This window comes from Rhyacophila brunnea, unplaced genomic scaffold (genome assembly GCF_057557595.1).
Source record: "Rhyacophila brunnea isolate RB1 unplaced genomic scaffold, BYU_Rbru_1.0 scaffold_17, whole genome shotgun sequence".
In the NCBI taxonomy this organism is placed as follows: domain Eukaryota; kingdom Metazoa; phylum Arthropoda; class Insecta; order Trichoptera; family Rhyacophilidae; genus Rhyacophila; species Rhyacophila brunnea.
In genome coordinates, this window is record NW_028232827.1 from 6471369 (window position 1) to 6543457 (window position 72089).

General features: G+C 34.0%; 2 protein-coding genes across 6 annotated transcripts; both read left to right on the forward strand.

Annotated features, from left to right (window-relative positions):
- Nucleotides 1–26807: 26807 nt before the first annotated feature.
- On the forward strand, nucleotides 26808–49802 carry LOC147073616 (uncharacterized). Of its 5 annotated transcripts, none has more exons than XM_085944618.1 (10): nucleotides 26808–27188; nucleotides 28597–28774; nucleotides 29833–30008; nucleotides 31478–31596; nucleotides 34451–34691; nucleotides 40501–40631; nucleotides 41298–41453; nucleotides 44039–44181; nucleotides 45102–45233; nucleotides 47640–49802. In XM_085944618.1, the coding sequence occupies exons 1-10, from the start codon at nucleotides 27156–27158 to the stop codon at nucleotides 47795–47797; spliced, it is 1467 nt and encodes a 488-aa protein (XP_085800744.1). In that variant the 5' UTR covers nucleotides 26808–27155; the 3' UTR covers nucleotides 47798–49802. The 5 variants fall into 5 exon arrangements, with proteins under 5 accessions (XP_085800744.1, XP_085800746.1, XP_085800745.1 ...); XM_085944620.1 differs by having other exon boundaries at nucleotides 34451–34592; XM_085944619.1 differs by having other exon boundaries at nucleotides 34472–34691.
- Nucleotides 49803–62440: 12638 nt separating this feature from the next.
- Nucleotides 62441–71239, forward strand: LOC147073617 (actin, muscle-type A2). Its single transcript, XM_085944916.1, has 3 exons — nucleotides 62441–62490; nucleotides 68408–69362; nucleotides 70338–71239. The coding sequence occupies exons 2-3, from the start codon at nucleotides 68438–68440 to the stop codon at nucleotides 70541–70543; spliced, it is 1131 nt and encodes a 376-aa protein (XP_085801042.1). The 5' UTR covers nucleotides 62441–62490; nucleotides 68408–68437; the 3' UTR covers nucleotides 70544–71239.
- The last annotated feature ends 850 nt before the right edge of the window (nucleotides 71240–72089 follow it).

Genomic DNA, 72089 nt, shown 5'->3' on the forward strand with positions numbered 1-72089 from the left:
AACTGCGCATTATGAGATGAAGCCTATAATAAGAATTCACTATAATTAGTCATATTATGTAACTGGGCTAGGAAAACTTTTTATTAGCACATTGAAACGATTTTATAAAATAACGAACGTGACCTCCACGCATAGTAGATATATTATTAAGGTGCATTTAAACCAAAATTCATCGGATGTTTATCACACTTGAATGGTTAAAGACATAGCTTCAGTGTCTTTAGAATTATCTTCAAATGTGTTAATCTTGGCCATTTTTTGAATAATAAAATGCCTAATTCTTGTCAAATTTGGGATCACAGAGATTATCAATATAATTTATCTATATAAATGTCAACATAAATTTTACTAATGGTTTTATAATGCGTTTAAAAATTATTAAATGTAAAAAATCTTAACACCACTGCACATGGATGTACTGAAATATGACTATATTCTAAAACATTAGATCGAGAGGCTTAAAAGAATACTATTTTAAGTAATAAAAATACTTTATGCGGTCACCAAATGTTTAAAATAAATATAAAGGATAGGAAAGGAAAATTATATAAATAGATTATCTACAACGTTTAAGGCATGTCCAGGATCATGCTTTGAAAATACTGTAGAAGCTCCATTTTGACCTACGCGGAGCACGTGGGCCGTTAACATAATGTTTTTTTTTATTATTGCGGATTGATAATTACCATGCCTAAGGCTTTATATAAAATAAAAAAAAACTCTTTTTTAATTGAAACTTAAACATATTATGCACGATTAAATCATTATTTACGTGTGCATATTTAAATTCTCACCAACTATTAAATCATAATATAATAATTTAAATATAAATAATAATTTAAATATAAATAATAATATTAAATATATTTTTTAAAAGTACCTAACGTCTTTTTATTTTTGAATTGTGTGACATCCAATTGTCCCGGCGCCAAATCCTTCTAGACCATGGGTGGCCACCCTTTTCAGCAGCCGGGCCAATGAGACTTCCTACCGGGCCGCACAACCATTTTTTTTATTATTCAAAACATAGAAAAAATATATATTATATATTAATAAAATAAAACAAAAATGATAATCCAACATATTTATTAGATTAGACTTTTTTTAAATAATAAAAAATAAACGAAATAATATTAAAATAATAAATTTTAGTGAGAAGTTTGATTTTTTGTGGCAGAACTAAGTGCATCAATATCGATATCGAGTGAGGTTGTTCCTACACGCAAACAGTTTTTCAAATGCACATCAGTGATTCGTGTGCTCACTCGGGATTTGATATGCTTCATCCGACTAAAAAGCTGTTCACACGTGTAGGTGTTTCCAAATAGCGAAGTCATCATTAGAGCAAGTTTGTAAAATGAAGGATATATTGTCTCCTTGTCCAAATATGTTTTGTAAAACTCTTCCAAACCAACCTGATGGAATTTTTCCTTCAACTAATCATCGCAACATATTTCACAATGTTCCATTTGTAAATTTCCCGGTAATAAATTCACGTCTACGGAAAATGGCGTTGCAAATGCAGCAAAAAGCACACGGTGCTTTTTAAAATCTTGAGCCAATATCGAATCTCGATTTGCAAAATTAGCACATCTAGCGGTAGCATTTGATATTATTTTTATTTTTTCACTGCTCCACGGGCCGCGGGTTGGCCACCCATGTTCTAGACCTTACATACTTACTAGATACCCGCAAAAAATCCCGTAATTGGTAGGTATGGTGGAAAATTCAAGTTTGTTTTTAATATTACATAAACAATTTAATATTATACAAGTAGGTATTTGTTAAAAAATAATTTGTAAATAAGATAATAACCTTTAGGGCTTGCGCAGACAGAGAGCGGTCAGGCGGTCTGCGTTCCGCGTTCGGAGTTCTGCGTTCTTTGTACTGAATGGACTTCATACTGTATGGGTACACAGCCGGCGGTCAGACTGCGCCGGTCAATTGGAACGCTAGCGTTCTAGAGTTCTATTCCCGGAATTACAAAGAACGCCGTACCTCCCGTCCAGTCCCGTCATAGGAATTTGAGCAGTCACACAACATAGAGCGAAACCACACGGGGGAGTGAGTACGCGACAGCGGTGCTTTCTCACTTCCACTCGCAGTCGGAATATAGCGGTCTCGCATTATGCAGCGCCTGTGTCACTTACTACAACGTTTGTAAACAAATGGAACGCTTATTGTTGACCGCCACCTGTCTGCTGTCCCTGAACGCCAGCGGTCAACGGTCGGTTGAACGCAGAACTCCGACCGCTCTCTGTCTGCGCAAGCCCTTAGCTTGCTGACTTCACCAGCATATTTGTAAGGTGGCAATTCTTAGACCTATGCTAGCCATCATATTATTAAGTAAACAGAAAATATCTACATTTAAAAATTCTTTGAATACTTTTAAATGTCGTAAAAATATACATATTGTATATAATATTTTTATGAATTTGTTTGTATGTAGTACCTATACCTATATCAGTTGAAGAAATAATAAAATTCAGAAGATAGTGAAACTGCACGAATTTAAATACAAAATAATATTATAATGAGAGATCGCAATTTGAATCTGCTTATGGGCGGCACTTTGCTAATCTACACTCAGGGCTCGAAATGGACCGGAGCGCAACGGAACGCCGTTCCCGTTCGTGAAATCTGTAAAATTATCGCTCCGTTTCGTGGAAAAAATATTTTGACAGTCTCAGTGTCAGTCAGCCATATAATAGAAAATCTAACACACTTGTTTTTATAGAATATAAAGAGTTTGATAACTTTCTAAATATCTTCAGAAAATTGTCGAGCGCTCTGGTTCGTAAACTTTTCCATTTATTACGCTGTCTATATTGCTTAGAGAGAAAGAGCTTATTGCTTGAGATCTTTATATGTCAACCAAATAGGGGTTTCTCAAGATTTTACAAAATTCTTCTAGTGTTCCATAATCAAAAAAATAATTAAAAAAAGTAAAATGTAATTATTACCCCACCCGTTTGGGCTTGTCGACAGCGGCTGCAAGCTGGTGCGTATTCCTGAAAAAATATTTAAAAAATATTAGGTGTAGGTATGTAATAATACTTTTCGCACAAGTAAAAAGTTACGCTTATTCATCACTTCATCTACGAGTATATTTGGCTTGTCTTTCATAAAAGAACCGATCAGACCCGACCCCCCCCGCCAGTAATTAAATGAGCACACATTGCATTTGTAGTTTTGTTTTAAATAGTAGCAGGTGTTTTGTCTGCCTTAAGGGCCCACATGCTCAGCGTAGGTCAAAATGGAGCTTTTATGGTATTTTCAGAGCATAATCCTTGACATTGCTTAAACGTTGTAGATAATCTATTTATATAATTTTGAAGCCTCTGTTATCCTTTATATTTATTTTAAACATTTGATGACTATATAAGTATTTTTATTACATAAAATAGTATTCTTTTAAACCTCTCGATCTAATATTTTAGAATATAGTCATATTTTAGTACACCCATGTGCAGTGGTTTTAAGATATTTTGGATTTATTAATTTTTAACGCATTTACAAAACCATTAGTAAAATTAATGTCAACATTTTACATAACAAAAAAATACGACCTAATTCTTAGGTCAATAATTATTATAAAGCAAAAATTATTCGTAGGATGTTTATCACATTTGAATAGTCAAAGACATAGCTTATAATCAGTATCTTTAGAATTATCTTCAAATGTGTTAATCGTGCCCATTTTTGAATAATAAAATGCCTAATTCTTGTCAAATTTGGGATCAAAAAGAATATAAAACATATTTTTTTATCGTAAATATGTCACTTTATAATGTTAACATTAATTTTACTAATGGTTATGTAAATGCATTTAAAAATTATGAATATAAATTTTTTTAACACCACTGCACAATATGGACGTACTGAAATATGACCATATTCTAAAACATTAGAGCGAGAGGTTGAAAAGAATACTATTTTATGTAGGTATTAAAAATACTTTATGCAGTCATCAAATGTTTAAAATAAATATAATGTATAATAAGGCTTCAAAATTATATAAATAGATTAACTACAACATTTAAGGAATGTGCAGGGTTATGCTCTGAAAATACCATAAAAGCTCCATTTTGAGCTACGCTGAGCATGTGGGCAGTTAAGGAATTTCCATAAAATGTTTTCAAATTTCATTCTTTGGATAAGAGGAAGCGAGGGTACGAAATTGTTATCTATGCTATGGTTATTTTAGCGATGTATCTATTTATAGTCTACGGTTTAGCTCTAAAGTGAATCTGGTCTAGCTACACATCAACTTAGAATACTACAATTCAGTCAAGTAAAATATGTAATTTCATCTTTGATTTGAGGTCTGATATAATATTTAACTATGTCCCTCATGGTTTTTGAACATAAATATTAACAGCACTTTCTTTCTGGATCCGTGGTGAGGATGCTCAGGCAGTGGCGGCTCGACAACTATCTAGGTGGCGGGGTTTAGCCATTAATTAATTAATATACATACCTACCAACTTTCTCATATTATACATGATATAATACAATGTGATTGTATTAATGAGGAAACGAGTAATTTTTCAGAATAAATAATATGATTATCTGAGTCATTAACTCAATTAATAATAATTATTATTATAAACCTACCATTATCAGTTTTGAACAACAAATACAGCGAGCGTTTTTATTCACCTAGGGGCTATTTGATTCACTCCCCAGATGCGTTTACTTACGATAATGCATTCACATCATATGTAGAGCGAGATTTGTACCGCAGCAACGGAATGGGACTAAGTGACCCCTGTGGGTCTATTCTATGCTTATCGACCGCTAAAGTGATAAAGTGAAAAATATTATCAAACTTAGGGTAGGTTTGTATCAAAATATTAGCACTTATTGTAACAATTACACGAAGCCGGTTTTTATTGTTGCAATAAGTGCTATATTTTAACAGCACCTATCTTGCTGCTGTTAAAATATCGCACTTATTGCAACAATAAAAACCGGCTTCGTGTAATTGTTACAATAAGTGCTAATATTTTGATACAAACCTACCCTAAGTTTGATACTATTTATCAATTTAGTGTTCGATAAGTATAGAATAGACCCACTAGTCAGCGAAAATTAGACGCTACAGCTTTCTTAATTTGTACTTACATAAGTGTCACTGTGAAATAGGGCGTATTAAATTTCATTAAGTAATTATTTTTTTACCACGTAATCATCATTATGTTATTACATAATTGACAATCATTGCTTTATTTATTTGTATAATAATAATAAATATCTCTATAAAATTGCGACGGGTTTGGATAGATACAACAAATTAAATAATTAATTTAATCATGTAATCAAGTAGATATAATTATGACAATGATAAAAATATCAGACGTATATTTTTGACATGCCAGTGATGTGGGGATGGTCCCTACGAACCCTTAAGGTAGAGTCGCCCCTGTGCCCAGGGAATCCTTTATTTTTGAGATTAGTGTAAAGGGGGGTTTTGAAAAAAACATATGAAAATAATTAAATGATTTTTTGGGATTAAAAATCATTTTCATATTTAAAAAATTCGAAGGTTTACCTTTATTGATAACATTCGTTGACAATTCATTTAGATGTCAGAATGTGAGTTTATATTTTGGAATAATATAGACATGCGTTTGTTTTGTTCATGTTTTTTAGTTGAATTCATAATAAACGCCTTTGTAAATAATATATGAATACAATTCCAACGTGTTTTAGTTATTTGACAAAAAAGTGATATTTCAGACGAGCTCTAATTTCACGTAGGTGCCTATGTTGGGACGGATTGAGCGCTCGAGTTGACAATGGATGGAGCGAAGGATATGACATATAAAAAAACTACCTCATCTATAGTCTATGACCTCATTCTAAGGTCGATAATAATTAATACAAATAAATTATAATAATTATTAGTAAGATATTTTATCACATTTGATTGATTAAGGATATAGCTAATAATCAGTATCTTTAGAGTTATCTTAAAACGTGTTTGTTCATTGTCCCCAATTTTTTGAATAACAAAATTCCTAATAATACTAATTGTCGTCAGATCTGTCAGATTTGGTTTCACAGATATTATAAATATAATTTTATACCGAAAATATTTTACTATTCTACCAATTATTATTTTACTATACCATACCATTGCCAATAATGGTTTTATGAATCACCTAAATACAAAGAATTATTAAGGTTTCAAAATGATATAAATAGATTTTCTACAACGTTTATGGAATGTCCAGGCTTATACTCTGAAAATATGATAAAATAATCTCTATTTTGTCCTACGTGACACATGTTTATATTGAATGTGGTATCAACAAGACGACGCAACATAATTAATATAATGTTTTCCCAATTCTCACCAATAGCTGTTTTGATAGTTATAAATTTAAAGTTCACTACATAATATTTGATTACATAATACAAAATATAATTTTACACAAATAATTATAAATATGCTATTATTATTTATTTACAATATTGAAGTAAATATTGTTATTTTGGTCGTATAATATTCATGTCTAAATAAAACAAGACAAGAACAAAGGGACAGATAAGAAAATAGGTAGGTAACTAAATTAGAATTACAATCATATCGTATAATATTATTTTTATATAGTTTCAAAATTAAGGCCCGTTTCAGACGGGACACTGGTATATATAATAAGGAGACCTTTGTATTCGAATAAAGGGTCCATTGAATTATGTTTATTAATGACTCAGAGCTAATGAGTCAACACGTGTCCTGTACACTTTTCCGTCGGCCGCTACATTCTCAAGTCGCCGATACACTTGTTTTTATTAACGCAGCTAGTTTTATGTTCTAATTTATAACGCGAAATTATGCGTTGACTCATTAGCACTGGCGCGTTCATAAACATAATACAAAGGCTCGTTTATTCGAATACAAAGGCCTTCTAAATTATATCGAGCGCGACACCGGTGTCCCGTCTAAAACGGGCCTAAATTACTTAAAACCAATAAAGACATCTCATAAAATTCGTATTGAATCTAATTGAAACAATACTGTTTGCAAACTAACCCCACATTATGTAACATACGTGCAATTATACTCCACGGTGAAATATTCAATGAAAAACTTGTCATTTCATTAAATGCTATACGAACACGACGTCGTGTTTCAAAGACAACGGCTCACGAAGAAAGGTCCTACGGCCAACTGCATACGTACAACTTAGATGTAACCCAATATTATAATAATACAAATAATAAGAACTCACGTCCATCCTCTTTGCACCCTAAAATCAGTAAAATTGACTGCTTCGACACGTCCGATCTGGAATCGATATCGACAAAAGGAGTTAAAAGACGTAAAACACGTAGGTATTATTAATTTCTTAAGAACCTATGGCACGCGAGCTATCTGTAGGAAGTTTGGGAAATCTAGATTGATGGATTCAGCGCTCAAAATAGAAAATTTTACGAACCGGAGCGCTTGATAATTTTACGAAAATATTAACGTTGTTATTTAATTTTATATCTTCTTCCACGGCGCTACATCCCGGGGTGGGATTTCGCCTCCTCCACAACCGCTCTCCACTCACTCCGGTCTCTCGCCACACTTCTCCAGTTACCGGGTCTTCCTATATGAAGCCAGTCCACTTCTACGGCGTCAGCCCATCTCCTTCTTGGACGGCCTCTGGGTGTCTTCCGTTGGGGTAGCCACTACTACATGATCCTTGGCGCTCTAGCTTCAGGCATTCCCTCCACATGTCCCGCCCATCGTAGTCTTTTCGACCTACAGTATCTTATGATTGTTTGCTGTTCAATCAGCTCTTCTAACTCGTGGTTCATTTTTATTCTGTAGTTCCCATTTCCCAACATGGGTCCAAAGATTTTTCGGAGTATTTTGCGCTCGAATACAGCTAATTTGTTTTCCTCGTTTTGAGTTAAGCACCAAGTATCACAGCCATAAGTGACCACTGGCCTTATAAGTGTTTTATAAATTAGAAGTTTACTTCTTCGGCATAGAATTTTCGACCCCACCAGTCGCTTGCAGGCATGCCAGCATTTATTCCCGGAGAAGATTTTTATCTCCTCTGCTGTCTTATTTTGGGTATTTAGGCTGGATCCGAAATACGTGAACTTTCCACCCCTTCATATGCATGCTGTCCTATGTCTATATTATGCAGCGGTACTTGATCGCATGTGCTGACCATATACTTAGTTTTTGACCGGTTTATTTGCAACCCAGCGTTTTCTACTTTTATTTTCATAGTGCCACCATGGTCGATCATCCTCTGTTTGGATCTGCTTGTAATTACTATGTCGTCAGCATAAGCGCACATCTGCGTTGTACTGTTATCTACCCATCCTCTTATGTCGGTTTCACGAGCTATGGATTCCACCATAAGGTTAAATACCATAGTGGATAGCGCATCCCCTTGTCTCACACCTGATTCGATTTTGAAGCTTTCAGTTTGCTCATTTTGCACAGTGACAACTGCTTGAGTATCCGTCAGTGTGGTCTTTATTAGCCTTACTAGTTTTAAGGGAATTCCCAGTATTTTTAGGCTTTGCAGCATCTTATCCCTATTCACGCTGTCGAAAGCTTCTTTAAAATCAATAAACAGGTGGTGGAGTGTAAGGTTGTTTATATGTATATTTATTATATAAAAATGAATGTTTGTTTGTTTGTCTGTCTGTCCCGTATGCGTTCCTATACCATTCATGCGATTGCGATGAAAATTTGGTGACTTGTTGTGCGCACACCCATACCGCAAAAGCATATGATTTCCAGTACCTACCGGTGGCAAAGGGTGGAGGTAGGCTGTTAAGATCTGACATGAATAGTGCACACTAAACTTTCTCAATCATACGTATTCGTTTTCATTGAAATAAGACTACGATGTGCAGAGAGTGTTGGTTAGTTTTTAAAAATCAATTAAACCCAGCCTAAACTGAACCATAATAATGTTAGTATGCTATGGGCGATTCGATAAAAATAATGCATACATTTTAAGTCGTATTTAATTGTTTTCGTTGAATTAAGAATGCATAATATTACAGATGGTGTTGTTCATTTTTTTTTCATATTCACTAACCCCTGAATAAACCAAACTAAAGATCGACAGTCGACAGTTTTATATACTCGTACCTTGGATCTCTTGTAACTCGACATAATGATATTACAGAAGAAATCAACAAGAGAATCATGTCTGCGAATAAATGCTACTTTGGCCTGTTAAGACATTTTAAGGCCCGCATACTATCTCGCCGAACTAAAAGCACTCTTTACAAGACACTTGTAAAGCCAGTGCTCACCTACGCATCGGAAACCTGGACATTTACTCAGCGAAATGAATGATCCCTGAACATCTTTGACAGAAAAATTCTCCGCCGTATATATGGACCGATCAGGGGTAGCACCAATTGGAGGAGAAGATATAATGCTAAGCTCTACGGGCTGTACGAAGATTGCAGCGCAGTTCAATCAACTAAGATTGGGAGACTGCGATGGCTAGGTCATGTGCACCGTACGAATGACAATGAACCGGCAAAGAGAGTGAAGTCCAGCAATCCAATAAGACGTAGAAGAAGAGGGAGGCCAAAGATTCGCTGGTTGGATGGGGCTGCCAGTGACTGCCGTATTCTGGGGGTACCAAATTGGAAAGCGGCCATACTGGATAGGGACAGATGGAGGGAGGTGTTGGAGGAGGCCAGGACCCACACCGGGTTGTTGCGCCTCTGATGATGATGATGAAAGATAAAAAATATTCTTCTATTTATCTAAGTATAAAATATCTAAAATTATCTATGATTTGAAGGCATAGTTTTAGATAGTATGTTATAGATACATGAATAGTTTTTTACTATTATCTGTTATGACTTGGTTTACATGGGTTTAATTATTGAATTCATTGCAAACATCGCATTTAATTGAGGTTTCACCGAAATATGTAATTTTATATTATGATTTTGCGATTAGCTGTGCCAAAAGCTAGAAAAGCATTCAATTATTTTTAAATTAATTTATTCTAGTATCACTCTATAGTAGACAAGCTAATAAAATATACGTGTCCGTAAGTTTATAATGATACGTTATAGTTTTTTTCTCCAAAATAAGCTATACTTAAATACACATTTTTAATTTTACTGGCACATTAGCAAAATGTGTTTCGCCATCGCTGACATTTGTTATTTATCAGGCGAACTGATAAATTATTATATTTAATCGACAGATAAGATATTTTACTTATCTTGAGTTCCTACGAATAAGTGTTTTTTTTTTCAGGGTCGAACTCAAATATTGCAACATGATTTAATTAAAAAAATGCATCAATAATGTGATATACCTGTGTATTTTACGAAAAATGAATAGGTACCTAATGTAAATGTACTTTAGTAACATGTGGTACCTACAAGTGACGTTATTAGGTAATAGCGAGGAATTTTCGTTATAATATACCTAGAAGCTTTGGTGTTATTTTATACAAACTATTGAACAGTTTTATAGTCACAATAATACATTATTTATTCAATGTAATGTAATGTAATGCACACGGTGGCCGCGCGGCATAAGCGTTGGACTATAAAGCCGTGGGTCCCAGGTTCAAATCCTGGGTCTGGCAAGTACACATATTGTTTTTCAATTTGTGTGTGTCAGGGTATGGACCTAATTAGGTTGAGCAAGTGGCTGACATCCATTTCTCGTAAAAAACAAAACCTGTCAATACAAACCTCCACTCTGTGGAGGCCCATATGATCCCATCAGGATCGGTCATGGTCTATATTTATAATGTATGATGGAATAAAATAATAATTACCCATGTGGGTACTAAATGGTAACAAACTGAATGTGTGAATTCAAATCTCAGTGATTTAACTTGTGCATTCGATTCCATATTTTGTGCACTTTACTATGCATTTTGGCTGAAATATCACAATAGGTTTTGATAAAACATTAAATAATTTCGCAAACTAAATTTTTATTTAAAAACTACGTTTTCGCCATATTTGACAGTCGGAAAACACACTTTAAATAATTATACAATAAAATTCTATAAGTACGTGAATTATCATTTAACCATAACACATCAAATTGCATCGCATAGCCACATATTTTAAAATGTTTAAAATAGTACCGCAGGCGAATTTTTTTTTACTGTTAAGGCTTAATTATTACATTGGCAGACGCGCAGATCCAACCATATTCAACGATCCACGCTGAACCGTCGTGACCAACGTCGCAAACAATTACACGCAACGATTCGATCGTGTTGGTTCTTTGTTTTTGATTGGTTTAAAATAAAAATAGTGTTGCTGTTATTGAAAATACAAGTTGACCGAAAATTATTTCTTTGTTAGATTGGTCGCTGATTACACTGAACAGATTTCCCTCGAAATTTTACGTCAAAATTCAGCTGTTAAACCTAACCTCGCAAGCGGGCGGTAGCTTTGGATATTTTCGTACGTTCTCGGCAATCTTCGTGAACGTGGTAGATGGAAATAGAATTGGTTCCAATTTGCTCACGATCGTTAACGATCCCGGAAAACCATAGATAATAGTTTTTGACAACCGTGACAGACGATCGGGACAGACACAATCTGCCAATGTAATTTGACCATTCGAGCAAATTTTTGGTGTGCGTTTTTCTTACATAACTGATCGACCCACCACGCTGCCCCCCCTTTTGTGGGGTCATGACCCTCAGTCTCCGGTAGGTCTTGAATGGTTGAATAGTGCTAATAATCCCCACTCCGGCTATGTAGATTGTGACGTGGAATGTGTTATGAATGTTTCATTGGAAAATTGCAAAATGCCTTTATCGGAATGAATAGGTAGGTTAAAATTAGATATCTTAGGTATTACCGAAATGAAGTGGAAAGCAAACGGCAGATTGGAAACTGACTGCACCTTACATTACTCGGAAAATGATGATAATCACTATCGACATTGAGTGGGTATCATATTGACCGATAAGATGAACAAATTGAAAAATAGTTTTGTTCCCTACTCATACAAAGTATTGATACCTATTAGAAGTTAAATCTGATATCTAATACATGTATACTCTCCAACTGCCAATAAAGATGACGACATAAAAGAAGAATTCTAATTCTAAAATCGACGAAAGATAATGAAATTACCTTGATTAGAGGAGATTTAAATGCAAAGATTGGCAAAGGTGAAAGTGATGAATTACGCAGTGGCGAATAGTGGAGATAGGCTCTGAAGATCGGTTAGAAATAGTGCACGCTAAACTTTGTCAGTCAAATGTATTTGTTTTCATTGAACTAATACTATAATGTGTAGATAGTGTTTATTATTTTTTATTCTTGTTTCAATGAAAACAAATAAGTATGACTGACAAATTTAGTGTGTACTATTTATGTCGAAACTTAATAGCCTGCCTCCACTCCTCGCCATTGTGAGTTAGTAGGAGGGGAATGGGGCAACTAAGCGCCATGACAATTGGGCGCCGCATTGTCAAATAGAATAAATAAACGTTCGTTACGATATTATACAGAAAGTAGACGAATAATTAATTTTATTCAGTTGTTATCTAGGTACTACTTAGTAGTTTTAATTAATTTTTCTTAACATAATGTTTTTTATTGCGGATTGAGAATTATCATGCCTGAGGCTTTATATAAAAATAAAAGAACTCTCTTCTAGTTGGAACTTAAACATATGTACAATAAAATCATTATTTACGTATGCATCATAATAATAGAATAATTGAAATATAAATAATAATATTAATTATATATTTTTAAAGGACCTATGATTCACGAACGTCAATTTATTTTCGAATTTTAATCGATTGCGTTGCGCTCTGTTGTCCCGGCGCCGGATCGTCCTAGATCGAGAAGAAAGACTACTACAGTTCTACCAGGAACATAGTATGGTTGGAAGGAACACAAATCGGAAATAACGGAAATCCTTACAAGACGATAGCAATAACATTGTAAGAAATCAAATTTACTGAAGGTATAGCTAATTCGCAATCGTTACAAAAATAGCATATCATCAGCTACTAAAACTTATCCAAGAACCGACATCTCATCTGACCACAATCATGTTGTAGCTATAGTAAAATTAGATTAAAATGTTAATGAGGATACCACGCAGAAACCAACGTGTTCAACTGAAAGATGTCGATGTCCAACAACTGAAAACTACACTGGACACAAAAATAGAAAAAAATAAAACTCCGATATAACAGATGAGTGGCACAGGATAGAATACGTGAGTCTCCTAGACTCTAGAGTCCATAACTCACATTTTGCAATTTTGTCAATTTTGAGTTAAATAGACTAAACGATTCTAAGGGCATTAATATATATAAAGAAAAATAGGAGTTGGCTATCAAAAAAAGTCACTTTAAACCATGTTGAAAATCGTTGACAAAGTTGACTCATGTGTTCTGCTCCATATCTAATAATCAATTAGAATAGATGAAAGAAGAAAATGGAAAAATAAAAGTGAAACTCAATATAGGAGAATATTCATCATATGATAGTACAAAAAAGGTGTTGGTTGGTTTTTAAAATTCAATTAATAATTAAACCCTGCAAAACTAAGCCATAATAAATAATAGTAAAAAAAATACTCCTCTATCTATAAAATATGTAAAATTATGCAATTAAATCATGCATAAATTTTGGATAGTTTATAGATAGAATAATATTTTTATCTATTATGGCTTAGTTTAGGCAGGACTTAATGAATTTGAAAAAATTAACCAACAATATGTGTAATATGTATTCTTAATTAAACGAAAATAAATAAGTATGAATAAAAAAACATGCACAATTTTGTCATATCGCCCAAAGTATACCAAAACTATTATGGTTTGGTATAGGCAGGGTTTAATATTGATTTTTAAAAACTAACTAACACCATCTGTAAATTGCAGTCTTAGTTCAATAAAAACGAATACGTATGACTAACAAACTTTAATGTGCACTTTTTATGGCGGATCTTAACAGCCTGCCTCCACCCTTCGTTACTGTAGGGGACCTATATAGCGTTCTACCTAAGCAGCTGAGTCCTACGGGAAACACACGCGCATTACACACTCACGCATACACGTCTAAATTAACATCTTTATTAAATCGAATCAACGGAAGTCAACTGTGTTCACATATTGTGTTTCACTGATATCCCACGTGTGACCCCGACGTGATTAAAAACAATATATTATATTTATAATATAATCAACTCCAAATAAACCTAATATTAAAAGTGCCCTCACGTGATTCAATCAAATCTCACAAATATTTTAACTAAACTTCTTCGATTTAGCGGGTTTTTAGATCAGTTTCGTGGCCATGAAGTATTTAAATTATGATTTTTTTTAAATCTGTTTCTTTATTAAACACCACAGCAGGTCTCGAAGGAGCAATTAGAGTGGAAAAAACTCCCAGGCTTGAGGAAATCCCATTATGTAAAAATATATAATTATATTAGTGTGACCTTATCGGGAATCGAACCCGTCGCCCGGAGCAGTGAAAGGCCACCGCATTACGCACTGGACTACAAGATTACTACGAGGGCCACCAATTATATTAAAATTACTGTGTTATCCAATGGCTTCTAAGAAGCAATCAGTGTAAAATAATGAAAATCAGCTAACTTCAGATTTGTTTAGTTGCCCATAGCAACAGAAAGTAAACAACAACTGACAGCTGATCCGTTGTCAAGGTGTAAACTGTAAAATGTAACAAACTGATTCGTTCCGTGTGAAAATATTAATTCAATCCATATTCAAAATTTAAAGGAATTTTGATGTTCTAATGTAAAAACATGATCAAGTTGACAACCATTTAAACAAAAATGTTTCATTTATAACTCTACAAAATTGAATATCCAGTCAACGTCAAAATGTCCAAATTCATGTGATCCATAACCTATAAATTCCAGTCAAAAACATTTTAGTGCCTTTATAAATCGTCTATTGACAAAATAATGACATAATAATTGATCAGTGTAACTAATATTATTATTATAAAAAAAATAACACTCATTTACGTTATAAATGGGTGCGCCATCTTTGCCCCCATTGACACAACAATTTCCTCAGTGGTGCAGAACTGGACTTCTTCAGCTATCCAGTCCTACTGATGAGAAGTTTTCGACGAGAGTTTGGGTATGTAGTTTCCTACTTATCGGTGCCTCATGCTTGAGGATCGTTACATATTTATATACAGTCCCGGCTTTCACAATCTGGCACCGACGATATCTTACAGTACCCGCAGCAGTGACGTCCCTACGCAAAATGCCGCCCCTAGGCAGCGCCAAAAAGCCGCCCCATTTTTTATACAGTATTTTTATCACCCTTTCATGACTCCAGTATCTAAGAAATGTGTTGTCTTGATAAATTACTAACAAAATATACACCAATATAGCATACAAAATTAAATTTAGATATAAAAAGCGAATAAATATAATTAAGTTAGAAACTTACCCAAATCATCAAAGTCATATTTGGTTGATATTTCTGACACATTTGGTTTGTACCATTTAGCAATACACAGATTCGTTATTTCCACACCATTTTTACAAACCTATTATTGTAGGTAGGTACAACATGTAAACAAAATATTTTTAGCTATTTCTATAAGTATACCAAATCTCGATTTGCCGCCCTTCGAGTAACTGCCGCCCCCAAGCGACGCTCAATCTGCCTACCCCCACGGGACGTCACTGACCCGCAGTATGCATACCATATTATGCTATAGGTACTCTGTTGGCCATGGCCCCCACATCTTGAAGCGGCCTCTTACCTATCACTAAGATTAAAGGCAGTGTGACGATCAATAAAATAAAATTTAGGGTTTTTTATAGCGATTTTTACCACGCTTTTATTAGCTCGTATTCTTATTTGTCCAATACAAATCTTGCAATCGATTTTTATCTAACTTCCCGACTAGCTAGACATTTGAAACTTTTAGAATATATCAGAACACGATGACAATGCATTATTTTAATACTTTTAACCATCTTTAAGTAGAATTGAATTCATTTTTAGTTAATTCTGTTTTGCTTGGAAAGTTATTTCGGAAAAAATCCGTAAAAAGTAAAACACTATTATTGGTTGCTAAGGGGGCCTAGCAACTAAATTATTAATTCTATATACCTGCGTTACTATGGAAATCAATATGAAATGTCAAAATGACATTTTAGTATTCTATATTATATGATTCAACAGAAAATTTAAAAACGTGGTATTTAAAAAGTTCTTTTTATTTTATAATTATTTTGTATTGAAGGGGGGACATGCTCGTCGAAGGGCAAAATTGAGTTTTTATTGTATTTTCAAACCATGATCCTGGACACTCCTTAAACGTTGTAGATACTCTATTTATATAATTTTGAAGCCTTATTATCCTTTATAGTTATTTTAAACATTTGATGACTGCATAAAGTATTTTTGTTACATAACATAGTATTCTTTTAAACCTCTCGCTCTAATGTTTTAGAATATAGTCATATTTCGGTACATAACTGTGCAGTGGTGTTAAGATTTTTTACGTTTATTAATTTTTAAACGCATTTATAAAACCATTAGTATAATTTATTACGAGATAATTTTTGTAAAATATTCACGATAAAAAATTATATTGATAATCTCTGTGATCCCAAATTTGACAGAATTAGGCATTTTATTATTCAAAAAATCGGCAAAACTAACACATTTGAAGATGATTCTAAAGATACTTATTATTAACTATGTCTTTGACCATTCAAGTGTGATAAACATCTTATGAATAATGATTGCTTTATAATAATTATTGACCTAAGAATAAGGTGGTGTTTTTTTGAAATACGCCATTTCTTTTGTCATTCCCCAGTGGTTAAGCTACAACATACGGCCGTAGACATAAATTGACAAACTATAATTGAAGTAGGGAGTAAAATGATATTGACGCGCGTGTTTGAACAACCCCTTTTTGATGTATGTATAAGATTTGGGGATGCGTATCAAACTGGATTGTATCAATAAACTTATTGATAAATACAGCGCATTTGGTCTGCAAAGAAAGTTGGTAGTTGCACCGTTTTTAGCAATGGTGTGGGTATTTTATCCATATGCAGGGCTCGGAATGGACCGGAGCGTCGTTCCGGTTCTTGAAATCAGTAAAATTATCGCTCGGTCTCGTGGAAAAAATAAATTGACCGTCTGAGCTAGATAGGTCATATAACAAAAAAATCTAACACACTTATTTTTATACAATTCACATAAAAAAATGATAACAACGAGTAGGTACTTATGTTAATATCTTCAGAAAATTATCGAGCGCTCCGGTTCGTTAACCTTTTCATTTAGAGCGCTGTCCATATTATGTGGTATTATATTGTGCGAGATCTGGTGGCTAGTTTATGACTTGATAGTCAGGCCATACAATGCAAGAAATACAAAGCCTGCTGAGCAGGATCGGTCTTGGAGCGATTATAAAGATTACACTACATACATTGAAGTTGCTTTTTAATAGCGATCAAAAATATTTCAATAAAATTTTAAAAAGAGGGGCCCCTTGCGCAGAAGAATCATTAAGTACATTAAATCGAGTACGACGTGACATTTGCACACACAATGTGGGGGGTTTTCAGGTCCGTATCCCCTCGTCTTCAGAAACGGAAAATATAATATGTACTAATTATTTAGTTAGGTAAATGGAATATTATTTTATCTTCTTCTTCTTCGTGACCTGGATGGATTGGCCCTACTCATATCAGCAGTTTACGACACGCAAGGTCTGTGCCCACTAGGAAACCCATGGCATTCATATGTTGGTGCAACCATCTGGGGTATTCCAATGTTTCTTTATCATTTCGATGCGGCATGATGTCAAACAGATGAATGCGCATTTGATAACCATTTGTGGATGTGTGGATTATTAGTTCAATAAAAACAAATACGAATGACTGACAGAGTTTAGTGAGCATTATTTATGTCGGATCTCGACAGCCTGCATCATCCACCCTTCGCCGCTGATCTACGATCTGTGCCCAGAGCCGAGTTCATTCGTCAAAGCATGTAGGTATGTCGCATCAGGCCATGGACGAGTTAACTCGTGCGTTCTTGTTAACGTAATAACTTCTGAATAAACCGTTTGTGTACATTTTCTAAATAATCAGTGCTCGAAATTGAAAATTTTACGAACCGGAGCGCTTAGTAATTTGCCAAAAATATTAACATAGTGATTATCTGATTTTATGTATATGTATTTTATAAAAACAAGTGTGTGAGATTTTTTGTTTTTGAATTATCTTGCTCATCTATTTTATACACAAGACTGCTATTGGCAGCTATCGAGGGTAGTTTTTCATGTTTGTATCAAAGTATTATAATTGTTAACTTATGTTAACCGTCTAAACAGTCAAAACTGTCAATCTCGCTATAAAATTTACTTAAAAGTTTATTGTTACAAAAAGTGCTAATACTACGATAAAAAATACCTTTAATAGCTGCCGATAGCGGTCGATAGCAGTTTTGTGTGTATAGAATAGACGCGCAGATGGTCAAATAAATTTTTCCACGAGACGAAGCGATAATTTTGGGGATTTTATGAACCGGAACGGTGCTCCAGTGCGCTCCGATCATTTCGAGTCCTGTAAACATTATTTATTATTTTAGTGTGAAAATATTCACGATAAACTCGAGAAACATGATGATTTAGTAAGTTTTTATAAATATTTATCGTCCTGTTGCTATTTCATAGGATTTATTTTATCCGAAAAATAGTTGGCCAACAAGTGTCCACCTAGTGAAAATTGGCTGGCAGTGATAAGGTTAAATTGCGCCCTCCACGGGGAAAAGGTTACCGACCTCTGACCTACAAAACTGAGACTAGATTAGTATCCTTTTTCATAATGTACTTATTCAATATTCTTATCGCTGTATTCCCGGTATTGAGCCGCGGTAAAATAAACTCAAATCGTTCGGAATACATATTTATGATATTATGTATTGTCACGATTAAGCATTTTTTTTTATCGCTCGTTGTGAGTCGATCTAGTTTTTTTAAGCGGTGCAACTGTAGCATAAATTACTAGTTGTCACGCGATGTTATTTCAGGCACGGAATTTTTATTTTAATAAAATATTTCGATTGCCTCGGTGTGCGTGGTACGTGTTAGGAATCGAATTCTCGGGATTTCGGAATAAGTAGTTTTGTCAATACACCGGTATCACTGTTTTTTCCACGTGATATAATTAATGTATAGTAGGTACATAATGTAAAAAAATCTATACTAATGTTGAAATCATCACTTTCCGTCGGGATGATTATTATTTGTAGTTGTTTGGTATTTTAGTTCAGCAAATGAAAACTACCCTCGATAGCTGCCGATAGCGGCCGATAGCAGTCTTGTGTATATATAATAGATGCGCAGGAGGCAGGGTTTAATTGAATTTTAAAAATTAACCGGCATCATTTGTTAATTATTGTATTTTTAGTTGAATGAAAGCAAATACCTATGACTGACAAAGCTTATGCGTCAATGACATTGAGTTACTTTACAAGCTGTTTGTTGGCCAATTTAAAAGCGAGCGATTCAGCTACTGCGATTGTGATGATGACACAGAAAACTTTCCATTCGCTGAGAAGCCAACAAGCTATTTTGACAGACCGTAGTTCATTTTTTACCGGGAGGTCGCTACTACGCTCTACCGCGCAGACGAAGTAGGCCCACATGCCGGCGTGTAGCGTGTAAAGTTGACCAGCTTTCAACTTTTCTCGGTAGATTGATTACAATCTGCTTGTTGACACTGGGAGAATTTAAAGGCAGATTGTAAATTCGCCAACAAGCAGATCGTAAAGTAGCTCAATGTCATTGACGCTTTAGCGTGCACTATTAATTATCGCGGATCTTAACAGCGTACCTCCAACCTTTGCTATCGGCACATATAATAATAATAATATAATATATACTTATACTAATAATACATACAAAGCATGGGTTTTACTATAGCTACATACTTACTATGCTAGGTAGAATACGATAATGGTTTGAATTCGAAAGCATAGTATTTTGTTATTCTGTTGTTTCCGTAAGAGCCGTGCGCAGGCGCCCTTCCGGCGCCGGCATTTCGACGTCGAGTGAAAACTCACCACCTAGGTACGTAGGCACCGGCGCTACTAGAAAACGAAATCGATAATCGCGCCTCGCACCTATAAGGATAAGGGTTTTCTTCTTTACGTCCGCCGCGTCACTTTCAATGCCAATACGGCAGTACGATAAGTGTAATTTTCTCCACAACACTACGATTTCGGCGAGTAAAACTGACATTGTGCTTTTGTTTTCGTCGTAATAATAATATATTGTGATTGTTTTCTGTCCGCGAGACGTTTTGCAAATGCTTCGGGAGGGCGGTACCATTTTCTGTACGCGGTGTCGACACCGAATGTTTGCAAATATAATAACACTAAACAACAGTGAAATCGGTACATAGTTGTAATCAAATCAATATATTAATGTAAACAAAACAAATCATTCTATATTTCGTTGTATATTTCTAAGTTAAATTGTCTTTTTAATTTAGTAATTCTACCGTTTGTGTTTTTCATCTACGCAGTTTTTTTTGCGTTGATTACATAAAGATACGGTCCACGTAAAAGTCATAATATACCTAAAACCATTTGTACCAAATATAATACAGATTATTACTAGATAACATAGTGTTTTTTCTTATATCACTGTGGTAATATATTCTTTGTAATGAATTCTTTAATCGCTTGGCTTTTGCATTCGATGCATTGCCGGTAAGGTGTTCGGCATGTCGATTACCGGCACTAGGGTTACTTGGAAAATTCTTAGGAAAATTAACGTCGATTGATACATCAAATCTATTAATAAAATAGCTAGACACGTCACGTCTCCTAAGCTTAGTTCTACAATAATGATACTATTTGTTTAAATATGGTCGATGCTTTTTTAAACATATTACGTTAACTCAATATTAAGAGGCGTGTCATATTAGTAAAAACAAACATTGCAGAAGGAAAGAGAATTGTAAAAAATATACTATTAGGTGAGAGTAAAATTAGTTAGTACTAGAATTTGAATCTGTAATTTTTGCCTTTCGGCATCTTGAGGTCTTATGCATATTAAAGTATTTCACCGTAGCACAGTTCGCCGTGAGCCTTCTTATCGGAAAGAGATGACAGTATACTATACGGTCTCCAATTTTATTATATCTATTATGAACATTAATTCAATTTTCATTGCTGATTTTTGCAAAATTCACGAATTCAAGAATGAAAACCTAACCTAACCTAACAAATAATCCAGTATATCGGCTATATTAAAAAAATGTTTGCTGCTGCTTCCTGCAAAGCGTAAACGTAAACCGACAAGAACCGTGTTTTATTTAGACATGAATTTTATGTCAGTGGGTACTATACGACTCAAAGAGGTTGGACGGTCTATTAATATACAGCCATATATTTCCAATACAACATTTCACGATGAAGTGTGATACGGCGAACTGCATACGTACAAGTTTCCAGATACGCTTATGCATGTCATGTTTGTATAGGTACAACTGACAATTTTTTGTTTTTTTTTGTTTTTTAATAATAATTACGATGTTGAAAATAACAAAAGTTAAGCTTATCATTATATTATATTAGTCTATATTATAAGTAAAAATATTTTTTTTTTAATCAAGAAACTTATTTTTACTTACTTACGCTTGAGTGCGTGGTGATCTCAGTCTTGGGTATCTGCTCCTGAGACATTTCCTGACGTAAACAACTGGTGATGCTTCACATCCAAACGTGAGGCCGCATGATACTCTCTATTAAAACCAATAGTGTGGTGCGGGGCGGTTGGTTTAGAGTCTAGCTCTGTGATTCTCAACCTTTTTTGCTTGGAACTCCGTAATCTGCCTAAGTGTTTAACATTTTTTACCATGCTCAATCTTAAGAATATCATATTATGTAGAGGTTGTATTAACGGATTTTTATTTTTACGAGAAATGTCAAAATTCAAAGAAAACGCAAAACAACAAACTGTTGAATTGCTACGAGTAACGTACGAGTATAAACTGTGTATTTATTGGCGAAAATTAACAATGGATACTATTAAAACACTATATCTATTTTCTATTATAAATTTATATGCTGGAGTATAAAAATCAAAAAAACTACATTGAAAATAATGGCTAAAATATTGGACATGAAAGTTGGGTGTTTTGTGTGAAGAACGATAACGCATTTATTTATAGGTTTAGGAAATTGAAATTTTGTGTGAGCATAGACAACATCCTTTACGACAAAATGCCATCAAAGTATATAGTACAAAGTATATATATAGTGAAGTTAGCTGGTTTGCAGATTAAGTAGTCGATATGTATACTTAACATGTAAATCGCCAAACTTAAAAAAATAGTCCAACTAGGAGAAAAGTATCCAATGATTCGATACTGACAAAAAAGTAACTATAGGTACTCTTTGACGGCCCTACAGATGACAGCGACAGCTGTCATTACTCATTAGCATAGACCAGGGTTGGCAAACCTTTTACGTACGCGTGCCAAAAATTTCAAAATATTATTTTTCAACTTTATGACGTGCCGAGCAGTTTTTCATGGGAAAAATGTTTCTTAAGAATCCTATTTAAAAAATGATGTTCTAGATACCAGTACTCAGTAGCTTTTTTCAATTATGCCATATATTTCGGTCCACCAATTTTGAAACTGTCTGCCAGAATGACTACTACTAGCTCCACTACGTTTTTGTTTGTTATTTGGTGCAGCCATTTTTGCTTGGTGAATTGTTTGTTAATGTATAAATTAGTTTGGTTCTCTAGAACAAATTGATACCAGAATTGCTCAGATCAGATGAGGCATTCTCTCGGTACATTGGTCTCAAGTATTGTAAATCGATCAAAATTAGAGGTTCGTGGCACTCCACCCCCCACCGCCTGATGAGGTTAGTGCGATAATATTATATGTGACGCATAGAGCCTAAGGACCGACCTATACAATTACATATTTACGTTAAACGTAATGCTTATTCTTCTGATCTGTCATTTATTATTATTATATTTTTATTTCTCTCTTCAAACACGTGTCATGCAAAATCATCTCGCGTGCCATAGGTTCGCAGCCACTGGCATATACCGACATATACAGTAATTAATATATACGTACCTATAACGATGTGGTTTCACGTTAGATCAGATGTGTCGTCGTAAGTGGCCTTCGGGGCACCCCGTGACCATCACTGGTCTACGAATATTATTTCCCATTGAGTCATAAAACGGATACAGCCTTCTCGATCCCTAATGGTCTACTTCACGACATGACAAATTAATGCAATACAAACGTACGTGCCTACCATGGTAATATATTATTATGTACTGAGGTGACGTCCCTTGTTATATTCATAAAGACGTGTATTATGGAAATAATTAAAACAAGAAGTATCATACTATGCAAGTATTACTAAGGCCTGGCGCACACATCCCGGTCGTTGCGGTACTGTAACTAAGGTATAAAAAGTATCACAGTCTTGCCATATCTAGCATTTTTAAACAGGCACAATATTAGAAAGTTGAATTCTTTTTAACTGGTTTGGCGTCGAGTCTGTTACTATATACGTTGACTCAGCGCTCGAAATGGAAAAGTTTACGAACCGGAGCGCTCGACAGTTTTCTGAAAAACAACACATAGTTAACATAGTTAGAAGATATAGTTATCAAATTGTATGTGTATTTCATACAAATAAGTGTGTTAGATTTTCTATTATATGGCCTATCTAGCTCAGACGGTCAATTTTTTTTCCACGAGACGGAGCGATAATTTTACCAATTTCACAAACAGGAATGGCGCTCTGATGCGCTCCGGTCCATTTCGAGCCCTGCGTTGACTTCGTTGGAGCATAAGAAAGAAATCCGGCGTTACATAAATATGTTGTAGTAAACGAAATTAAAATATTAATAATTGTTTGTTTTGTCACATAAATTTTCCGAACATAGTTTGAGAAACCCTGAATTTTACGCCAACAGCAAGACAGTCTTTGCTTGCTACCACAAGTGGTCGGTGTCAGTACGAACTCGTTTAAAAAATAAATAAATAAACTATTTTACATAATTTGACTGTGGAAAGGAAAAAGGACGTAATCCGCACAAATCAAATTTTACAGGAGGCACAAAAATGTTTTTGTTATGGGTTTCGGTTAAAGTTAAAATACAAAATAGACAACCTTCAAGTGCATGATAATTAATTATTTGGATTTTACATCTCAAACTTAATATTAATTATTGAGTTAATTTAAAAAAAACAACAACAAAAATGATGTTGTCGTTTTTCCCATGTCACTTACTTCTTTTTTTTATGTTGCTGGCTAAATTTAGATAATAAATCGGCATTTGCAGCTTACATCTTTTAGACAAAACGTGTATTTATTCGTGTACAATGTTATTATGCAATAAACCCTATGAAAAACTGAGGGTTATGTTTTTCCTTTCTAAAGTCTAATTATAGTACTGTACTGTACAATATTTTGACCGTTTAGCGTCACGTAGGTATGTATGGGAAAGTTCTATCGCCAACGGGCAGTAAGCCGTCAGTGACTCATATATTATTTTAATGAAAACGACCTCGATGTGTCATAGATTATAGACAAACGATTGGACACATAATTGTTATTGAATGTCGAATAAATTATATTATTTTTTCTCTAAAACTTGTATTCCGATTCAAGCCATAATATTATCAAGTATGTGTGTGGTTGTAATGTCATTCCTTGTCCAGCGGTGTTCGTAGTCGCCGGCGCTCGAGCGAAGTAACTATAGGTGATTAATAGTGATAGGGTTACAAGGTTTGACTCTGTACAAATTTATAAGACGGTTTTGTGTAGCTTTTTGTTCTCGAAAATAATAGTTTAAGCTAAAAGATTATTTACAATAACTAACTTTACTGATAATACTGACTATTTATATCGGCCAATGGGTAGCCATATAAAGCAAATTCTATCGGATAACAAATATTATTATGCTGGTGTTATTGACCGTCTTAAATATTAAATTCATCTCTACATGTTTCATGTAAATTGTATGTAAAAGTTCAGCGTGAGCTTGCTTATCGGAAAGAGATGATTGTATACTATACGCCTATACGGTCTTCAATTTTATTAGATTCAATATGAACATTGATTCAATTTTCATAGTTGATTTTGACAAAATTCATGAATTCAAGAATTAAAACCTAACCTAACCTAACAAATAATCCAGTATATCGGCTATTTTCAAATTCTGTTTGCTGCTTTTGTAAAGTGTAAACCGACGAGAACCGTAATTTATTTAGACATGGATTTTATGTCAGTACCTACTATAGGTATGACCCAAAGAGGTCTTTAATATACGGCCATATATTTTCGATACAATATTTCACGGTGAAGTGTGATACGGCGAGCTGCATACGTACAAGAATACGAGCTAATAAAAACGTGCTAAAATATGCTATCATACCCTTCTGATTAAACTGTTTTAATTTTTTTAATAAAAATGTACCCATAATAATAATTAAAGGTAAATAAAGTACTGTAGGTCAATAAAGAATTTTTTTTTGCGAGGGGAGTCTTGGATTTTTTTTCTGGTTTCGGGGGTCGTGGTATGCAAAAATGTTTGAGAAGCACTGCTATAATAATAGTGACAGGACGGTAAAAAAGGCGCCGAAAGTCGGACGTCGGCGTTGTGCGATTCACGGTGACTCAGCCGGCTTCTTGTGGAGTAAACACAGCAGCGGTCAACGGTCGACACTGAGTCTCCTCTGCGGGTTTATAATGGTCTTATTAATACTTCATATTATTGCGAACACGATTTAGCGGTGGCGAATCTGTGACACGGGCAACCGTAAAATTGGATCGCGTTATGCACGTGTAGACAAATAAAAAAACATTCAACTCTGTGTATCAAAAGCGAATATTTTTGTTTTATACACCATTTACAAGTGCGTGGATTTACTGTTGACAGTAAGAAAATGTATAGGTAAACATATCGTATTATCCTGTAGTTGGCAAGATTGCATGCACAAATCAAACAAGTTTGGAAGCTTTTGAATATTCATGTGACAGTGGGATTTTTTCGATCTGCGCCTGCGCAGTAGAACGATAGTGACGAACCTGCCGACACTAAAACGAATTTTCAGGTTGACCGATTTTCACTAGCTGTCAAACAGTACGAAATAGTACCATAAAATGGACAACATCGCGTCTCGCTCACTCTTAAAGAATGAATTGGAGAGACAGTCAGCACTTTTATGTGTACACAGTTATTACCATGATAAGCACTATTGCCGCCATTAAATCCATGCACGTGTGCAAGCACTATTACTCTCAATTTTTATAATCTTCGATAAATCATGAATGACAACTGCTCCATGAAAAGGTAATAGATTTATGGGTTTCCGCCGTGCGTACTTCTTCCTTCATTCCTCGAGGTTTCGGGCTCGTTACAAAGGCCATATCAAGAGATGATATGTTTTATGATGAAGTGTAGTGTAGATATGTGAATCTAAACGTTGCTCTAAGAATGTCCAAAAGGAATCCGATTAGCTAATTTGACTTTATACTGCCGCGCACTTTCGTAACGGTGTGCGCGCGCAGCTCTCAATTTCACTCTCTACCGTTTGGTAGTTATTGCCTCAAGAAACAAACATAACTTCAAAAACTATTGGTGGTTTTATTGAGGCGTGCTGTTGAACGTTGGCTGGTAAATTTGTAATAAATACTAAATCGATAAAGTCTAAGGTTTGCGACGACTGTCGTACTTGTGGGTGACTCGTCACTACCGTTTCGTATGTGTATTCTGTTCTGATTTTGCAGAGTCATAATAACATCGCGTATATTTTCTTTCAGTGCAGCGATTTCAGAGCTGTCTCTTGTTTAGTCCAAAGCAGCGAACTGTTTGGTGACGGTGTTTTTTGTTATATTTCATTCCGCAGGTGTGAATTTCGATAATCGTAGGAAAATGTTTTTCAATGTCCCGGGAAATCCGTGAGACTAATAAGGTTGTTTAAAAGACCACTGTGATACGAGGAATACTACACTAGAGTGATGTGCTTTTGTGATGAATACTTTGTTATTAAAAATAATAATAAAACCGATTCTATAGGAAATAATTAGAGACATTATAATATTAATTATTGTTATAAAGTTATTAGAAAATCGTTGAAAATGCCTGGGGTAGCAGTAGCACAGTTAAACATTGTAAGTATTAAAAAATATGATAATATTATTTTCTTTGTTTTATAATGTTTGTGATTTTCATGGTTCTTTGTTCTTTGTTTGTTAACCCTCAGTTGCATAGTGTTGCCTTTCAGCAACAGACTGTATTTTTCTTTATATATTTTTTTGAATTTGGAATGAAATTTTATTTAAAAACTTGCAGTTCTCTGCAGTTGACAAAATATGTTGACAAAATAGTTATGGATTTTATTCACAGCTGCCACTGTTAATAGTTTATAATATTATTAATGTATGAATTATAAAAGTAATAATAATATGTAAAGCGATAATGCATTTAGGGGTTTATAATAATATTGGGTACATACCTACCAAGTATTTTTTCTTTGTTAGGTCAGGCACGTACACAGAAAAATTGTGTAGGGGGTACCTACTACATTTAAAAAAAATATCCTGAATAATATATATTATTGATTTTTTAATGCGGTGGGAGGGGGCGGGGTTAAAGAATCTAGCAGTAGCCACTGATTTCCGCATTTACTCCGCGGGTGCATACCCCATACCCAGACACTCCGCACTTCGAGTCTAGTGATTGACACCTAGCCTGCAGCAATAACTATGAGTGCTCATGCACGAGTTATTGCGACCTGTCACATCCACAAGTGGTTATCGATTTCGGGTTATAATTCGTTCTGTCTTGTTTGTTAGACACGTCGCGTTAAAATATTAAAGTATATAAATAGGATGCCCCTGACGATTGCACAAAGCCATGGGACTTCTACTGACACGGGCCTTGCGTGTTGTGAAATGATAAAAGGAGTGTGGTCAACCTTTTGAGAATTCGACAGCCAAATCATTCGGGTCACTATTCTCAATCATAAGACCTGACGAAGGTGAAGAAGATTTATTATTCCATTCACATATATTTATTTTTATTATTAGGGGAGGGTTCGTACTACAAACGTGGGTACTACAACAGACATAATAATTATAATATAATCACAGATTAAGTTAAATAAACAGATGGAGTCTTTTCATACAGAAATACTACGATATAGTTTGCCATGAAATTAAAGTTGATAAAGATTCCGAGAAGTATTATTGTAAATGCTGACCATGTCAGAACACGTCATGGTGGTATTTTTTCATAATGGACAATTCATCAAACGACTCTGCCAGTCAGTGCAAATGGTATACTAAAAGTTACCTCGTGTTCAATCGATATGCGCTTGACTTGAATATAATTATATTTTATTGTCGGTGACGTCACAGTATAGGTATTTTATGATTTTCTGAAAGTTTGGGTGTTTTTCTTCTATTAGTACTAAATACACTACTGTTTCACTACACTACTGTCATTAGGTCTCATGGCCTGTTGTAGTATTAAAAAGAATATATCAGTTGTGTCATTGGACTGTTTGCGTGGTTTCAGGTGAAAGAATTCTCGGGGAGCGGCGCCGGCAGCAGTCTGGGTCCGGTGGGTAGCACAGGGGAGCCGCCCCTGAGGGTGACGCAGTTGGAGCATAACATCCGCTTCCTGCAAGACCAGCACCATCTTATGCTCACCGGCCTGCACAAGGAGATCGAGTCATTGCGCCAGAAAAATAGAGGTCGGTATCGTATTCTTTATTCTATAAGAGTTACCTACCAATGACATACGAGTTAGAAAAAATAGCAAAGTTCAATTCTGATGTCATTAAAAATGTTAAAACATAGAGGTGTCATTACGTCATGATAAGTCAGATCTCACATACAAAATCATCTCGTCTTCACGCATCCATATTGTATCTCTCGCCCTCGTACATAGCTGCCTAGCGACAGTGAAATGCACAACCTCTTGAAACGTCAACGTCGTCAACAAAAATTAAACGTCATTGCACAAAAATGCCGTCAGACGCCGATACAGCGATTAATATGTATTGGTACCGCAGAAATCGAAGAAGGAAAAAATATTAGGTTAATCCGTCAATTAGGTACATATTCCTTGTTTGTGAACTAAGTCTCAAGACACAATATGTTAACCAAACGGCACGTAGTGCCTATTTTAAAAATAATTATGCTGGCTCTTACACCCAATGCCATCTTTGCATATCCATAGAAGCTTTAATATATTTTTTTGGCAGTTAGGATATTGGCGATGGCACGTAGAAAATTTCTGCATACTCACTTTTTTTCTCGATTTTCAGGCACTCAGTGCCTATTTTACAACGTTTTTCTTAGCTCGTATTCTTATTTGTCCGGTACAAATCTTGCAATCGATTTTTAACTAACTTCCCGACCAGCTAGACATTTGAAACTTTTAGAATATACCAAAACACGATGCCAATGCATTTTTTAAATACTTTTAGCCATCTTTAAGTTCTAAATTCATTTTCAGTTAATTCTGTTTTGTATGAAAAGTTATTTTGTGTTTGTGTTTCTAGCAACTAAATTATTAATATATACGTGCGTTACTATGGAAATCAAAATGTCATTTCAGTATTATTTTTATCAATTACATTTTTTTTTGATCGTTTAAGCTAGTCAAGTCAAGTTTATATGATTCAACAGAAAATTTAAAAACATTGCATATAAAAAGTTCTTTTTATCTTGTAATAATTATTATTTTGTGTATTCAATTGTCTTAAATAATACAATAAGTATATAATTTTTTTAATTTTATTTACAGATTTACAATTTCAATTAGTATTTTCTAAAGGGAAAACAGAAAGCAATCACAGTACAGCAAAAACCCTAGTCAAAGAAGAATCAACAAATAATAGTGTCAAATCGTCACCACGGAGTTCACGAGATTTATCAGTAGAACAAATATTACCACCTCCAAAAGAAAATGATAGTTCTGATGTAAGTATAATCTTATAAAGTACATATTTAAACCCCTCATCCGCTTCTTTGGTTTCTTTCTACTAGGCAAAGAGCCACCAAACGACATTTCAATTAGAAGTTGCCTGCATTTAACAACAATAAAATTTACCAAGTGGTTAGATGATTCAACATAACTTATTAATTTGCACAGTTATTTGACAATTAAAAAAAGCACACTTAAACAATTTGAATGTTAAATTATTTCAAAATACGGAGAACGCAATAAAAGCTGTCGTTCGAGCTAACAAATTCATGTCCTAAGGAAGAGCTAAAGTAAAAAAAACACCATTAATTTTGAACATACATAATTTTGAAAACACTTCTGAGAAAATATATTATAACTTTACTTATGACCAACAGAAAAAATCTTTTTGAAAAAAGAAAGGTAGATTCCTGCATCTCTCGGGTATCACGCCTATGCACATAGACCACTATGCTAAAGGCATCATACTTAATTGTGACAAATTTTAACTACCTAATGGCTTTTAATACGCTTTGAAGCGTTTTCTAAATTGAGCTACTATTGGCGATCGGCTTTTGTATTTTAAATCATAGTAGGTACTACCTACTTTAATTATTACTAACCGACGTCACGGATCACTCCAAGATTTTTTGTTGTAACTTACTTGAACTTGCTAATAATTTTTAATTAACTATTTTTTTTTAAGAATTTAAATCTTGTGAATTATTTGTTTAATAAAAAAAATAGTTTATTAACCATTAATTTTGTTTATTGACTATTTTCTAACTACAGATGTAGGTGGCGGAGAGGCTGTGGAAATACGACATAAATAATATAGTGCACACTAAACTTTGTCAGACATATTTATTTGTTTTCATAGAACTAAGAATACAAATTGCATGGTTTTCTAAATTTGATTAAACAATTTTACATATTTTATATTATGATTTAATGGATATTTTAGATATTTTTTGTCTATTATGACTGAGGAAGTTGAGTCGAATCACTATTCATGTCGGTTCTCAACAGCGTACCACAATCCTTTACCACTAATAGATGTCAGAAATAACAGTGACCTACGGAAGAACATAACGTCACTGTTCTGGCAGAAGACACTAATTTGAAAAAATGACATATTGAGTTAGTTATACCAAAATGTTCCTTATTTCAAACTTTACCGTCTGGAAACCTTCTTAATAAATAAACAGTCTTTATTTTAAAGTCATCCTTTTTACGATTATTTAATAAACTCACATGATAGACCATTTCAAACATTTTAACAACTTTAAAGTCAAATTACTCAAAACTAGTATTCTCCAGTTAGTGTGTTCTGCCAGAACAGAGACGATAATAAATATTACATACATCTTGTAGTTGTCATGTATCAGACTTGTAAAAATAATTAGTGTTACTATTATTACATTGTTCGAAATTGCACATTATTTTTTTGTTATATTTTGATTATGTTATACGTTTTGTTTTGCAGAACGAAACGGACGCAGAACGATGCGAAAGGTTAGAAAGAGAATTGTCGACGACCAACACAGCCTTGCAGACCAGCTTATCTCGAACTATTGCCCTTCAATCACTTCTTCACCAACATAAGTATTTAATATTGTCAAATTTATTATTCATCCTTAAATTCATTTCATCAAAATATCATCGCAATAAAATACGTTGTACAGTGATGGAGCCTAAAAATAATATTAAGAAAGTGATGCCGAAAAAAGGCAATTCAATTCAATTCATTTATTTTACATATTGTGGACATTACAAATTATAAGTTCAAGACGTTCACAACATGACATTTAGAAACAACGAAATATTATTAAAACAATATTAGGTACATAACAAAAGAGATTGATCAGTATTAAGTTATTCTACAGTATAAATGTGTAAATACAAAAAATTATATAGGTACAAGGAAGTACACCGGATGAGTTAAGCAGACCCTATTTTAAGAATTTGTAAAATAACGTCCACCTATACTCATCCTCACGTAGATGGAATATATCAATATCCGAAACGATTTGGTTAAACAGAGTTATTGCCCTCCCAATTGGCTTCACCAATGGCAGGTTAGTTCTGCTCCTCGGGAGAACAAACAACTTATACTCCCTATTTCTAGCAATCAACGCTAATGATTAAATAAGCTCTGAGTCATTATTGTTCATTCATTAATTGTAGCAAACTTTATATTTTTATCGCTAACATGTGTCAAAAATTGCAAGCATTTCAAGACAAATCATTAAATAGTTAATTCCATTAATTATTCAAAATAAAGATATTGCCAAGATAAACGTTGAGATTTGAATTTGTCATGATTCATGAATGTGAACAATCATGTAAAAATGTAAACACTACAAACGCCAACACTAGATTTACTTTGACAGGCCTGCATTGAAGTTAAGATACCACTCATGAGTGTTGAAACGTATGAGGTTTTTATACAATGCACTATCATAATAATTTGATAAATAATGTCACAAACAACAGTATGTCGTGCGTGCATTGTAATAAAATGTCAAAACATGCCGCCAATGATGGCTGCCATGTTTCAATATCCAATGTACAAATAGGTACTAATAATTTTTCTATGGCTACCAGAAGTGGTACCATACTAAAATTGTCAAGTCTTAGTATTGTAACACAACCTCTCTTTAATGATTCAAGTTATTTGCATCATACGCAAGTAAGTACTGTTATCTGTATAAGTTATAGTTTATTATGTTAGGGGCCTATGCATAGTCCTACATACTCATTGTGAATAAGTAAACTTATGCATTACTTAGAAAAGGAACCCGTCTATGTAGCATTTCATAATAATTCCCATTCCATGCAACGCATAAGGCCTTATAATATTTACTTGTGTATGACTATGCATATGGCCCTTAGTCATTCGTCAGCTGAATGCAGAACTATTTAAACTCACATTTGAAATATTTTAGAACGGAATTATTTGAAACAACCTGTGTACTTAAATTATTTATTATTTATATAGATAAATAAATGTATACATATTTATATATATATAATATTTTAGTAGAAATATTGACGAAAGTAATGATGCATACATCGCACCCTCGCAACTAAGCCGCTACAAGTCCAAATTACGTGTTTTGAGTTAATTACTACGTTTCATTGTCTATCGTTCATAGTATATGTACCGAAAATTTCATATCTCTAAGTCATCAAATTCAAGTCAAAACTTCATTCAATATCTAAACATATTTCAAAAACACAGTACAAAAATGCGAAAGGTAAAAACTTCAAAGCTGATTTTCTCTGTTTGACATTTTTTGGATTGTGGCAGTTTAGTTGCGAGGGTGCGACATGTGTCTATATTGTCTCTATATAAATAATAATTAACTTAAATAGGATGTTTCAAAGAACACTTCTGTAAAATATTTCAAATGTGAGCTAGAATAGTTTTGCATTCAGCTGACTAATAATACTCAAGCCCGTCCATGAATGAGTTTATTCTGTTACAGTTTCAACTGTTTATTTAAAAAATGAAATCATGTAATTAAATTTACATGATTTTTCTAATTAAAGAAACGTGAAAGCTTTGACCGTGCGCATTGGCGTAGTAGGGTAGAGTGCGTGGGCCCGGTGCTCTGCAACTTTTTCAAATATTCTAAATACAATATAAATTGTATAAAATTATGAATCTCATGGACTACTGACTTCTTCGGTCCACTGCTACTTAGGTCTTGCGATGCGATGGGTGATGGTTGTGAGTTTCTCACTGTTGATTTGTGTACTGGGCCAGCTTTTGGAGTCCATGTCTCCAATCTGTATGTCATCATGGGAACATAAGTTGATCGAAGAAGAGAGTATTGATGCAGATTGGATTACATTACATATTATTTTAATATCCTGAAAGCAGTCCAACATAACATTATATGGCTAATGCTTGATACCCCAATTTAAACGCAAACTTATTTGAAAATCAGATTTATATTCTTTTAAAGAGGTATAATTTTATTTATACAAGACAATAAAAGAATATACAAGTATACAATATATTAAATTGCATAAACTTAATTTACAACAGCGTCAAAAACATATTACCTATTAAAATAATCTTTTATGGTGTTTTTCTAAGGTACTATGTTTCTGAGGTTTGTTAAAATATATTTATGTGCAAATTCAATGAGAAATTTAATGCATTCATTATTCAGAAACTAAATTTTGACGCCATCTATGAATAGAAATTAGTAGGTACCTATTATAGTACCTTGATTTAAAATTACAAAAGGTAGTTATCATTATTGACAGAATTTAAAAAATACTTCAGAAGTATTTTAGTAATAATTTTGCTGATATTTCACAGAGCACATTGACTGGAATGCGATAGATGTGCATTTGAATCCCATTCAGTCCAACATTTTTTAAGGATTTTTCTAATATGCTGTTCCCAATTTATGTACTTATAGAATAATTTTATTGGTTGTAGTGAGGATGGTATGATTTTCAGAATCGAGGAGTCGGAGGCATGCGAGCTAGAGCGGGAGAGCGGCGGAGAGTCTGCGCGGCTGGCGGAGGCGGAACGGCTGGTGCGGCGTCTGCGCCAGGAGACGGCAGACCAGCGGCGCGAGGTACTCCCCCTCCCCACCTCCGGGTCGCCCTCCGCCTGCAGCGGTGGTGGCGTCACCAACCTTTTGTTTGACACGGCCGCGCCCATCGCCCGCAACTATGTACGTGCGCGTGCGCATCCGACTCAGCTCACCCACACGTATACGCCTCTCTGTTCATGTACTAATGTGGCATCGCTGCGAGGACCCCGCCGCTCTGCTAACCTAACCCGACCTGACTCTAACTCCACGCTCATTTTACCCTTGACATGTTTTTTACAGCGCCATCTTGATTGAGTGGAATTTTTAGTATTGGCAATATGTATGAATACTGGCGAATTGTATGAATATTGGCAAAATATATGAATATTGGCAATATGTATGAATATTGGCAATATGTGTGAATATTGGCAAAATATATGAATATTGACAATATGGTTGAATATTGGCAATGTCTATAAATATTGACAATATAATATATGAGTATTGGCAATATGCATAAGTGGAATCCGCTGAGCTCGACTTCTAGAAGGAATAATTCAACAATGAATGATCCCAAAATTGGTTGTAAATATCGCAATATTGATCCATGAACACATACAAGGACTCAAGCACAGACAACAATAATTTGTTGTATCGTGTACCCATGTCATCCAGTTATTGTAGTTTTGAATAGATAATTGTACTTTCTGTGGTATAATAATTTATTGTCAAAGGTCTCATTAAAAAAATATAATATACTAAAGCGATATAACGAAATGGGGTCGAGTTCATTAGTGGAATCCTCACCAGTGCCAATTTTACAATTAAATTAATGCAATGCTTATGGGCAGTATCTATGCTTTTTAATATATTTAATAAATGGCCAGATAACTTAATTGATATGTTTTTGCAGTGTCTCCATTTTGAGAGTAGACTATTTTATTATTAGTATTCTAAATTGACAGAACTCTCACTATTGTCAATTTCGCTTTATAGAGTATGCTTTGAATTCATAGACAGTATTTAACATTTTTTACAGTGTCGAGTGTGGAATGTAATAATAATTATTATACTTATTCTAAATAGGCATTGATGGTAGGAATTTAACTTTTTTTTTCTACTGTCAATGTATTTTGAATTCTCAGTGCAGAAGTTAAATTTAACATAAACTGACAGTGACATCTATGAATAAAAACTATTTTATAAGCACACTTTCTGGATTGCAGAGAACTGCAAGTTTTTTTAATAAAAAATTATACAAATAAAATACACTAGGGATTTAAAGGTATATTTTGTGATATGGAATGGAATGTGGAAAAGTTTTAAAAAAGAACTAACACACACAATAAGTACAGTAAAAACAGAACAATGATTCGGTTCGTGGATTGTATGCATACAAACACGTATACCGTCGTCTGTGCTACTAGTACATCGGCTGCCAGATAATTGGTAGCAGTGGCGATGCGCCTTTGAGAGCGCTGGAGCGGTGAACACCTACCCACTCAATTTATGCGAAAAGATTTTTTTTTTAAAATAAGTATTTCATTTATTAAAAGTGTTCTGATCTATTACCGTAGTCATTAATTAATATACAAAAACAAATTGTAATAAGTATGTGTTTTTAACCGGCTATTTTAAATATAATATACAATAATTCACGCGTCGCGCTGGCATCGTCCGTGTATTCCGTGTGTCCGGTGTGTCCGGGGCATCCCAATGCTATTCGGGAGCGAGTTCCTCGATCGCACAAGCAATCATGCCTTGTAATGAGAATGAGTGCGACAGCAATAATATTTGTCTGTAGGTGATAGCGTGAGATAGCAATACTTCTTCGAGCGCCACTCAATGTCGCCAAGGCGCGTTCCATACTCGAACCGTATAAACGTATAACCAAAAAAAGACTTTGTCTACGAACATTTTCACACACGGTTTATACGTCTGAGTTGCGCGAGCCGCTCAGGCCTCGTTAGACGCCCAGTAAAACCTCCCGAAAGCGGATTCATATTATTAATAATTATTGTTAATTAATAATTACATATTACAGCTTGGATATTTTTTATAATGCTGGTATTGCCTCAGCATTATTTAACATTATAATAGAAAAAAATCTTATTGAGACATTTACGAAATCGGTTTTACTATTAAACTTAATTATTTGCACTATTCCGATGACATCAGTGGAAAGTGAAAGATGTTTTTCCACACGATCAAGTATTTTAGCAGAAACACCATCACGCAACCAAGATTGAAGGCATTATATATGCTCAGTATCCAAAAAAGAATGAATTTGTGTCGATGAAAAACAGAATGGATTTCTCATACAAATGAACGATAACATAGGTACTTTAAAAAAAAGTGAACTCCCAGTAAAATAACTCACCGATCGCCACTGATTGGTAGCACTAGTAGGGGTAAACATAGACCAACCGTATCATTGTTTTGTTTTTACTGTACCTATTGATTATTTCTTCCAAATATTATTGACTTACATTTAGGTAAATTGATAAAATATTTCTTATATTTAATGAATAAGACACAATATTTGAGAATGTAACATTCTATATGATATTGAATAATATACATAATTTGAAAACATCTCATGCGTATTATACACACTTGTAAAAATCATTTTGTAGAAAAAATACGACACCCGACGGTGATTTTACCCGATTATAACGCAATTCATGAAACAACTACTAGTTTAAATCGTCTTAATTTAATAAGATGCCCGTAGCTTAACTGGAAAGGCATACTGGAGTGAATCCAGCAGATACAGGTTCAAAACATGTCGGGTGTCGTATTTTTTTTTCTACAAAATGATATTTTATAGTGTGTATGTGCATGAGATGTTTTCAAATTATGTACATGTATTAGGTAAATTGATCAGTGAAAAAATCAATCATATAATATTATTAATGTTTTATTAATTTGATATAGACATCTAACAGCTTGCAATTTGTAAATTATTGCTAGAATAAAATATAATCAATGATTATATTATGTAGATCTAACTTTCTTCCTTGAGAGTCAGAAAACTCTCATAAAATAATGTTTTGTAAAATAATCCACTAATGTTCTGCAACATTCATTAAATATTATGTATTTTTTTCATATTTAGTTACTAGTTACCTATAACGTTAATTAATGTAGATTAAGCTAATTAGTAGTTATATAGGTATTTAATATTAAAATGGTGATATTTTTGTACTGTGCCTAAACTGTGAGTCACGGATTCAAATCCCGTGTGATTGGATCCAAATAAGTGGGATTGTTCCACTTGGGATCAAAAGATACAGATACGATACATTAAATTGTACAATGGGATATCGTGGGTACACAATGATAACAAGAAAACTGTTTGGTACTTTCGTATACTTCTATATGTTTTTAGTTAACCGATAATAGTGTAGATGAGGAATATTCTTCTATATCTGAGTTTCTTAGCGTTTTTCAGCCGCGACCCAGATTGTAGTGACAGTTTTGGTTTCGCGACTGAAGAAAAAAATTAATAATTATTAGGGATGAATACTTTCTTCCTTCCTTCTCTCTTATTACCACGTTTTTCTTAGCTCGTATTCTTGTTTGTCCTTTGATTGTTTATCCAGTACAAACCTTGCAATCGATTTTTAACTAACCTCCCGACTAGCTAGACATTTGAAACTTTTAGAATATATCAGAACACGATGCCGATGCATTCTTTTAATACTTTTAGCCATCTTTAAGTAGAATTGAATTCATTTTCAGTTAATTCTGTTTTATATGAAAAGTTATTTTGGAAGAAATCTGTAATCCAATCCACTATTATTGGTTGCTAAGTGGGTGGTCCTAGCACCTAAATTATTAATATATACGTGCAGTACTATGGAAATCAAAATGACATTTCAGTATTCTATATTTGTTTGTTTGTTGCAAAATAGCAAAAAAATGATTTGTTGACATTTGCCTTATTTGTCCTAAATTATTAATACATAGAATTGTCAAGTTAATATGATTTAACAGAAAATTTAAAAACATGGCATACAAAAAGCTCTTTTTATCTTGTAATTATTTATAAATTATCATCGTGGGTGTGACGAAGTGTGTATGGTATAATTACATAACACTACAATAATTTGATAGAATGCGATTATAATAGGTTTGCGGGGTAATTTTATACTAGAACTACAGCGTAGTTCCTAGTACCCTGTTCAATCGAATAGCTCACTTGACTCTGATAGGGCTTACGGCTAACCAAATTTATCCGTTTTCAGAGTGCAAGCAAGACTACTGTGGTTAATTAGGGGATTTAGATCTCTTGACGAAGCCACACTTGACTCAAATCTAATTGATAACTGAAGGCAAAGCATCACCTTATATAGTCAAATAGACGACCCCATCTCTTCCGTCTATGTGATAACGTCTGTGGTGGAAGCGCCTGATAGTGGGAAGCGCGCGATGGGTGAAAGAGAACGTATTCGAAAGCACCCACGCTATATGATCATCATCATCAGCCGGGGTCAATCCACTGCTGGATGAAGGCCTCCCCAAGCTTCTTCCAACTCTCTCGGTCCTGTGTCGTTCGCTGCCACGTATTTCCGCCGAACTTTACCAGTTCGTCAATCCAGCGGCTTTTAGGGTCGACCCTGTGACCGTTTCGTGCCTCTTGGGTACCACTGGATGACGGCATTTGTCTAGCGGCCGTCTTTTCTGCGAGCAATGTGCCCCGCCCATCTCCATTTTAGCTGTTTGGCAACGTCTGTTACATCGCGTACTGCTGTCTGCTTCCTAACCCAATCGTTTCTCTTACGGTTCTTTCGCGTGATGCCCAATATATACCTCTCCATGCCTCGCTGTGCGACTCTTAGCCTTTGGACATCTCTCGTGTTGAGGGTCCACGTCTCGCAGCCATACGTGAGCACGGGTAGCACACATTGGTCGAACACTCTACGCTTAAGACACAATGGTAGGTCACTCTTGAAGATACTATTCAGACGTCCAAAAGCACTCCATCCCAGCTTTGTTCTTCGAGCAATTTCATCGTGCATGCTTCCGTCTATATATAATATAATATACGTCACAAAAAGTACTTAAATATATTGATAGTAACATTAAATTAAATCTTGGGGTCGAAAAAGTTTTGAAAGCTTTTCAAATACTGGTGTTGTATTCTATTGGCTGTAACTTAGTTGTTTATCTATTGGTTGCAATCTACTTCACAAAATGTTTTATGTTATAGTTTGCGTATGAAGTCACAATGGGTATAAACATAATAGCGCCTGTACACGTGCATGGACGCACTGGCAGCAATAGTGCGAATTTTAAACAATCGTGACAACTGTTTACACGTAAAAGTGCTGACTGTCTCTCCAATCTCATTCTTCAAGAGTAAGCGAGACGCAAAGTTGTCATTTTACCGTACTATTTGAAAGGTAGTAAAAATCGGTTAACCCCAAAATGAGTCCGATGTGTAGTTCATTTTTTTACAGGCAGGTTCGCCAATTTAAAGATTAAGTTGTTCCACTATAAATAGTGATATGCTCAGTGTTTTGTTTATAAATGTTCACTGCGTATATTTTATAATAACTTCAGAATCTAATGAATCCCTTCTCTTTTTTTTTATTATCCGGTTTTTGTTGTTTGCCCACGATATATCATTATCATAATGGTATACATCTGGTCTGTGTTTAATTTCTGATGGAAGTACGTATTGTCACTTATATGGCAGCGTGTTTTGAAAATTTGATAACTGCTACCAATTAATTCATCATTCGAACAAATAAATGTCATGACACAATATTAATTCTCGTGATTTAGGCACGGTTACTAGAATAAGTATACAAGTTGTCACAGTATTGCCATGGTATAATTTTGCTTCTTCTGTGATTGAATAAACAGTCATATGAAATGATAGTTTTTATTTTACTTCCAATTTGACTAGCTTAATAATTGAATAATGTGTGTGACCTTCCAGTTGCAGTCGATAAAAGCGTCGCTAAGCGCGGGGGGACGAGGCCGAGGGGGCGGGCACCGTGGGGCCCCTGCACCCCCTCCTGGACTATCGCAGGCCGCCTTCCCTCCTCTGTGGCATCAGTCAAACAGAGAGTAAGTCATGCAATTTTTTTTTCCATTATGGAGACATAAACTATACGGACACTGAAATGAACAATTATGAACTATTTTCAAAAACATAATAAAAGATCAATTATAGTTAAAATCTGAGAACATAATATACAGTCGAACTTTGGTTATTACGATCACGGAAATAGCGAGATCTCGGATGTAACGAGCTACTTCTCGGGTATATTGAGCAAAACTGTTAATGTGTCGATCGTTTAAAAACAACATTTTCGATTTGAAGCAATAAAATCTGTCCCTACGATGGTTTTCAGATTTTTTATGTTCTATGCTTAAATAGAAAACTAACAGAAAGAACTGATTATTTCATTTTATAGATCAATAGCAGGAAGACTTTATACGTACATCGTGATGGAACTATATGAATTCTGTGTGTTCATATTGTTTGAATTATTAAGACCAAATTCAAGCAGAAATTGAGGAAATCATCTAACCTAACCTTACAAATTACATGTCAAAACAAATTACATTCACCAATCCCTCTGCTACCTGAATCTTCACAATATTTTGATTGCCATTGGTAAATATGCAAATACTTTGCCTGTGAAAGAATGTAGAGTGTGTAAAAAAATTATATCTGACATGGAGTAGGATTATTGAGGTTATGTTAATATGCCTGTCTAAATTTTGCAGACCAAAGCCAGCAACTAAAGCAAAGACTACGAGCACAATTGGCCAAATTTCTAAACCAAAAACTGTAATTGCGTTTGGACGAGCGCAAACGATAAGTCGAGACAAAGTGGCGCCGCGTGTTAAACCGCCAACCGTGAAAACCACTTCAACTATACCGTAAGAGAAATTCGGTTGAAGCACTATTAACCAAACAACTAACAGAGGGATATATTTTGGTATTTTACTAACTCATCAAATTCTATAATAATAATGATTTACTTGAAGACGTTGAAGAGAACCTTTATTTATCTACTATTCTATAGGAATTGATTTTTGCGATCTTAGTTCAAAGCGGGCTTGAGAGTGGGTCTATTGTTTGCGTCCCACATCAGTTGAAGTTTGACTTTTTTACTTGTTGTATGGATACTATCCGTGGCTTTATCCGATTGACTTTCTCTTATGTATGCTTCAGTGGCGAAGGGTGGAGGTAGGCTGTTAAGAACCGTCATAAATAGTGTACACTAAACTTTGTCAGTCATACGTATTTGTTTTCATTGAAATAAGACTACAATTTACAGATAGATGGTGATGGTTAGTTTTTGAAATTCAATTAAACCCTGCGAAACCAAGCCATAATAGATAATAGTCAAAAAATACTCGCCTATCCATAAAATATCTAAAATAATGCAATTAAATCATACATAACTTTGGATATTTTATAAATAGAATTATATTTTTTATCTATTATAGTTTTGTTTGGGCAGGGCTTAATGAATTTAAAAAAAATAACCAACAATATGTGTAATTTGTATTCTTAATCGAACGAAAACAAATAAGTATGAATGAAAAAGTGTGCACAATTTTGTCATATCGCCCAAAGTATACCAAAATTATCATGGGTTGGTTTAGGCAGGGTATAATTCATTTTTAAAACTAACCAAAACCATCTGTAAATTATTGCACTTTTAATTCAATAAAAACAAATATGTATGACTAACAAAGTATGCATTATTGCACTATTAATGGCGGATCTTAACAGCCTACCTCCATCCTTCGCCACTGGTATGCTTATATACTGTAGTCTAAAAGTCAGATCTATCTTTGGTTCCATATTTTTTCCGACTTATACGCGCGGTGTAAATGAGAACCGTGTAGATTTTGAACATTTTTTATAGCTATAATATCAATTAAATAAACCCATACACATGCATTCCTTAAAACAAATGTGAAAAATAATTTATTCAGTGGTGTAGATGAGCCGGAGCGCTTGAAAAGTTTTCATCAATACTATGTTACAATAGTTTTGATACACGTGAATAAAGAAAATTATGTCGCTGTTATTTGGAACCAGTAAACTGCGCGTGAAAATGTGAGGTAGGCGATTGGTCAGTTCAGTTCGTGATTATGGGAAAATCTATTGAACTTTAGCATCCCGTCGCTAAGATTTTTTTGTCTATCAATAATCGTTGTTATTGCTGTTACGAAATTTTCGGTATATATCCGTCAAAATAATATATTAAAACATATTGTGCTTTAGAAGATAGTGGTGGTTGGGAGGGGGGAATCGGAATGCTTGAAAACTGCAATTTGGCACTATTTTATTTAGCGCAACACTCCTGATAATATTGCACTAAGCTCCTCAGATTTGTGTATCAATCAGTAACCTTTTCCTCTCTTAATGATTTCCTGACGTTAAAGCTTGTATTGATTTAACGTTATTAGTCCAATGGAATTGCTCGGAATTGTGTACTTTTGAATAAAAGAATGAATCTTGACAATATGAATATGTGTAAGGCGCTAAGTACCAAATAAATAAAAACTGATATTTTTATAGAAAAATGTTGTACATACCAACGCCAATAACGTCAACTATGATCTAAGTGCCTCAAGCAAGTCAAAAAAATACAGCAAAATATTTAAATCTGGCGACGTTGTAAGTCCGTTGGCGTGTTTTATTTATAATGGTATAAGTACCACTGTATTGGTCAACGGCATTCAATATAAAATGGCTGACGACGGTGTGTTGACACTCGCGAGTTCTTAATTCCTAAAATTATGGAAACTGCCGAGCTTGCTTCACACTGTGAAAACTTATTTTTCAAAAGGTCTGCTTCATGCAATTTTACTGCAATGACTCAGTATTTTGTAACCACAGGCAATACTACTCTTTGGTACTTAGAGCCTTAATTAATACACGTATTCATATGATGAATAGGCATTATATAAGGGTCATTTTTAAGATATAAAAAACCCCTAAACTCAAAATTGGTGAAGAAAAACTGAATTTTCTTTAATAATTGGTATTTTATGGCGCTGATTATATTTTATTTAAGCAGCTTAACATGTTGCAATTGGAAGCCTTTAAAATACTAAGATGGTGGCAAAACTTTTTTAGAATAATTACCGTCTGATTTAATTGATTTTCAGTTGTATTTTATGGTGCCAAATACTAATTTATTGTAGTTTATACAAATGTGTACAGTTTTTTAGCTATATTACTGGACTATGTTTAAAGATTGTATCCTGATGATAAAACTTGTTGTGCATATTTTTCTGAAGTTTACAATTATTAATCGTACAAAATTTTTCATTATCAAGAAAATGAGGAAAAATAGAATAATATGATATCTTACATTATTTACAAATCCTTAACTCCCTGTTTTTTTCTATTCCCTATTTTACGTTCTAATTGATTATTCCTTTTCTTTCATTTAAATTGTGAGAGAACGTTGTACTGACGGTGTCGTTTTGTCTGTATCAAGAAATGAATACCACGGCTGGAGCAGAGGCAATCGCAGGTCATCGGAGAAGAATGACGCAGCGAGTTCGAGCGGGACGACTGCAGCTCCTGCCATACCTCCGACCACCCTTCCAGACCTGAGGACTTCTAATAACTATAACAATGGCAAGTTATTTTACTTCTTTTCTCAACGGTGCCACATCTCAGGGTGACGTATAGTCTCTTCACATAAATATTCATCTTTAACAGAAATAATTATGAAGGGCACACGGCAAAAACAGGGTTATGGAAAAAATGATAATCTTGCAGGAGAGAAAAAGAAGAATGAAATCGTTGTTGGTTGGAATATGGGTTTTATACCCTGTTTACATATGCATGGATTTACTGCTGACAGTAAGTATTATCGCGGCCATAACGAGAAATGTACGTGCAAATATGTATTATCCTGTAGTTGCAAGATTCCATGCATGAATCAAAAAAGTTTGGAAGCTTCTGAATTTTCATGCGGCAGTTGAGAATTTTTCGATCTGCACTTGCGCAGTAGAACGATAGTTAGTGGCAAACCTGCCGGCAAAAAAACGAACTACGAACGAATTTTGAGGTTAACCGATTTTCACTACCTGTCAAATAGTACAATAAAATGACAACATCACGACTCGCTCACTCTTGAAGAATGAGATTGGAGAGACAGTCAGCACTTTTACGCGTAAACAGTTATTGTCACGATAGTTTAAAATACGCACAATTGCTGCCAGTAAATCAATGCACGTGTACAGGTGCTATAATATTAGGTAATAGAATTTATATATTGATTTCTTATTTATTTTTAAAGCTTATTTTTGTTTTGCCTACATTTTCTTCGATTTTACTAATTTTAATGGATACCATTCTTGTGCACTTTATCGAGCATTTAAATCTCAAAAATGAAAAAATTACAATGATCCTAGTTTTGCCGTGTACCATTCATATTTTAATGATTTACTGGTGATGGCTGTTGTTGTTGTTTGATTAAAAAGGTCACCACACAAAAGAGAAAAGATTTTATTCGAGAAAAACTGGAGTTCAACATTTATTTTTGTTCTCAGGAAACTCAAATAATAGTCAAAATCAAAACCAGTCAAGAAGAGGCAACGGTGGGAACCATGGATATGGTAACAGTCACTACTACAGAAATAGTGACCGCGGCTACCGTGGAGGTGACAGAAATAATAGAGAAGGTAATCTACTATAATTAAAAATAATATTAGTTATAAGTAGGCTTAGGATTTTTAAGTGCTAAAAAATGAATAATAGGTACCTAAAATATGTGGTTATAATTGGAAAATATGTTATTAAAATTTCATAATTAGCTGCTAAAAATTTAAGTAAGTATTATAATAAATCATATATATTTCAACAGTTTAATTTATTATTTATTCACAAACAGAAAACGCTTTATTACAATAAATAATAAAATAATGCTTCCAATTTTCGAACGTGAATCTTTGACGATTTTACCTTAGCAAATTTTTATACATGGAAAAACTTCTTTCCACTTCTACAGATGTTATTATTGCGTATGTAAATGAAACTATTTCTGAAGTAGAAATAATTGAAACATCTGAGCCACCTGATGGATTTTCCAAATCAGCTTTAATATTCTGCAGTGTTTGAAGTCCAGTATTTTTATTTAAAACACTATTTAATTTTGAACTTATTTTTATTTCAATTGGTCCAGGAACATTAAAATTTTGTGTTTATGTAAAAATATGTGATTTAACTTGAAATATGTAAAAATATGTAATTATCCAAAAATATTTAAAAACAGGTGCTAACAAATAGGGCTTAAACGTTTCAAAATCGTCTGAAACAGATAGATATTTTTGATATTTTGTTGTGGGGCCGGGCTCAAAAAAAATAATTTAAATACCTAAGAATCCTAAACCTAGTAATAGTAATACCATACTTTCATATCCACTTCACGACTGACAACCTCTACAAAATGGAGGGTATCTAAATGAGTAAAACTAGAGTTAACCTCATAGATAAGGTCACTTATCTACCCAGGCATTTCTTCACCACGCTAAGAGCCAAAGCAGCTTACCGTTGGATCTCTTGGCTCGCTGGCAGTAACTGGTGCCTTAACCGGTTTTATGCCATCAGCAAATTCTTTCGCTCTATAAAGACGTCGTGATCGACAAGCCACACATATAAATTTCGCGAGTAAACTCAAATAACTAGCCACTGTCGATTGATTTGCATAATCTGACATCTGGAATAATTATGAAATACTAAGCCATAAATTATCGGTATTACAGCGATTTTTCGCTTTCGTTTTACGTTTCTTAAGTTTCGCTTTACATTCAACGTGTATCGTTAAAAATCTGCGGCCTGTCAGATACTGCCATAGAAAAGGTTAAGTTCACAGCTCTTAAGGCTATACCTCAGTTCGTAAAAAGATCGTGGCTAGGCAATGCGCAGATTGCGGGTCGCGGGTGCAAATGACGCATGCCAAACGAAATATAATTTGTCATATAAATCCAACATGTGTCCATTTAATGTTCTGTTTATTGTTCTATCAGTAACAATAATAATATATTCATTGACATGTTTTCTTTTTAAAGTAAATGGGTAACGTTTTTAGTCATCTTCACACGATTTAAGAATTAATACCCCCGTCGCCATCACGAAACAAATTGACGTGTTCCCAGTTCGACGTTCTCTCTCTGAATGGTATCGAGTCCAAAATTTCGTCGCGCCTGTAGTTTAAAATTATTTGCCGTTTCACTGATGTATCACCTTAAGGCAAAATCATATTGTTATCACCTCATATGAGCATACGCGATACGCTTCAATAAGCTTCCACCACGGGCAAAAAGTGCATACGTGTATCAAAACCACACTGCAGTCACCTCACTCGTCGCACCACCAAGTTCACGCGTGATAGATTTTTTTTTGTTTTCTGCAAATTTACACATTTTTGAGTCACGTGATCTCACGTATGTTTGTTTTTAGTGATTCGAAAGGAAGCTGCAAATGGCAGGTACAATGTTTTTGTAGGTTGTTAGTTTTTATTATTGAATGTTATATTCTATACACAAGACTGCTATCTGCAGCTATCGAGGGTAGTTTTTCGTGTTTGTATTAAAGTATTATAATTGTTACAATAAGTTAGCCGTCTAAACAGTCAACACTGTCATCCCGCTCTAAAATTTAGCACAGCCAAGAGAGGTGCTGTTAAAACAGAGCACTTATTGTAATTATTACAATAAGTGCTGATACTTTGATACAAAAATATGAAAAACTACCCTCGACAGCTGCCGATAGCTGCCTATAGCAGTCTTGTGTATAGAATTGATGCGCAGATGTTCGTAGCATATGAGTTTACGTGACGTGTCTGTGGCAACGCTCAGCATTATTGGCACTCACTAAGGCTTGTAAGAATACTTCTAATGACAGATTGCTCCCACTAGAATTGCACATGTCCATGGTGTCAAGACCACAGGATCTCAGACCCATAAGCCGGTGCTCATAGCGGAATGGTGCGGTGAAAAAATCTTTACACACTAAGGGCACCGTGATATGAAATGGTTGAACTGATATAACACAATATGGCAATAATGTTGCTTGTTTTTATTTTCCAGATGACCCGCCACAACGCCGCACCTACAACACCCCCACCGAGTTGTCAGAAGGTGAGGTGGAGCCGACGAACGAAAATCACCCGACCCACGGTCACTCGCATAGGAATAACACGTACAGAAATAAACGGGGGCAAAACAAATACCAAGACAAATCCTAGTAATCGTAACGTGTAGTCTCCTAGATCGAGCGGCCCGCCGATTGGTCAAATATTATACATGGGATAATAAAAGATGCCTTACATACATCTTTTACGCTTGCGCCAATATTATTATTATTAAATATATATATATTATATTTATTAATTATTTATCTAATGTTTATTGGTATATTACACTGTAATAAGGAAATGCTACTTGGAGACCTGTAATGAAATAGGGCCCTTACAAAATATATATTATTTCATCGTTCTCGCACGGTATCTGGAGTGGTCTGATTGTCAATACACTTTCATGAAGAGCTTAATATCTTTCTGGTTAACTGTAGATCATTTATCCACCCTTCCAACTGAGTCGCGTGATGTACAACTGATGTGCTATATTGATAGGTCTACCAGCCTATCGAGGTGCAAGTTTAAAATTCCGCCCTGTTTTGCCAAAAAGGCAAAATGAATAGTGGCTTGAGTGGCTGAATCCGCTCTAGGATAAATAACAGGTTACTAAATCTGCTCTACATATCCGACCAATCAGACGTCACAATTTAAACCATGATTTTTAGGATACGTTTAAATCAGCATCAACATCATCGTAAATCCACAAAACTCATGATTTACTCGAAACCAAAAAAAACTTCCAGAGCAGGCTTAGCGACTAAGCGACTCAACTCTTTGTTTTCCCCATTCATATGGAAGCACTGTGTTGAAAACTATTCTCAATTATTTGTTTATTATTAACACTGTCTGCAATGGTGAAACTTTATAATTCTCTTGAATGATGAAATTGGTAGCCTCAATCGAATCTGAAAATACGCTGCCATATTTGGAATAATTTTGCAAAAGCTATGTGACAAAAAAACCAAACAAGTGTACTATAGTTAAAATTGCCTGCTCTGTTTGGGTCTGTTGAAGAATTGAAATGTGAATGAATTCTATTGTTCTCATCACCAACGATCCACTGCAACTTGAAGAACTCCATCCACTTCCACTCTACCTGATTCGGTCAAATCATTGATCCTGTGGATTTTAGTGTCTCTTCGGTTGTTTCACATTTGTTATGACTGCATTTGTTCACTTATATCTACATAATACATTACCATTCCTGTAGTTTGGTGCGGCAAATTTGCTTATAATTATACTCATTCATATATTATATTATAATATATATATGATTTTGGATATGTTGAATTTCACCTAAAAATTGACTGATTTGGTTCCACTATTTAGAGTGAATTTGGATTTGGTAATCTCATGAGTGACTTATTTTAAATGATAAATCAGAAAATGATACTGGAAAGCCCAAGAGGACAAAAATTATGACATAGATAATGAATTTAGGCAGAAAATAAAAAGATGTATTTGGGGTTACTGCCAAAAGTTGATAAGTCACAAAATCATGTTGTGTAGTAATTACAATTTGAAAGCTTGACATGCCCCCTAAAAAGACGTATAATACTAATTTCTTTGTCCTTTATGACCATATTTATATAATAGACACATAATCCATTGTTAACTCTAAATACTTAAATTATTGACTTACCAACTTTTGGCAGCAACCCTAACTAGTTAACAGTAGGTATTTTAAGATATTGTTTTGCCGATTTGCCCTATTTTTTTACAGTACGGTCTTCATTTAGTAGTAATCTGCATTTTAGCAATAACTTCTTTTAGTCGAAAAGATAAATTTTAATGTTTCAAAGGTTTTAATAGTGATGTAATTTTGTCAGATTTCCTTATTCCTCGGTACTGTATCGCCACCTAAAGAAGTTTTCTAATTCATATAAAAATTATGACTGATAATAATATATTATTGTATGTGTAAAGATGATTATAAAACTAGCAGTGAGCATCTAATGTTTAGCCTTCAAATGGAATATTGTGATGTAAACGGTTTCCACCATTTTGTTAGATGGTAGATGCCATTTTGTTGAAATAGAATTTCAGCGTTACACCTAAATTAACCTCTTTGGAATGGACGTAGAAATAAAGAAGTAAATACATATTTGTAAAATCTACCTTGTTTTATTTTATAATAATGTTTCTCTTTTTTTTCATGGTAACACAACAACACTGCACCCACGGTGGTCGCGCGGCTTGAGCGTTGGACTATCACGCCGTGGGTCTCAGGTTCGAATCCTGGGTCTGGCAAGTACACATATTGTTTTTCAATTTGTGTGTGAGTCAGGGTATGGACCTAATAGGTTGAGCAAGTGGCTGACATCCATTTCTCGTAAAAAACAAAATCTGTTAATATAAACCTCTACTCTGTGGAGGCCCATATGATCCTATTAGGATCGGACATGGTTGAAGAAGAAAGAACACTACAACAGACCATGAGTCAGTGGCCAAGGGTACTTATTTGATTTCATTGAACAAAGAATACAAATTGTAGATGGTATTAAATAAAATTCAATTAAACCTGCCTAATCCAAGCCATAATAAATACAGTCAAACTTAGTTATTAGGAGGATGATGTGACCGACTGAATTTGCTCGTTATATCAGAGAATAGGTATTTTTAAATGAGTGGTCACTTAACACAAAAAGTCAAAAATAAAAATCTGAAACCATCGTAAAAATCTCTGAAACAAGCATGGCATTCATAAATTACAAAAGAAGTTGTTTATTGTACCTACTGACTTCACAAACCTTGGATTTTTTACTTATTTCAACCGTATGTGTGGATACTTTTTCAATATTGTCAGCGAAAACACCAATTAGGTAGGTACTTAGACACTTAACTAGTGTCATAAACGTAATGCGATCCCGGCGGCATCCTGTCCGGTCGGATTTTATTGTTTAGGGTTGAAATGCTTTTTAACGATCGATACATTAACTTTTAATTATCAATTATTAAGCCCTGCCTAAATCAAGCCATAATAGATAAAAAATATTTAGATACGAGGGTGGGTCAATAAGTCCTTAGAAAAGCCGACAGGTGGCGCGACTAGTACTGTAAGCGGTTTGTTTTCATGGAGCGGCACTACCGATTCAGTATGCTGCGAAGTTTCAATCAGATTGGTCGGGTTGTTGTGTGTTTCTCGTAAATTAAAAAAAAAAATTTGCTTGTGGAAAATGGAAAAATGGAAAATGGAAAAAATTGAGTTTAGAGCTGTTATTAAACATTTTAATATAAAAGGGTTAACAGCAAAGGAAATAAAAAATGAGTTGGATTTAGTTCACGGCATATCTGCTCCTTCACTTGCAACTATTTATAACTGGTTAAATGAATTTAAACGTGGTCGTACATCAACAAAGGATGAACCACGCTCAGGACGTCCTGTAGAGGTGACTACACCAGAAATGATCAATAAAATCCACGATATGGTGTTAAGTGACCGAAGATTAAAGTTGAGTGAGATAATTGAGGTTACAGGGATCTCAAAAGGTAGCGTCATTTCTATTTTACATGACAAATTGGGCATGAAAAAAGTTTCTGCAAGATGGGTGCCGCGTTTGCTCACAGTCGACAATAAACGCAATAGGGTGGTGGCCTCTAAAGCCCTGTTGTCGCTCATGCAACGCATTCCGGATGAATTTTTTCGTCGCTTTGTGACTGTAGATGAAACATGGATACACCACTATACTCCCGAGACGAAAGAACAGTCAAAGCAGTGGATTGCGAAAGGCGAACCATGTCCAAAGAAGGCGAAAACCGTAAAATCAGCTGGTAAGGTTATGGCTACTGTATTTTGGGATGCACGTGGAATTATTTTCGTTGACTATTTGGAAAAAGGAAAAACAATAACAGGGGATTATTATGCATCTTTATTGGACCAGCTAAAAAACAAAATTGAAGAAAAACGGCCTCATTTAAACAGGAAAAAAAATCCCCTTTCATCAGGACAATGCCCGTGTTCACACATGTTTACGATCAATGGCTAAAATTGAAGAATTGAAGTTCGAATTGGTCGACCACCCACCGTATTCGCCAGATTTAGCCCCCCCAGTGACTTTTTCCTTTTCCCAAACTTAAAAAAATGGCTAAGTGGACAACGTTTTTTTTCAAATGAAGAAGTCATCGATCGGACAAATGCTTATTTTGAGGACCTTCCGAAAACTTATTTTTCTGACGGTTTAAAAAAAATTGAGAAACGTCTAACCAAGTGTATTGAGCTCCAAGGAGATTATGTTGAGAAATAAAAAAAAAATACAAAAATAAAAACTGTTTTAATGCTTTTTTCTAAGGAATTATTGACCCACCCTCGTATTATGGTTTGTTTTAGGAATGGTTTAATTGAGTTTAAAAAACTAATCAATACTATCTGCAATTTGTATTATTAGTTTAATGAAAACAAATGTATGACTGACAAAGTTTAGTGTGCACTATTTATGTCAGATTTCTACAGTCTATCTCCACTCTTCGCCACCGTTGTGAGTAAGTATAAAGCAATGACTTCCCATAGGGTAGCTAAAGCATACGCCCAGAAAAGGAAAAAAAAAGAAATAATATAATTTTTGAAAGTATATTTTGTAGAAATTAGATTTTTTCACCAGCTGCGCTGACGAAATTTGACTGTACAATCTTAATTAGATATGCATATTGGAAGCTTAAAGATTGTTATTGCATGTTTTGTTTGTATAAGGTAGGTATCTCTCTCTCTCTTCCTTGCCTTAACCTTGACTATGACTATGACCAGGTAACTGAAATACCTAACGAGTAAGCAGAAGCAGGCAACCAATCTCAAGTAAAGAAGATTACGGAATAAATTTAAACACGTGTCAAGAATACGTTATACCTCGAATACTGAAAACTGCTCTCAAATTATTAATTTACGCTCATTTAATATTGGTGCATTACACACACTATTGTACGTGCATAATGCGTGCTACATTTTTGTAGGACACAGACACATTCAAAACCCTGCATCAACATATGGCATATTCAATATAGCCTATCGGTATTCTATTTATTATCATTCTGTTCTGTGACTATGACCTATGGCCTCATGGCTCCCACAAGGGGGGGGCTGACAGGGCTCTAGCCTGGGGGCCCGGCGTGACGAGGCGACCAAATAAGTCAGATAAACACACATCATAAAATTGCTCTAATATTAAAAAAAGTCGCCTGCGGCGCCATTTTCCTTTATTAATGATTATATTTTAAAATATGTAATTGTGCGATGGAATTTTTGATTGTGTCATTTACTTGATATTAACCCCATAATTCAAGTGACCGTGAACGCCATTTGGAAAACGGCACTGTAGAGCGTCACACTGCCTTAAGCCTTGGCGATAGGTAGAGGGGCCCGACATAGATCATAGCCTTGGGGCCCGCTTCAGGATGTGGGGGCCATGTATGACCTATGATTGAAAATTGTGTATACGTCAGAATTATTGGTACTAAGTATGGCGTTCTTGTGATGGATTTTATCGGCAGTAAACTCCTTCAATGGATAAGTATATAACAATAAATCGAATATTTTCAGAGAATTGCCGAGCAGTTGGGTTCAGAATGTTTTCTATTTCGAGTGCTGTTTCTAATACTTACATACTCGTAATATATTACAAAGTTCTGATGATTGTCCATCTTCACTAGAAGGAGAAACACAAAGTAATTATTAATTTTGTAAAGATGGCCCATGAACAATCAATTTAGTATTCATAATAATAATTATTGTATGTAACCTAGCAAAATGATTAAAGTAATTGATATCACAACGACATCTATTAAAGAATCTTCAAACTTAAATAATAGAAATATACAAAATATTATTGAGGATTATAATTATTATTGGTAGGTTAATATTATGTCACTGTCCTTGGAAACAATAAATATGGAGGGCAGTATACTAAAAAGTAATTCCAGTGAATATCGTCCATCACCATTTCAATATATTTGGCATCTACCTATTCTGCCTGATAGTAAAACTGTTAAGAAGTACAGTACAAAAAGTAGATCGGTCGCAATACAAAAATATTGAGCAATATTATAAATATTTAGGATGACATACATTGATTGCTAGTGTTGCCTTATTAGGAGTAACTAGCGACAGAATACGAAACATACAACTTAATACAATATACTGATATTGTTATTAATAAGATAGGGTTTTTACTAATAGCTATTCACAATTTGTTTATTGTATTTTTTGTGACCTCTGACTAGATAGGTAGTGTCACCTCCGAAAGGGGGGGGGGTGTAGGATGATGCGCTGGACCCCCCTGATGATGATGTAATGTCATGTCAAGTCACGGTGATATCGTCTGCTGGCTTCTTTCGGGGACATGCTTATGTTGATTGACAACGCGGAAATATTGGCGAAAACGGCGTTTTATTGTTCGGAATACAGTTAGGTACAAAGTACTACAGCGTAGGAAATATTCAAAAATATTTAAAAAAAAAAAAAAAAAAAATTTAAAATGGCGGTGATGCCGGGAGCGCGGCGCCACAGCCGACGTCCGCAGAGACCAAAAACCGAATGAATCAACCTTTTTGGAGTAGAATTAAAAATATTACCTACAAATTCTGTCACTGAAAAATGACAAATGGACAGCCTTTACACCCTATGTACCTGGCTGGTAGGTACATTGGGTGTCATATTTCTGAGAATTTTTGCTAACCACAGAAATATTCAACCAGACCTTTTCCAGGTACATGCTTTGAAAGGGACTGCATTTGCTGGCGAAACCCGGGTCGCAAAAAACGACTTAAATGGAATAGTACAGAGCTTGAATCCATTAGAATTTAAATTCAAATTCCATCAAGTACCTTCGGTCGATAGTATTAATAATATACTGATAATATAAATTTTAACATGTTTTATGTTGTCAGTCATGAGAAAAAGAAGAAGTAAGTACCTACCTAATATTCCATTTACCTATATTATTTAATTTTTTACCGTTTCTGTTGGGGTCCGGATCCTAAACTTGGACTTAAGGCTAACTTATTGTAACAATTATAATACCTACATATAATATATACTATACATAATAATATAATACTACTTATTAAAACATTTTACCCGGAGCGGAGCAGATGTTGGAGCAGAGCCGGAACAAGTATTAGATCCCGGAGCGGAGTTGGAGCGGAGCTACCTACTCAAAAAAGGGTCCGCTCCAACGCTCTGATTAATAAGCTGTGTCAATATTTGATTTATGTTCATTATTTGAATTTATTTCGTAGTTTAAATTGTTTTCCTGAACAATTTAGAAAAAAATGGACATATCGTGTTTTGACATCTTATTATGTAGGTACATTCATAATTATAATCCTGAACATTGAGATAAAATGATGCTTATTTTCTGAACTGTGATAGTATAATTATTATTATTCAGAAACTAATTCGTCAATAAATGGATATTGTACTCTTCCAGAGTCAATGCGTGTTCATAGGCGCGCAAACAATAAGGGATGGGGGGGTCCGTTTCTGGACAAACCTCCACAGGAATGAAAAAATACATTTTTTTATGTAGGTGAATGGAAGATTACTTCTTTTTGCACTTCGTCAGAATCTCATGACCAAGGATCGTGACCCTGATGATTTGGCTGCCAAACAGCCTTCTTAACGGGTTAAACCTACTTCTCTTGGCATTCTATAATGCGAAAGGCCTGTAGCCACTGGAAGACCCGTGGCAATCATGAATAATGGGTGCACCCATCTAGGGCATCCAATGTTTTCTTTAGGTAATATTCTGAGGCGGCATATTTAAAAAACAAGAGAGCGAGGATGACACGAGTGGACAATAATTAATTATAACCTCTGGGCGACATGACGTTATATCTCGTAGGTGAACACAAGTCAGAACGCATCTCACCGTCACACGTCTCGTGGTAGGGTGTTAATATCCGCCATAAATAGAGCACACTAAATTTTGTCAGTCATACTTATTTGTTTTCATTGAAATAAGACTGTTCATTGACATGTTCAAACACGCGCGTTAACATCATTTTACTCCCTACTTCAATGATAGTTTGTCAATTTATGGCTACGGCCGTATGTTGTAGCTTAACCACTGGGGAATGCCAAAAGAAATGGCGTATTTCAAAAAAACACTACGTTATGCTTAGGTCAACAATTATTATAAAGCAATCATTATTCGTAGGATGTTTATCACACTTGAATGGTTGAAGATGTAGCTTATAATTAGTATCTTTGGAATTATCTTCAAATGTGTAAATCTTGCCCATTTTTTGAATAATAAAATGCTTAATTCTTGTCAAATTTGGGATCACAGAGATTATCAATATATTTTTTTTTCGTAAATATTTTACTATAATAATGTCAACATAAATTATACTAATGGTTTTATAAATGCGTTTAAAAAATAATAAATGTAAAAAATCTTAACGCCACTGCACATGCATGCACTGAAATATGACTATATTCTAAAACATTAGAGCAAGAGGTTTAAAGAAATACTATTTTATGTAATAAAAATACTTTATGCAGTCATCAAATGTTTAAAATAAATATAAAGGATAACAAGGCTTCAAAATTATTTAAATAGATTATCTACAACGTTTAAGGAATGTCCAGGATCATGCTTTGAAAATGCAATAAAAGCTCCATTTTGACCTACGCTGAGCATGTCCGCCCTTAATGAATTAAAAAAAAAAGAACCAACAATATGTGTACCTAATAATATGTATTCTTAATCCAACGAAAACAAATAAGTATGAATGAAAAAGTGTGCACAATTTTGTTGTATCACCCAAAATATAAAAAAAACTATTATGGTTTGGTTTAGGCAGGGTTTAATTGATGTTTAAAAAATAACCAATTCCATCGGTAAATTGTAGTCTTAGTTGAATAAAAATAAAAACGTATGACTAACATAGTTTAACGTGCACTATTTATTGCGGATCTAAACAACCTACCTCCACCCTTCGTTACTGCCACACGTAGTTATAGCTGGTGATCAGAAATTGATCGTTCATTGTTTTATAAATTCTTAAAATAGGGTCTGCTTAACTCATCCGGTGTACCTTTTTGTACCTATCTAATTTATCTTACTGATCTATCTCTTTTTTTATGTAATACTGTTATATTTATATATCTTTGTTTCTAAATGTCATGTTGTGAACGTCTTCAACTTATAATTTGTAATGTCCAAAATATGTAAAAAAAAAAATTGAATAAATTGAATCGCTATACCTACTTCAAATTCAGAGTGTCTGATATGGGGAATGTAGCCGGATAAGTAACGGGAAGTTGTAAGTAGTAGGCGGGGTAAATGTGGAAGTCATTGGCTACTGTTAGATTTTGTTAACTTAAATAATAAATTATTATAGGAATCTTTTCAAAATGGAGCCCCAAACCACTTTTCTGTGTGCGCGATTGCGCCTTCAATATTGATAACATTAATACCTTGGCACATCTCGTAATAGTCACAATATTATATCGTTGACTATTAAACTATTTTTACACACATCTAATCATGATGAATATTTTTTTTTCTGGGCCATCAACACAATACGCGTTTATTGAATAATTATTGATCTTATCTCTCACTCACTCTTCGTCTTATTTAGATTTTGTTCACTCACAAATTAAAGTATGTTTATAAATAAATAAGAGTCCGCGATAGATTCGGAATACATTCGAAGGTATGCTTCTAAGTAGGCATCTACATACTGCATTAAACTAACTAGACATACTTCTGCATATTGAGACTGGGAAAATTGCAGTGCAATGAGAGTATCGTGTCCCAGCGTCTTAATTAATAAATTTAATATTAATTTAAGTAAAACTTTAATAATAGTAATAAAGGAGCATTAAGAAATAAGATCTAATTTACAGAATGTTGAAAACAGTTATACTTATAAAATTTACAATCGTAAACTTTGAAGTCGATTTACCTCGGCCATCGGTTTACTTGTATTAGTTAAATCTTCAGCACCCAGTGATATCCTTAGGCAAAATGCCACCTTTAATTAAGCAAACTTACAATGCTGTGACCATTCATTTCTTGTTACAATTTTCCTGCTATCTTAATCCATATCCTGAAATTTGTACGTATGCAGTTCGCCGTATCACACTTCAGCGTGAATTGTTGTATCGGACATATATGGACGTATAGTAACGACAGTTCAATCTCATTGGGTCTTATACTACTGAGATAAAGTCCATGTCTAAATAAGACACGGTTTTTGTCGGTTTACAGGAAGCCGGCGGCAAACAAATTTTGAAAATAGCCGATATACTGGACTATTTGTTAGGTTAGGTACATTATTGTTTGCAATGCTCCAGGAACAACGCATATTTTTTCATCTCGATGATGAGACATTATCAGGCGTAAAAACTGCTGATGCTTCACACCAAACGTAGGGTCTCGTGATATTCTCGACTAAGACCGAGAGTAGTGCGGGACAACATAATAGCGAACCATACGCAGTTTCAGATCCAGGTTAACCCTTAATAATTGCATGGTGTTGCCTTTCAGCAACAAACTTCCTACATAATTCATTATATTTTTTGTTTGAATCAGCGCTCGAAATGGAAAATTTTACGAACCGGTGCGCTCAATAATATTATGAAAATATTAACGTTGTTATCTAATTGTATATGTATTTTATAAAAATAAGTCTGTTAGATTTTTTATTATATGACATATTATCTAGCTCAGGCGGTCAAATTAATATTTCCACGAGACGGAGCGATAATTTTGGAGATTTTATGAACCGGAACGGCGCTCCGGTGCGTTCCGGTCCATTTCAAGCCCTGGTTTGAATGACATTTCACTTAAAAACAGTTCTCTGCAGTGAAAAAAGTACAGAAAAAAAAGTTTTTATTCACAGATGGTACTGTTAATTAATTATAATAATATTCTATTAAAAAAGTGACAAATACAAATCAAAAGTTTGCAATCATGCATTTGGGGGTTAAGGTCTCGATTGCTAAGGAGGCGCCTCATTTTTAAAAAGGCACTCTTTGTAATCTCAATTATTCATATTTTAATATTCTACGTATAATGATCAAAATTATAAATGTAGGTAGGTACTTTAGGCTGCTATTAATAGTGTTTTAAATAGATTTTAACGCCCATGGTGGCCGCGCGGCTTAAGCGTTGGACTATAAAGCCGTGGGTCCCAGGTTCGAATCCTGGGTCTGGCAAGTGCACATATTGTTTTTCAATTTGTGTGTGTCAGGGAATGGACCTAATAGGTTGAGCAAGTGGCTGACATCCATTTCTCGTAAAAAACAAAAAATCTGTCAATACAAACCTCCGCTCTGTGGAGGCCCATATGATCCTATCAGGATCGGACATGGTCAGAAAAAAAAATATTCTGACTTTTGTCCCATTTCTCATTGACCCACGTTCCTAAATATTAAGGGTGATTCTGAGGATGCGTTTATCTTGAAAGCATGACATATCCCGTTTTGTCACTAAAAATAGTACAACAAATTAATTAATTAATTAAATGAGTTTTCCTACTCTCATGTTACTGAGAATTTAAAATAAAAGACTGCAGCATACCCATCGATCTATTGTCTGCTCGATACACGTATATTGCATACAGGTACACGTTAATTTATTCGATGACACATATACATACGTACAAACAAATTTAGATTGAGCATATCAGAGCAGCCCTTGTAAATGTATAATTATTGAAGAATAATAAATTTCGCTTTTTTTTTAAAATTAATTCTGACTTTCCGACCATGTTCGATCCTAATAAGAAAATATGGGCCTCCACGGAGTAGAAGTTTTTATTAACAGATTTTGTTTTTATGAGAAATGGATGTCAGCCACTTGCTAAACCTATTAGGTCCATACTTTGACTCGTACACAAATTATTGAAAAACAATGTGTATTTTCCAGACTATTTAAACCAAATTATCACAGCAATATGCCTTCTAATTTGTTGGGTTATGTGGTGGATTGTGTTCGTCGTCAGTGGCGCGATTACTGATGAGCATGAGTAGGGATTGCAATACCGGTATTCAATTATTTATCGATACCGAAATACCGGTTTCAAAAATCCAATATACCGGTATTTTCGGTATTAAGAAAGCATACACATTTATGTTTTTCCAAATTGAAATTAATGTTATTTTGACATGACTTACTACTGTATTGTAAATTTAATTTAATGTCTAAGTTTTATGGTGTCAAAATGCAAATATATTGACTGAAACTAACAAAGGTTAAATAATAATATTAAAACAATATCCCTCTAATATACTCACAGACTAATAATTGTCGCGATGAATCAACATATTTCGAAAAAGATAACATTCGTGGCTTATATTTCCTATTATTTTATAACTATTGATCCAACGTTGATAGTATATTCTAGAGATGGGAAAACTGGTCGATTTTGAAGACTAAGTATATTTACTACCAGTATAAAAAAATACTCAGTATATAAACTTGTTCCAAAATACTTACTAGTATTTGGAATACTATATAGATCGTTTGGCGTGCGTATGCGACAAAAGTTTCAAACTCAACTGAAACTAAAACCAACTCCATATTATTAGTATTTTAAAATACGTATCGGCTCAGGGAACTTAGACTGTGTATCGGCTTCAATATAATAGCTAAAAATACGCTGCGCTCCACTTGTCGACAAGTCCCATTTATTATAAAATTTTAAATTTATGAGTTGTTTTTCTGTTAGGTTACAATATTATTGTTAACAAAAATGATTAAAAGTGATTTTTTTTATTTTAAACATGTTTTGAGCGGTATATAACAAACCTAAGCCTGTGCGTCATCTCACCACTGTGCTGCGACACAAAATTTATGACATATTATTATTCATACATTCGAACGCAATAGACTAATAAATTAAAATATACCTATTTTAAAGTGTTATTTCGTTCATGCGCATTTAATGTCAATAGTGTTGTAAGTCTATCGACTGACAAAGTGCACAGAACAGCGACTCGCGATGATAATATCATCCTTTTCAAGATCATTTTTTTTGGAATAAGTTTATTGAGCCACAAATACTTAGTATGGGTAGTTTCATCCGAAACTTGAGTACACAAACTGGTGACAGTATTTCCAAATCACCTCGAGTATATTAAACAAACGTTGAATTTCAGAGAGATTTTTCTGTACCCGGACTTATTCTATTTGTAAAAATTAGCAGTTGTAAAATATTATGATCTATGCAAATTTACAAAGGTACTTTAGGTTGCTATAAAATATTGTTAATAGATTTTAATAGTCATATTTATTGATAGGTACTTATTTTTTCAATAATGACGAATACCGGTATTGGTATATTCATTCGGTATTGCAATCCCTAAGCATGAGTGAACACCAAAATATAATATATATATATTTTTAAATACAACTAAAAATGCCCAGATAGGAAAATATTACATATTTAGATGTTGCTATGATTATAAATAGTTTGAACTGGCTGGAGGACCTTTTCTAAATTTTCTGACAAAACCGTTTTGTAATTTTACGTCAAAGAAAACGCCTGATCGTTGTGGACAGTTCATATTTTACATACGATTCCATTCAAGAATCAGTACCTACTTTTACGAAGCGGAGCTCGTTAATTTTCTGATAATATTCACAGAGTTTGTTATCTAACTTTATGTGTGTTTTATAAAAATAAGTGTGATAGATTTTTTGTTTTATGGCCATTCTAGTTCAAACGGTAAAATTATTTTTTTCACGAGAAGGAACGACAATGTTGCCTATTTTACGACCCGGAACGGCGAGCCCTGATTATAATTAGTCTCAGATTTAAGATTGGAGGCTTTCGAGATGCGTGTCTGGAAAATTGTACATATGCAGTCGATGTTGTATCGGAAACCGATGGCCATATAGCATTGAGCATCTAAATAAAACATTTAACTTTTTTTACCATATCCGATCCTATCAAGATTATAATATATGGGCCTCCACAGAGTGTTTTTATGATAAATGGAAGTTAACCACTTGCTCAACCTATTAGATCCATACTCTGGACTGCAAATACAAATTGAAAAACAATATGTGAATTTGATAGATGTAGGATTCAAACCTGGGACTCACGACATTCGCCATCGTGGTAAAAATATGTACATAAAATAAAAACCACTAGAATACAAAGAAAAACAGAAGAAAATAGGTAGGTAAGTATATTTGAAAAGCTTTTCTAAACTCCGTTTATTAGCTGAACACTAGTTTTGACTTGTTTTCAGAAGACGCCCAAACTGTTGGTATTAAGCGTAGCAATGATATGGTCGCTATAGCGTTCATATTTTGCTACAGTGATCGTTAGTTGAGCCCTTTGCTTTAAATGTTTGAGAGCCACACTAATCGAATCAGACGATCTCGATCTATTATATTGGCAATGCAATTGTTTGAAGGTGTTTACCAATTAACAAGTGTGTGTCAATCTTGCATGAGTATTCACTCTAACAAACACTAAACCACAATATATTTGAACTTACCAATCAGACCAGATCAACCCTTAGGTACTGAGTTTTGAAGATATCTTTTCGTTTGACGACGGACCAGAGTGGACGTTGGTTATACAAAAAGACTTTAAATTAAAACCTATCAGGCGAGATGGGACGTTAGGGAATAGATTGCAGAGACTTTATTTGTGTGACAAAGGGATAGCGTGGCCGTTATTTCGGCAGCTTTGCCCGTATAAGGGCGCCGATGGAGACGCCGCCATGTATGGCGTCGGAGGCTCGAGCGTAGGGCGCCGCGACGCTATAAAACAGTTTCAAGAAGCGTCGTCTTCACCACAAGTGAGAGCGTTAGCTTGAAGCCGCGTGCATTTCTTTTCTATAGGTCAGTTTTATTTATCGTTAAGTAATTTATTTAACACAGAACAATTTTATCGACATCTCTAGTGTTGCTAACAGAGTTAATCATTACAAAAGTGAAATATAAACATAAATAATTAAAGACAAAACTGTGATAAAAGTATACACTTATAATTGTATTTAATATTTTAATGCCGTATCATTCAGTGGCGTAACTTAAGCATCGGAATCCGTGATGTTTAGTGGAACTCATCTAATTTTTTTATCAAAATTTAAAAAAAAATATTGATTTTTTTTATAGTGTTAACTGTCAATTATTCATGGTGGAACTGCATTGTATTATTTGATTAATTATTTTAAATTAAATAATATTGATTTTCCTCAAATATTGCCGACGCTTTTTATCATAATAATAAAAGTTTTAATTTTGAAATTAATACCAACTGTATTTTATTTGAATTTTATCAATTTAAATAATTTTAACAAGACTTAATATATAACATTTCACAAAATATTATTATCTAACAATTGACATTTAGAAATTTTGATTAAAATAAGAGAGGAATTTTATTGTGTTATTTTGAAAATAAGGAATTAATAAAAATACAGTAGGTTTTTATACAATTTAATCGGAAGTATCCAGCAAATATAATTGACAATAATGTTATTATAAAATGTTAATTATAACTATAAACACAGTAAAATTTAGTACAGATGTATAGTAAACGTTTGTTAATTAACATCTAATAAAGTTTGATCAAAATCGTATTTTTAAAATGTTTTAAATTATACGGATGACATTATAATGTTTAGTAAATAACGTTGTTAATAATATTGCAAAAATTTATTAATATAATTATCTTGAGTTTTAGCGGTCAAAATACGTGAATTTAAACTAGACAGTTCCTGGTTTAGTACATTATACTGCAGCCTTAAAAAGAAACAAAACAACTCGAGCAGAGTTAAAATAATCGTATTATTATCTATGGTTGGGGAAAGAATATCGAAATTCAATCGGGAAGGAATCATGGTTTTGTTTAATTGAATTACCTCGAGAAAACCGTAACGAAGTTAGTATCGGAGTGTTCCGGAAGTTGGAATGCTCATTGATGGCGATTTATAATTGGGCGGGAATTCGCCGGAAGTCATTCAAAAGCGTTTCCAAATTTAATTAAAAGTTATCGAGTGTTTCAGTTCAATTTATCGGTCGATCTAACGTGGAATGGTATCATTTTTTAATGAAGATATTTGATATTATTGAGCTTAGCTGATAAACATAGCTGAATATGCACATTGTCGATTTAAGCCGTATAGGATGTAGGTACATTAATAAAAATACGAAAACTATAAATACAGTAAATATTACAATATATTCTAATTATATAATATTGTAATATATTCTAATTATATAATATTGTAATATATTCTAATTATATAATATTGTAATATATTCTAATTATATAATATTGTAATATGTTCTAATTATGTGCAGATTGGTGGGCTGAAAATGTCAGGGGAAAATTTCAAACCAATCGTTTCTAAATTAAATTATATTACCTATATACGTATGCACATAATATTATATTGTCACCCCTTATTTAGAGGTATTACCATATTTTATCAATTGGATTAAGTTTTCGATATCCAGAATTCTACTCGGGAGTACCAAATCATAAAACTAAATTAACTTAAATCTAATAAATCCTAAGTAAGAAATATAACTAGTGTGGTGATGTTATGCCTATGGACATTGCAAAATACTTGTTTTAAAAAAAGTGTTAAATGAATTTTCATTGTCGAATATTGAACGCCTCGGCGGACAATACAAATGTAATAAGCACGATATGGTGCCTAAAATTATTATTGCTCATTCAACAGTTTTTATTTATTTATTGTTGTTTACATTTGTTGTTACAGCAAGTGGCTGACATCCATTTCTCGTAAAAACTCTGTGGAGGTCCATATGATCCTATTAGGATCGGACATGGTCAAAAGAAAGAAAAGAATGTTAGCTACTTGCTCAACCTATTAAAAGTCCATTCTCTGACTCTAAACACATATTGAAAATCAATGTGTGTATTTGCCAGACCCAGGATTTGAACCTGGTTCCCACGGCATTATAACTCATCGCGTAAGTCGCTCGGCGTTTTTACGGCTGAATTATTTATTAATACAGTTGTGATAACAAAATAATATGTCTTATAAAAATGTGTTTATTTAATAACTACAGGATTAAAATCAAATGTACAATGGATTAATTGAATTAAATCTACGGAATGAATTATTTTTGTTAAACAGTCACATTCAGTATAAAAGTGTTGCCAGTTCATAATTAACTACACTGTCTGTGCGAATGCGTTTTTTTTTTTAAATTCCATTGCATCTAAAAAGAATCCCACATGCGGAGAGTGCAATGAAATTAGATGCATCCAGGGTTTGCAATATACCGGGAAAAAATAACGACAGAACCGTTTTTTTGGCTTACGGTTATTTTTTACCGGATAACCGGGCTTGAAAAATTAGTACATTGTGCATCGCCTTGTAATTTTGAGTAATAGTATCTATAGGTACTATTTGTCAGTCACAATCGGATACTCACTTTGTATAATTTCTTATTTTGTATACCCCATCAAAATATGGGTATTAACAAGTATAACAAAGTATTATCAAGATTTTACCCTTGACTGAGTTCAAAAGTTCTCATCTCTTTCTTTGAGTTACTAAAACATATAGAACAATTAATATTCTCTGCTTACCAATGCACTTTGTGCTTAGTTTATATTTAAAAAGCTGTTGACGTCACGTTTTGGGAAATTACTTGAATTTAATTATTAGTATTACGATAGTTCATGTCATAAAAATGCTTTTAGGCGTATAATATTTGTTTTAATGTCTTTGTGGGTGAATAAATCTAGGAACATTATTGTGAATTTTCAATTAAAAGTAACGTTTAGCTTTCATTCACCTAAGTAACATTTTTTAAGCTCCACTTTTATTATAATATAAAATTCTATATTTGAATAATATAAGGTTCTTATAAAACAATGTGTTTGGGCATATATTACTTTGGCAAAGCAAAAGATTTCCTCGCAGTATGAAATGATTTTTTAAATAAAAATAATTATAGGGCCCCACGATGGCCGAGCGGTTACCGTTGCGGCTTATAATATAGTGGGACCGGAGCTTGAATCTCGAGTGTGTTTGGATCTAATACGTTGAGCATGTGGCTAATATTGATATCTCGTAAAAACAAAAATTTGTTAACACAATCGTTATTATATATTATAATATATTATTATGATCTTCTTAAGATTTGGATTAGATTAAGATTAGATTAAGATTAAGAATTAATTGCTTTGTCACCCATAGGGTTTATGATTGAAATGAAAATCCGTATTCAATAAAAAAAAATAACGTTATAATTTTGATTCAGCCACCATCAAACTAAAATTGAGAAGTTTAAAAATAAGCACTTAATTAAAATTACATACGTAAAAATAATAACTATTGAAAAAATCAAGTACGATTTATTTGAATAATCATAGAAGAGAATAATTGGGTTAAAATATCGCAGTAATAATACAATAATTTTATAATCATAATATAATACACAATAAACGTAAATAGCAATTTAATTAAGACCATTTATTGGTCGTTAGTTATTCATAAATGTAGAAAATTTGTGAATATAACCGTCTTTCGGTTTATTAATAAACCGGTTTTGACATCCCTGATTTTATCGTGATACTATAAAGTTATCTGCACATGTTTTGTGAATTACAAAAAAGCGCATTTATCACCAACGCGTTGCAACGCAAAAAGCTCGTTCAGTTAATCGTTAATTCTCACCAGACTAAACACCATTGTCCTGAAATTAAATTAAAATTAATATCACACGCTGAGTTAACTGTTACAAAGTTTTGTTGAGGTGCTGCGTGCAGAGTGGTATAATATATTTTAGTTTTTGATAGTGTTTTTATAATACTTTTTCGTTTACCTAAATTTAATTCAAATTGAGATAACAACGAATGTGTATATATCTAACGGTCGATTTTCTAGTTCAATATAGAAACAACTAAATGGGTCTAGCAGTTATAGATTGCAGTGTAAAGATTGTAAAAAAAGTTACCAGGGAAAACAACTATATTTTAAATATTGTAGTTGTAAATACGTCATATTTTTACGAAAAAGATTAGGTGCATACCTAACTCTTTCATAAACCTGAGTGACGACTGTTTTCCCAAAAATTAAATATACCTGAGTTACAAATGCAATACCTAGCATATTAATTAAATCAGTTTACATTACAATAGTTCATTGATATATTATCAAATATGACTATACTCAAACGAATATTTATACTATAAATTTAATGTTTAGTTTAATTTTATAGTTCGATACAGAACCAACCCAGATATTACAGTGTAGAGATAAAAGTATAATTGGTCCCAAAAAGGATTATTCGATTCTTTCACATATTATTCAGGATGTTTTAAAACCCGTTTTTATCAAATGTTAAAGAAAATCTTTTCCTTATTGAACTGGTTAGGTACATGTAAATTGTACGTAATATATTTCAAGTGGCACAGTTCGCCGTGAGCTTTATTATCAGAAAGAGATGACCGTATACTATACGGTCTCCAATTTTATTAGATTCAATATGAACATTAATTCAATTTTCATAGCTGATTTTGGCAAAATTCATAAATTCAAGAATGAGAACATAACATAACCTAACCTAACAAATAATCCATTATATTTGCTATTTTAAAAAATTGTTTGCTAGTAAAGTGTAAACCGACAAGAACCGTGTTTATTTAGACATTTAATGTCAGTTACTATACGACCCAAATAGGTTGGACGGTCTTCAATATACGGCCTTATATTTCCTATACAATATTTCACTGTGAAGTGTGATACGGCAAACTGCATACGTACAAGTTTCCGGACACGAATGCTTATACTATTAAAATACATTAATAATAAATTTGATGCTAGGTTTCTATAATTGTTATCAAGTATGAAAGCTTGCAAAATATGACATCCTTAATAAAACAGGTTTTAGAGCATTTCAATAATGGTGTTCTTACGGTTAATTAAAAAGAGTGTATGCATATAAAAAAAGTTGACAACATGGTAAAGTATAATATCATAATTTTCCATATAATAAATTGTTTTAATGAGTTGGTGAATTTTATGTATGTTTCTATTTCGCATACATAGCGGATATAAATAATTATTGTAAGAGCTTTATTTGTATTGCTTTAATAAGCGGTTTGATCAGTGCTACTGATTATATTATGATGTTGTCAACTTCAGTCCAGACAGTGTTTTACATTGTTATGGAAATTTATCGGTTAGTAAGAAAACTAAATAATTAACTATAAATTAGTAGGTATACGTAGGTGATTAGCAAACTAATTTTTAGGTGTGAAGTGATTGAATTAGTTTTCTTTCATTCTATGTCATTTTTGTCTTTAAAATAATGACGTAACCTAACAATATCGAAAAAAACCTAACGAAAAAAATAGTTCACCAATGTTCTATGATTTCTTTTATTGTGTTAACTGTCAATACATGGTGGAACTGCATTGTATTATTGAGTTATATTAATAAAACGCATTTTTTTGTACTTATTCCACTTTTTTATTTAATAAATTCAGACCGGTTTCGTTCGCCTCAAAGAGTTGAAAATGTCCCTTTGATGCGGACAAAACCGGTTAAAATTTATTAAATAAAAAGTGGAATAAGTACAAAAAAAATGCGTTTTATTAATATAAATCAATAAACAGGCTATGATATTACTTAATGGAATAAATGATAAAAAACATTACATACGTTAAATAATTGCAGAAACGCGATATTTATACTACTAAAGATGACAAGCGCGGGTAATGTTTCTTTTTCTTGTTACTAATTAGAGCTATTTTTTATGTTTACAGTAAGCGGCAAGTTCCCATAAATTCAGCAAGATGTGTGATGATGAGGCGGGAGCGTTGGTCGTAGACAATGGATCAGGAATGTGCAAGGCTGGCTTCGCCGGAGACGACGCGCCCCGCGCCGTGTTCCCCTCAATCGTGGGCAGGCCCAGACATCAGGGTGTCATGGTGGGCATGGGACAGAAAGACTCGTACGTAGGAGACGAAGCCCAGTCGAAGAGAGGTATCCTCACCCTCAAATACCCCATCGAGCATGGAATCATCACCAACTGGGATGACATGGAGAAGATCTGGCATCACACCTTCTACAATGAATTGAGAGTAGCTCCTGAGGAACATCCTATTCTGTTGACAGAAGCTCCTCTTAATCCCAAGGCCAACAGGGAGAAGATGACTCAGATCATGTTTGAGACCTTCAACTGCCCAGCTATGTATGTTGCCATTCAGGCTGTGCTGTCTCTCTACGCTTCCGGTCGTACTACCGGTATTGTATTGGATTCTGGAGATGGTGTTTCTCACACTGTACCCATCTATGAAGGTTATGCGCTTCCTCACGCGATCCTCCGTCTTGACTTGGCCGGTCGTGATTTGACCGACTATCTCATGAAGATTCTGACAGAAAGAGGTTATTCCTTCACCACAACGGCTGAGAGAGAAATCGTGAGAGATATCAAGGAGAAGTTGTGCTATGTTGCTCTGGACTTCGAGCAGGAAATGGCTACAGCCGCCGCTTCCACTTCCTTGGAGAAGTCTTATGAACTTCCCGATGGACAGGTCATCACCATTGGTAACGAGAGATTCCGTTGCCCAGAGGCCCTGTTCCAGCCTTCGTTCTTGGGAATGGAGTCTTGCGGTATCCACGAGACTGTCTACAACTCAATCATGAAGTGCGACGTGGACATCAGGAAGGACTTGTATGCCAACACTGTACTCTCCGGAGGAACCACCATGTATCCCGGTAAGACTTCATTTAATTCTCTTTTATAATTTATTGTCGAATTTATATATTATGTACCATGCGTAATATTATTTAGATATTTTTTTATTTGAAGCAAACAAAATAAATTACTATTTTTTTGAGCATGCATAATTTGAAAACACTTCTGAGAAAATATTACATAAGCAATATAAAAAATCTTTTTTTTTAAAATACGACACCCTGCTGGAATTGAACCTGTGTCTCTCGGGATTCGCGCCCACATACGTTGACCACAATGCTATAGGAATCTTATCTCATTGCGTCAAATTTTAAGCAATACGCAATTTACTCTTACTATATACTCTCTGAAGCGCTTTCCAAACTGAGTTACTATTGGCAATCGGCTTTTGTATTTTATTTAAAAGTAGCTATTAATTACTTTGATTACTAACCGACATCATGGATCTCTCTGAACTTGCTAATTATTTAATTAAGTATTTTTTTAATCAACGAATAATTATTCACCTGCTGGGTATCGTATTTTTTCAAAAAAGATTTTTTCTATTGGTTAAATATTATTTTCTCAGAAGTGTTGTCAAATTATGTATGTTCAATAAAAATAATGTTACATTCTTAAATCTTGCATTTAAGAATTAAAAATGTAACATTATTACACAGGTTTGGAGGCCCCTTTCAAATCTTTTATATATGCGATAAACAGCCATTGGTTGCTAATAATATAACAAAAATAATGTTATATTTTTTACCAATTCATTGATTTGTGACACTTACACACACTAAAAATACTTTTTTTTAATACTTCGGTACTTTCTTATAAACGTCTTATATGCTCTATGGAAAACAGCCATTGTTTAAAAAAAAATGGTTTCATTTTTATCAAAACTTTAGTTTAGCACGTATGCTTATTTTTTACACAGATACTTAATTTTTATGTTTATAATGCTTTTATGTATTTTTTATTTATACTAATCGTATTACATTGCTTTATTTCAGGTATTGCTGACAGAATGCAGAAAGAAATCACCGCCCTGGCCCCGTCAACCATCAAGATCAAGATCATCGCTCCCCCTGAGAGGAAGTACTCCGTATGGATCGGCGGCTCCATCCTCGCCTCCCTCTCCACCTTCCAGCAGATGTGGATCTCGAAGCAGGAGTACGACGAGTCAGGCCCCGGAATCGTCCACCGCAAGTGCTTCTAAGCGACACGCTCCGGTCGTCCAAATCCTCGATGCCATGGATCTCCCCGAAGAGAGCCAAGGCATAACATCCAACTTTCAACATGCGCACATTCTCCCGGGAGATGAATTCGCATCCAAACATTATCTGGCGTCACGTCACTATGACGAACGTTTCTTCGTCGGCAAGCATATTCGATGACGACATAACAAGCACATAAGCGGTGTTAACGCTCACAGATAATCATCAAATCATAAATATCAATTATTTTGAATTATTGTCTATGAAATAATTATATACTGTATACATAATCAAGTGTCATTAATTAATTGCTCTCTACGATCTTTCTAATACTAAGAAACGTATAAAGCTAATTAATAGTTTTTCAACGAAAGAAATTTTCTATATCTAGAAGTCTTTGATAATAATTCCAAAATTCATCATTCAAACTTCATTGTAACAGTTATACGTTTTGTATCGCAGTGTTTTACAAAGTTTTATGACGTTTATAAAAGAGTTTGAATGAACATTTTACATCTAAATGAAAAGCAAAAAGTAATTGATTTTTAATTTGAAGGTTTCTCTAAACATCTTCAACGCTAACACATTATGTGCAACGTGCTCAACTAGAATTAATTTTTTATACTCTTAACACTTCAATTGCCAGCTGCCGTGTTTACGCATATAACAATTTAAGACAGCACATTTCTTCGCCTGTCAAAAAAATCAAAACTTCATCAATTTCATTTTTTTCACTTTAACAATTATTAATGTATTTAATGTAATTAATTTTTTATACACATATTATTTGTAATGGCAGTTTATTATTATAATAAATAATTAATTAATATTTGGTTACGATTGCTCGTGCGGCCCTGACCAGACCAGGGTCGCATTGTAATTTCTTTCTGTGTCCTTTGAATAATGATGAGTGGTAAATAAAACAAATTTGTCTATAATATTTTTTCTATTATTTTATATCAAATAAAACAAGGTTGATTATTATTATACTTATCTTTTAATTAGATATCTACTGACACAATATTCTGAATAAAACTCAACGATCAATAATTGAGTCACAAAACTCGCTCTGGCGACTTTTTTCAACACATCACAAAACCGGATTTATTTCATACCTACTACGTCATGCGGAGGTAGGCTGTTAAGATCCGACATAAACAGTGCACACTAAACTTTGTCAGTGAAATGTATAAGATTTAAAAATGTAACATTCTAATTATTGAACATACGTAATTTTGAGACCAATGAAGGAACCCTGGAAAAAGCAGAGATTGATGGAAAGTCAAGGGCACTTTGAAGATAACTGAATTTTAGGATGGTCACGACCTCAGTCATAAGGGAAGGGAAGAATAGGATTGTAGCTTGGATAATTTCAATTTCAATTTTTATTAATTTTTTAACATATTGTGGATATTACAAATTATAAGTTTAAGACGTTCACAACATGACATGTAACATTATTATAAACAGGAAAAGTAATAAAAACGATAAAAATGAAAATATAAGAAGAGAACATCATATAAACATGCAAAAGCAGTGAAAATACAA

Coding starts and splice junctions, on each gene's coding strand:
- LOC147073616 (XM_085944618.1), top strand. CDS start 27,156: ATGCCTGGGGTAGCAGTAGCACAGTTAAACATT. Junction 34,692..40,500: donor CGCCCATCGCCCGCAACTAT/GTACGTGCGCGT, acceptor GTGACCTTCCAG/TTGCAGTCGATAAAAGCGTC. Junction 44,182..45,101: donor TTCTAATAACTATAACAATG/GCAAGTTATTTT, acceptor TTTTGTTCTCAG/GAAACTCAAATAATAGTCAA.
- LOC147073617 (XM_085944916.1), top strand. CDS start 68,438: ATGTGTGATGATGAGGCGGGAGCGTTGGTCGTAGACAATGGATCAGGA. Junction 69,363..70,337: donor AGGAACCACCATGTATCCCG/GTAAGACTTCAT, acceptor GCTTTATTTCAG/GTATTGCTGACAGAATGCAG.